Here is a 52934-nt window from a genome sequence, read left to right as displayed (position 1 = left end):
TATATAGTTTCTGTAATTTTATATCTACTATTTTATTTTTTTATTTTTCATGCACAATAATTATTTAATTATTAGACTACAGCAATATGAACATAGTATTATTTACAAATATTAGAATAATTATAATAATAATTTAGCTCAAATATTATGCCAACTATTTCTGTGACCTTGCTTATATATTTATAAGAATGCTTTTTGGTGATACTCTGTTTAGATGGCAATGTTGTGAATAGATATTGAAGTATCTGTGAAAAATATTTGGTTAAACCTATTATTGGTTTGTCTTTAAACTTAACATAAAAAACAAAAACAAAAAACCCCTGCATACTCTAGGTAGAAGGGCACATGTTTTGCAATGCTTTTTAATGTTATTAATGCTATGTATCTTTTTGAATAGACAGGATCTTGCATAATACTGTTGACTTGCACAAATGTTCCTATGACAGCCGTCTATATAACAAGTATGCAGATCTCTGTTTTTTGTGCACTAGATTTCTTAGGTCATATTTACACTACTGCACATATATCTTTAAATAAAAAAAACACGTGAGAATAAACAGTGCAAAAGTGAAATTGAAACAGTGCCTAAAAAAAACAAAAAAAACAAAGTGATTCAGCCAACCAGTAGCCGGTAGATGGTAAACAACATGGAGCAGCATGTGAGTGAGTTTGCAGTGTTATCGTAGTATACTGCCCTGACATGTGAGTATGGAGGGAGTGGAGTAAAAGCATGTGTCAAATACACATTAAAGGAAAAAGTGCTGGGTAGGGCCAAAACACCTCCAAGCTCAGCTGCTCTTTTCAGCGGAGAACAACAGCGCTCAGGGTGGTACATGAAACTGGGCAAATTACATAAGTGGAGAGAGTGTGTGTGCAGAAAATTGACAACAACAGGACACAAAACTATGGGGACATGTTTCTTTGTTTTGTTCTGGCATGCATTTACTTTTGTAGTCAGCTGCAGGTGACTAAACATCAATACGGCAAAAATAGTTGATCTTTATGCAGAAGCTTGAAGAGAACATGTGGCAGGGTGGGGCAACTAGGGGTTAAGTGTCTTGCTCAGGGACACAAACACGAACCTGGGTCTCTCACACCAAAGGCATGTGTCTTATCCACTGCGGCATCAACACCCCCTATGAAGGGAAGACAGTGTTTTTGTGGTGGAAAAATGACAGTGACCACCATCAGTTGTTGTTGTTTTGCATGCTGCAAAGGTGTTGGTTTTGCTAGGACGGGGTCTGTATCATTACAGTGGCAAAGCAATATTTAACGTCTCAAGGGCTTAAGGCTGATCTGTGAGCATGTGCAAGTGTATGCATGCTTGCCTTTGTTTACTGCAGCTAGTATGCTGAGCAGTGGCTAAGCACCCAAAACAGCAAAATCAACGTTTAAAAAAAAAAACATTTTAGCATTTTTAGAACAGGTTTTGGGTGAGTATCTTGCCATCATTCAACGTCAACAACAACAGTAATATGAATCTTTAGAAATATTTGAAAAGTGTTGAGAGAAATGTTTGTTGATGTACAGTCTAATTAGATATTCATGTTTATTTATCAGTTTATTGAAAGTAATATTGTGAAAAGTAACATTTTAAAATAATGGTTTTCTGTTTTTATATATTTTAGGTTAACATTTTATGATAAATGAAAAATGTAATCTTATTTGGAAAAGAAACAATGTGTTGTACTGACCCCAAATGTTTGAACAGTAGTTTCATTTTTTATTTAATATACTTTAATTTAATATAATTAATATAATAATAATATAATTTAATATAAAATTGGTTGATATTGTATATTTTATTTTTGCTGTCATCTAACACTCACTTAAAGATCTTTAATCATTTAATACACATTTAATTTTAAATGTTAAAACAATTGCATTTTAGCTCATCTTAGAATTAATATCTTTTTTTCATAATGTACATTTTAATCTTGTAATGACTAAAGTAATGCACAGACGTCCTGTGTCTCACTGCAAACATTCTGTAATGTTGCCGGACAACATCGCTAGAAAGGTTGCCATGTGTATCAACAACAGTATAAAGAGTAATGATGAGTCATACTTTCATTGCAAGCAGAACGTACAGTGTGTGCTGTTGTATACTTATGATATGCGGGTAAGGGGGACAGTTGTACAGCATGACTAAATCATTCGGTCAGCAATCTTCATGATTTTATCGGTGGTGGTAGTTTGAATGGCTTTACGTCAGCCTACACACAATGTACTACTGTCACACTATCAGGCAATCAAAGCAGACATTCTCTGATGGCGTCTGCCCTGCACAAACCTGTGAGATGAGACGGGATGGGGAGACAGAAAGAGAAAAACTGTTGCTTTCTGTCATGGCACATTCCACCTCCACCTACGGTTTCCTATGGAAGACGTGTTAAGAATATTTTACATTGTAAGTTCTGACACTCCCCATAAAATCCATTTAGTCTCGTGACAAAAATACACTTCTGGCACCCGTTGCCATCCTACTCTGGCTCCTCAGGATAGACTACTATCCTCTACAGCTTTAACCAGTCATGCATTACTTCAGTCATTAGTAAAGGATGGGCATGGGTAGATGCTGGAAACAAAAGCTGTGGAATTTAGATTTGCTTGCTGTTTCTACTCAAGTTCAGCAAGTTTTTATCACCTTTCTTCACAATAAGCCTTCTTCTATAGTTGGCATGCAGGACCTTCCTCTGGTTTTCTCTTTCTTAACACTAATCCTGTTCCCTTAACTTTGAAAAAAAAAAAAAACATGTTTTACCTTACCTTGACTACAAAACATGCTAATGATTTAATGCAGACAGAGTCTAGGATTATAAATGCAATCTGTGCAGAAAATGTCAATGAAAAATGTAATTAAGCACACTTTTTCTTTATTTCTGAACGAACTGTTCACACAAAAACTAATTATTCTGTCATTATTTAATCACTCTCGTGTAGTTCAAAATGTGTATGTCTTCCTTTCCTTCGTGCAGCGGAAAATAAAATATTTTAATAAATGTTTCAGTGTTTTTTTCATCAATGCAATAAAAGTCACAGGGTTCATTGCTGATCATTGCTGAAACATTCTTCATAATATCTTCTTTTGTATTCTACAGAAGAAAGAAAGTCATACAGGTTTGAAACAAGAGTATAATTTAATCTTGGGGATGAACTAGCACTTTAAACAATGCGTCGATGTTGTCAACTGCATGAAAGAAAATCAAATGAAGTCTCTTATACTTTTAGAGTTTTCTCCTAAAAAGAAGTAAGATTAAATGTTGTGCAGTTGGAGATGTTTGTTTAAAGTTGCACTCATACAATTTGTATACAATGATAATAATAGTATTATTTCTGACAGTATTTTTGACATAAAATTATATATTAAAAAGCTTTTAAAATCTATACTTTTAGCACAATTATGTACTATAAAAGCTTTAAAAAATAAAAAGTTTTATTTTACATTAACTGGGTCACCCAGTAGGTTGTCAGCAGCCAGCCAGCTAGCCAGCTGCTGACAAGTGGCTAAATGGGACTACAGAAGCTGTTGGAAGCTTTTAATATCATCATGTCGAACATGTACACTCAACTACTCACTTTTCAGCTTTAACAGCCTCATTCTGTTGAACACTTTTTTCAAGGGAACCTGGTTTATGCAATTAGGGTTGGCCTACAAATGATGTTAGCACTGCAGCACCCCATTAAGTCTCTCAAATGTTCTATTTGTCTATTTTTATTCCTTCACAGACATTTTAGGGTAATCATCTGACAAATCGATGTTTAATGACAGCAGCGAACAGTGTTATGTCTTCTGAGCTTTAAAACAGCAATAACATCTTCCTCTGGGTCATGTTGGAGCTCTGGAAATGCCATTTTGATAATCAAAGCAAACATTAAAATGTTAGGATGCATGATTCCAGAATCATTAGCAGATTTTGCTAACCTGGACATGGAAGGTTACATAAACGATCTATAAATCTTCTCGTTGCAGATTAGGTGGGCTTCAGATAATGAGCACTCATCCCCTGCTAACACTGAGTCACACTAGCGCCTTCTTACAGTAACCAACAGTCTTCTACACTGGATTCCATCTGCCCTTAAAGGGCACTTTCATAATCTCTGCAATAATGAAATATGCTTTAAAAGGAAATATATTTTCTCCAATAAGCATGGTCTAAAACCAACTACCTTAGATGGCAGTTCTTCTGATGCTGATGTCAGATTTACAGCATGTTTTAAAACAGTTCAGAGATAAAGTATGTCCATCATCCTGAGTGCAGTCAATTATTTACATAGACAATGAAATACCAGGAAGTTTCTGTATGACACCCATATATGGGTAACAGTATAACAGTTATGCAGACATGTAACGACGTGTCTAGAAACTTGAGTTTCTCAACTGCATCAATGGCACGTATAAAAAATTAAAAGAACGTACAAGCTGAAATACCTAAAATGTCTCTCAAATAAGTGATACTCCATGCATTTAAATGGCTGTACATGTATTTTGCAATGAGATTTATTTTGTGTATGTCTGTGGATTACTGATATACAGTATCTGGCAAAACATAGTTAATAGTTTAACCCATTTTTCTGAAATATTTTAGGTACGTAAATGATGGTAATGACATGCATGTAAGTTAATGATTTCATGGGGTAAATCAGCTTTTATACTGAACTTGGAAAACCTTAGGGTCAAATGTATGATTTATGCAGGTGGATGTATTTGTTTGCAGTATGAAGGTGTGTGTGGTGTGAGTGTATTAAGCCACTCACAAGTTCAGAACAAGTTAACAAGTAAAATAAGTCATTCTAAATGCAATCATTTATTGCAGTTCCACTAATATTATCACTGAAAAATAGGCAGATGTGGCACACCCGGGGAAAAGTGTCAAATAACAAGACAATTATCAAGGCTTTGAGAGCCTTTTAGGACTTAATTAAATATAAACATCTAAACTCATGAAATTAGACAATTAGCATGGTCAAAGTCATAATGCATGACAGGAATTCTGAACACGTTGCACAAACTTCTGGAGGCTAGATGACTTTTGTACTCTTGTATATCAAGCAGTTACTTGTTGAGGGTGTAGACTGTACTGTATACCAGCCTCCCGCAGTGTCCTTTGGAATGTGGAATGCATGGAATGCCACTCAGCATGGTTTGGAATTCTGACCTCAGGTTTCCCTCTTTCCTAAAAATTAACAGTCACTTAAGAGTATTTACTACCACAGCAGTGCATTTTGTCTTTGAAGTGTATCTTTGAAGGTCTCTAGCAATATTAGATCTAGTTTTTGTTTGATGCATTCTTTAACTTTAACTTTATCAAGATGAATTGAATTTCAGCTTGTGCAGTCAGTAACTGACTCATGAAGATTCTTTGTGATGGAGCCCCATGCTGAGCCAGATTTTGTTGTCCCCCTAGCAATCTGAATTCAGTGCGGGAATAAACTCTCATGCAAAAGAAACGAGAAGAGCCACTTCCCTCTTTCTGTGCAGTCACAGTTTATCTGGAACCCTCTTCAGCTCAGCATGCAAAGCCCACTTCCTGTTAGCTCTACGAATGACGTAATATTACACAGACAGTTTCTGGAAAAGTGCTTGCATTGCAGAGTATATATACATATATATGTATACATATATACATGGCATACTTACACTACCCTTCCAAATTTTGGGGTCAGCAATGGGTCAGTAAATGATTTCTGAATCTGAAGGATTATGTGACAATAAAATAAATCTGGCGAACCTTTGAATGGCAGTGTAAAATTAATATAAATATAATTATTTAAAATATATTTAATAATATTAAAGGTTTGCATATGCAAAATATCCCTCATACAAAAAACAAAACTTTACAAAAATAGCTCTGAGGTGTTAATGTGAAGAAAGAAAATGTGAGGCGTGCCTATTACTCAGATTGTTTATTTTGTATTGACGTTGTCAAAAAGTGCATACGTAGCTCAGACAAGGAGAAAACAACTATATAATTTGGTTGTCTCTTTAGCTGTAATCCTGTTTTCTACTTGTTTTTGCCATTATGAAAAAGAGTGAGATCTCTGTACTAGAGCACAACTAATCTAGTCACAAAATATAACACATGATACTTTCAACTTTAAGAGATATTTCTCATATAGTTTTTAATTTCATGGCATCTTTAAAGGGAACGCTTTGTTGTGGGATGCCAATATAATTGCAAGATACAGAGCACAAAGTCATTCTCATATACTGCCTGTGTTTTCACACATGCACTAGACAGACACATACTCACAGCAAAAAAACAGACTGTACACATTGCAATTATTATTACTAGCCTGTTTGCCTAATTTGTCTCCTGAGTGCAAAAACTGCCTGCATAGCCAGACAGTTAGCTGAAGTCTGCCAGACTTAGACAGTTAGCTGGGGCCGCTGAAGGTTTGTTAAGCCCCTGTGATGACTATGTGATCAGGGCTGTAACCGTTGTGGATCATCCAGTCTCCCAGACACCGATACACACAGACGCCTGGCTGCAAGCCAGCTAGTCAGGAAGCTTCAGGCGGCCTACTGTAAACATTGTAAATAAGCTTTTCAACACATTCTCAGCTGCTGTAACACTTTTTAGCTCTAACTCACAGCTGATTTTTGGAATTGGGTCACTGTGATTACTGTTGTCTGAACGAGCTGATGCAGAAAATATACTTTTGCTGGAACAGTGTTTGCCCTAGTTGAAAACAAAACACAACAGTATGTTTTGAAGCATGGCAGCTGATTTGAGCTGGTTTAAGTTGGTTATGAGCTGTTTAAGCTCATCCTGAGCTGGTTAAGAGCTGGTTTAAGCTGGTCATGTGCTGGTATAACGCTATCTCATGATCAATTCGTACGTATTTTACGAGGTGGCTAATTCATATGAATTCGTACGACCTCACTCGTACAATTTTGTTTGATTTGTCTAGTGACGGGTAGGTATAGGGGCGGGGTTAGGTGTAGGTCATTCATTCAAATTTATATGAATTGTGCAACTGGTAAAATTCGAACGATTTAGCACAAATTGTATGAATTTGTATGAATGAGATCGTACAAATTCATACGAATTAGCCACCTCATAAAATTGGCATTAGATTAGGCTGGCTGGTCCTAAGCAACTAGCACCTGCTCAGGACAGCTTCAACCAGCTCATGGCCAACTAAGGACCAGCTTAAACCAGCTCAAATCAGCTGCCATGCTTCAAATCATACCTAACCAGCATATGCTGCCAGTTTGTACTTACATCAGAAAATCTCAAAAACACTAGCCTGATTGTTTCTCCATCATCCAATGAAAATAAGATGTGTTGGTTCGCATCTGTCTGCCTGTTTGTTTACCATTATTGGACTGTTTTTGTTTTATTTTGTTTTGTGTGTTTTTTTTTGTTTTTTTACTGACCCTTGCACTTCCAGTTAGTTTAGAGACGATTCAGAGCAACTCGACAGCAGGAAGCGAAACTTAAGCCACCCTCTTGTTTGTCTCCACTGAGCAAGCACTGTTAAAATGACCTGCTCACTCAGACTTTTGGAGAGACTCATTGAACAAGATGACCTCTGATGACCTAAAGTGATCAGGTGGCCTTTGACCTCAGTGCTTAAAGTAGACAAGAAAGAGAAAAAATAGGTTTGCTAACACCTAAATAAGCAGCTGTAAATGTGTTTCCTATTCCTTTTTATAATATAATATGTGTGAAAAATCTAAGCTTTAAAAAATGGTTGCAATGTTATTTGTATTATGGGATGTAATTTTAGCAAAATACATACATATATATATATATATATATATATATATATATATATATATATATATATATATATATATATATATATTAGGGGTGTAACGATACGCGTATTCGTATTGAACCGTTCGGTACGACGCTTTCGGTTCGGTACGCGGTACGCATTATGTATACCGAACGGTTCGTTGGAGTAATTAATTATATTTGAAAAAAAAAAAAAAAGAGAGAGATAGAAATATAATGATATGCGTTCAACAAGGTAGCCCAATAACCCAAACAACGTAACAGGCAACGCCCCTGACACTCCCGAAGAAGAAAAAAACACCATCTTATATGTTTATGTTAGGCTACTCAGCAGGCGCTCGCTCACTCAGTACGCGCTGAAGGCTCGTTGCAAAATAGCCAATGCGTTTAACAGACTAGAAATTAGAAGATCCTCCAATAACCAACAGGTCTGGTGTTTGGGTGCACTTTGGATTCCCTTTAAGCTATAATGGTGATGGCAAGAGAGCGCTCGGGCAGAAGCGCTCGGGCTCGCGCATGAGGCGTCAGTCTTTGCTAAGCAACAATGACGTGCTCTCTCCATGAGACGCGGAAATTTCAGCGAAGGATAAATGGATTTCCTGCTCTAAAAATCGCTTGCAGTAGCTCTGCTACTAAATTTATTTCAAAATTGCAATCCATATACAACTATGATCAGCTGTTCCTTCATCTTGGCTGAGCTCTCAACCTTGTTACGGGAAAGGATGAAGCTGATTGGTTGGTTCTTGTCACATGACCCGCGGTGCGCTTGCGGCATTCTGAAAAGTTGAGATGTTTTTACATTTTGCTGTATCTAAAACGTATCGAACCGAACCGAACCGAACCGTGACATCAGTGTATCGTATCGAACCGAACCGTGAATTTTGTGAACCGTTACACCCCTAATATATATATATATATATATATATATTAGGGGTGTAACGATACGCGTATTCGTATTGAACCGTTCGGTACGACGCTTTCGGTTCGGTACGCGGTACGCATTATGTATACCGAACGGTTCGTTGGAGTATTTAATTATATTTGAAAAAAAAAAAAAAAAAAGAGAGAGAGAGAGAAATATAATGATATGCGTTCAACAAGGTAGCCCAATAACCCAAACAACGTAACAGGCAACGCCCCTGACACTCCCGAAGAAGAAAAAAACACCATCTTATATGTTTATGTTAGGCTACTCAGCAGGCGCTCGCTCACTCAGTACGCGCTGAAGGCTCGTTGCAAAATAGCCAATGCGTTTAACAGACTAGAAATGAGAAGATCCTCCAATAACCAACAGGTCTGGTGTTTGGGTGCACTTTGGATTCCCTTTAAGCTATAATGGTGATGGCAAGAGAGTGGTGGATAAAAAAACAACGGTATGTCGCATCTGCAACATGACAGGGTACACCAGCGGGAATACAAAAAAAAAAAAAAAAACACCAGCGGGAATATCTGGGATATATGCGTCAGTACTATCTGGGAAAAGACGAAAAAAAAGGAGAAACATGCACGCAGCAAACTATCCCTGCAGCATTTAGACACTATAGCTTACAGGGAATCCAACCCAAACACCAGACCTGTTGGTTATTTTAGGATCTTATATTTCTGGTCTGTTAAATGCATTCGACATTTTGCAACGAGCCTTCAGCGCGTGCTGAGTGAGCGAGCGCCTTAGGGGCCGTTCACATATCGTGCCTAAAAACGCATGGAAAACGCTAAGCGCGTCTTTCTCCTCCTTTCCAAAGCGCTCGGGCAGAAGCGCTCATGAGGCGTCTGTCTTTGCTAAGCAACAATGACGTGCTCTCTCCATGAGACGCGGAAATTTCAGCGAAGGATAAATGGATTTGCAGCTCTAAAAATCGCTTGCAGTAGCTCTGCTACTAAATTTATTTCAAAATTGCAATCCATATACAACTATGATCAGCTGATCCTTCATCTTGGCTGAGCTCTCAACGTTGTTACGGGAAAGGATGAAGCTGATTGGTTGGTTCTTGTCACATGACCCGCGGTGCGCTTGCGGCATTCTGAAAAGTTGAGATGTTTTTACATTTTGCTGTATCTAAAACGTATCGAACCGAACCGAACCGAACCGTGACATCAGTGTATCGTATCGAACCGAACCGTGAATTTTGTGAACCGTTACACCCCTAATATATATATATATATATAGTGTTCTTTAACCATGTAACAATATTGATTTAATCCTGAGCAAGTGAAAGGTTAGCTGAAATGTAAAGTAATAGTCATGAATTTTGGAATAAAATGTTTTCAGACTCTGAAGCATAAGTTTAATGCAAGTATATGTTATGATCCATATCTAATTCTACTGAATTAAATAGAGCTACTGAAGATGCAATACAACACTAATTGATGCATTGCATTACAGAACTGATAAGTTCTGTAATCTAAAAGTCTGACAGTTATAAGGTTTGAAGCTAAAAATCTTTAATTTTGTCTATAATTATAGCTTTTGTGCATTGTAGACAATGTGTGCTTGCCTTTCTTTCTGCCGCTGTGGTGTGACCCCGAGGCATGCAGAAATGTTAGGTTTGGCACCAGCGGTCGTCTCTCTCCACCATTGCTGATTGCCCCAGACTGATTGATTTCTGCAGAGGAAACAGGAGCCTAATAATTACTTTCACATATGATCGGAATACGTGGCTTTAGAAATGTTTGCTTGATTGATTTGTTTCAGGCAACACCGAAGTTAGATCTGCCTATTAGTAAAGGTGACAATACAACTCAAACTGAAAATGGGTTGGTTTGATGAGGTCTTGCATCTGAAGAATGCAAACACCCTGTGACACTGATTAAAGTTGATAAACATTCTCTGTGTGTTTTTACATGGGTGAGGTGGACATTCTCAGTGTTAAGTTGTTCCACTTTTGCAACCCACTTCATCTGATCAGGGCTTTATGTGTGGCAATGTGTTTGTGCAGTGTGTGCTGTCAGATTACAGGCTCAGAGCTGACGGGCGCGTGCCTGACTTCCCACTGGCTCCGGTGCACTCAACTTCTGCTAATCAGTCAGTCACAGGAGGGAGTCCATTGTGTTCCCAGCTTCAGTTTAAAGGCACAGAGTAACTAATGAATGAATCTCTGTTACCAACGGTAACCCACAGTCACACAGATAGGGTGTTTCCTGAGTGAGAGACTTCAGAGGAAGTGGAGAAACCACTGAGTGCTCTTATCAAGGTATGATCTGCACTCACCAGCATCTCAGAAAATAAGCAGTCATAAAATACAGCATCATTCCAACTATACATACAAAACACAATAATTAACCTAGCAAATTATACGCAATACTTACTCTAGAATGGAAAAATTCTTTGAAGTAGCTCTAATTGACAAATTATGATTGTGTCGATAAACCTTTTGGCATCTCTATGATAAAAACCTTGTTTTTGGAGTCATTTGTATTGATTTTGATGTGGCTCACTTTAGTCGCAGAAAATCCTGTATGTGGTGTGTTGCTCTTCTTTTTTCAGTTCTTCTGTATTTGTAGACCATTAATCTCCAGTGTCGTCAAAGGAAACATTTTGTGGTGACAACAGGAAATGTGGGTTGTAAAGTTTTGTATGACATGCTCATGAGTTTATTTATCATAGGGCCAGCCCAGTGTTTGCAAACATGGTCCCATTGCATCAAGAAGAAGGTGGGTGGATGGATGCAGCATTAGGATTTAATGGTTAATGATATGTTAAGTCTACTGATGAAGTCTATTCTCTACTTCACCTGTATTGGCTAAAAGAAGTGTGTATGAACTTCTATGCATTCTTAAAAATAAAGGTTATTTATTGGCATCCACTAAGAAATAGTAACATCCATTGAATCTTTCCATTGAACAAAAGGTTCTTTATGGGGAAAGATTCTTAAAATGTTCTTCAAACTAAGATAGACACTTATTTAGGTTAAAAGTTCATGTAAATGCACTTCAAAATACAACATGAATTGAACAAATGTGCATTTCTGCTTTAGGCTGTTGTTAAACAGAACTTGACACTCAGTCAGAACTAACTGAATCTACTCACAGACATTAAATGACTTGTGAGTCTTAAAAGTCATGTGACTGCTTTGTTTGCCGTTGCACAAAAGTGGACAGCATAATGGACGCAGTGATGAGAGGGTCTTATTTTTCTCAGCCCCTGACCTTGTCTCAGCAGACCACATGAACTCATTAGTGTGTCAGAAAGAGAGGGTGACCCAGCTGCACATGACTCTTGTTCTGACTTCACACTAGCTCAACACCATGGCTATGACCCCAATTATGCATGGCACATTTGAATCTTTTATGTTTTATATTGACTCATGAGATTAAATACTAATATTTTTTTGTGATGAATAAAGTAAAATCCTTCTCAATGGTCCTATCCAAATAATTAGATAATTGGTGAGCAAGTGATTTAATGCAATATTTCTCCAAATCTGTTCCGATGAAGAAAGAAAACTCATCTACTACATCTTGAATGTAAATTACTTTTTGCAAATTTTCTTTTTTGGGTGAACTACTTCTAAAAACGAGGAAATTAATTACACCATGACCGTGATTTAATTAAAACATGGTAACAAATTAATTAAACATGGCCACAAATTAAGTTGTGGGAACAGATTCGTAATAATTAATAATATCTAAAGTATGTTTTCTTCTGCATGTCTCTGCACAACAGATAAACCATGTATATTTATAAAGCTCATAGAATATTTTCTGTTGGAATAAATTTGGAAAAGAATCTATGAACCTGTTGACCAGCCTGTGATTTTCTTCATTTCATGATCTCAAAACAGCTTGCCCTATGAATATACACATTACAAACATCATAATTATAATGTTCTGTATTCAGACATGTTCTATAATGTTTATGTCTGATGTCAAAACCCCACTTTTTGCTTTTCAGTGATTATTTGAGTCAGTGACATGCTCAAGTATAGCTCAGTCTAAGAATAGAACATCCAGTCAGACTATTCATAGCAGTGGCTGCTACCTTAGTATAGCAAGTATCATTGTTAAAGGGCTGTGCTATTGCTGCCATGGAAATAAGAGCCTTCTGTTCCTGTTTTTCTTCTGTTTTCTTCCTCCGGCTTGACGTCAGTGCAGCTGTGAAGTGCGCAGCTCAACCCAGCAGCCGCCCAAGGTACGACCATGCTTTAGTCATGTCTGTCTGCAGAAGAGCTCGTCAACGTTGGCTTTGTGCACTTACAAGAGCCTTGGGGCAGAAAACACTGTTTTCTCTCTGGCATTTACAATGAAGATACAGTTGCTAACTGATCCACCCCACCGAAACAATGGCCCCTGTTGATGACTTCATAAAGTGGGTGATTATTGCTCACTAACTTTCTTCTCATCGCTGTTCTTGAATTGTGCTATTGTTTTCCTGTTCAGTAACTGAATTTTTTTTTGGCACAAGGAAACTGTAAACACGGGCACATGAGAGAATACAGCTCCCTGTGAAAATATGGACATGCCTTTCAAACCCTTCCATACAGCATGATGCATTCTCAAGAAAAGGCTGGAACTCAGTCTGTGCAGATGTGGAAGTCTCTGAGTCATCTGTTTGCCATTATTCACTTCATATTACTAAAGTTGTAGTGGAATCATCTCTAGACGTCTTAGTTGGAATTTAAGGGAATATAGTGTGAGTCAGTACAGTCTTGTGGGAAGTCAGAGCACACCCATAGTTTTGAAGATGTGGGGTCTAGCACGTGCAATAAAGGCAGACTCTTTCATCCAGTATGCAAGTGGTCAGAACAATGAAGATGATGATCAGGAGGAACAGACCATAGTATAGTTTTCTCTCAAGTTTTCCTTGTATGGAGTAGTTACTGTAATACTTGTGTTCAACATTAATCCAGTGACCAAAGAACTACAAGTATTTTAAATCTTAGGTGTGAATCCTGTCAGCTCAGAATTGTGATGGATGTTGATCTAGAGTTATGTTAAAGTCATATGCTTACATGACTGTTCAGACAGGTTGCACTGAAAAACATCTGACTTTTATCTGATTTAGCACCAAAGTGGCACAAATGAGAATAAAAAAGAAAAAACTGATTCCATATGGTTTGTGTTTTTCACAATGTTATATTGTAGTTATATTTGGGGCACTTTAGCCTAAGCCACTTTGTTTTTTGACTGAAGGGTAGTATTGGAATCAATTGAACTGCTAAGCAGTTTATGATCTTGCTATTTGTCTGGTGGTAGCTGCTCTGTCATCCTTTCATATGCAGGAAAATATTAAAAAAGCAAGTGCAGAATGTCTATTTTCAGAATTGTGTCCTTATGTACATTTTACACTTCTTTTGCAAACAAATCTCTGTGTTTGAGAAACAGATAAGGAGCCTCTTAAATTTGTTTAAGCTGCATGATTTACGATGTGTGTGTGTGTGGTTCCAGTATCAGCTATCTTCTTGGGAATATTTCTTTACCCTTAATCAGAACTGTCTGTTTTCCCACAGCCCAATAATTTAAGTCCCTTCCTTCCTTATTGTAAGGCTTAAAATAGAATATGATATGATAATACTTAACTATAAGGAATCATCAGCTATCTTCTTGGGAATAATATTTATTTACTCTTAATCGGAACTGTCTGTTGTCCCACAGCCCAACAATTTAAGTCATCTTCTTCCTTATTGTAAGGCTTAAAATAGCATGTGATGTGATAATACCTGGCTATAAGGAAGCAAGCATATATTAAATAATTACTTTTTGTTATGAGCTCTGAATGGATCTCATGTCAATGCATGTGACAGGTTTCATAATGTCCAACAAGTTGCACTTTCTGTTTTTAAATCTGGGATAAAAAAAAAACACAACAGGAACTGTTCATTTTAAATAATTAAGCATAACTTTTATTTCATAAGAAAAAAGTAATCATTTGTAAATTTATAAATAACCAAATATATTATTCTTTTTTTTCTGAATGACATCAGCGTTAAGGCATAAATAAAAATGAAGACAAATTCAGTCCTTAAATAGCAGTCTCTTTTTAAGGCAGAGGTTCTTTCCCCTCTGTAGACCCATCACAATATTGTCAGGTCTGAGTCATGTGTAATTCATTCTCCCACCACGTGGAGTAAAAGCAATGTGCTTCCATATGCCACCATCCAGATCCCCTAGCATCCTTTCTGCATCACTTAAGAGGTACAACACAGTCCACCGACCACCCTGGTGCTCCTCTGGTCCCTCCGAAGGGCAACGACACCAATCATGCACTATGAGGAACGTGGACTAATGTCTCTAGTATCCTCTGACACTTAGAATTCCATAAACATGGAGGTGGAAGCTCCATAATGGACTATTAGACAGTCCCCTTGAATTGATGAGTATGTCCTCATGACGTTTGAAGGACAGCATCAATATTCCGGTTCTCTGCAGCACATTTCAGTGCACAACGCCTCAGCGCTCTTGCAGGGCAATGGAGGGCACCCACTGGTTCTTGCAACGGCTTTCCTTGCAGTAACTCCCCACTTCGTTCAGCTTGAGATGCTCGGCTTGTGGGTTCTATGAGGAGAAACGAAATCTGATTAGTATTGCATATCTTTGACAATAGCTTGCTTGTTACTTTCCCAGTTTGTGTGAATTGTGGTGGGGGTGGGAGAGTGGGTGTCGTACAAGTAGCCTACAACAGTTCTTCCTTTATGAATAGTATTAATGCATTTCCAAACAATGCTTGTTTTTGTTTAAATAGTTCAAAGATAGGTAACGAAGACAAAAGCTATATTAACAAACAGCGCCCCCTCTCCCAAATATTACACTGTACGGTGTATTTGTAATATGCGTAATAATACTTACAGTTACAAGTATGCAGTGGAGGTCTCTTGGTTCATTGGCGTTGCTGTCGGTGGAGAGCGGTTCCCCGAGAACCTGTGCTAAACGCCTCATGCCGGAGACGCGCACGATGTTGATGTCGATGTCGCAGCAGAATGCCTGGATGAGCGTGAAGTGGATCTGAAGCGCAACATCATTCTCGTCCTCCTCATCGGTCGCCAAAACGCAGAGGACCACGCTGTCTGGATCCCTGTAGAGGTTGATAAACGCGGTTAATTTAATATGCACTTCGGTTTATATAATCTGGACTAATGCATATCACTGATTTCGATTTGAATACTTACACATTCATGAGCTGTGCAGACTCGTAGACTCCTACTGTCAGGCAGTTCTGTCGTTGTGCAGCTACAAGCAGCTCCTCCAGAGCTTCACGCACAGTTTCCATTCTTTAAAAATAAAAATAATAAGTTTTAACTTTTGAAACCCCTTAAAAATGAAAAAGTTGTTCTTTTTGAGACTGGTTCGTTTGAAATGATAAAAAAGTCACTTACTTTTTGTCAGTGCTGTTGCATCCAACAAGTTCTTCCAGAGTCATGTTTGTCGTTAAATTATAGCCTATTATAATCCAAAACTCGAAATTCCCTCCAAATTATATAATTCCAGTGAATTTCGATCTTTTACGGCAGTAGTAATCCACAGAGATTTCGAGTGTTTTCGCTCTCGCACTGATCAGATGCTTCTCTCTGCGTGACTGTCTCGGCTCGTGTTTGACTCGAGGCTGTGGGAGCCGGAGCTTTTAAAGCAGGAGTAGTGTAGTAGGCGTGGTTGAAACTGCGGCCGAAACCTCATGCTAACTGGCCCCGAGGTTTCTATGGAATCTCCAATTGTGCGATGTATTGTGCCAACTGCTGTTGCCTTTGTGTAAGGAGCGATCAAGAGGCTATTCTCCATGATGAAATCCTGCAGACTAAATTGTTAAAAATGAAAGCTCATGAATATAGATTGATAGTTGCTTGTAGATGAACAGGCTTTTTTTTTCTTTTCTCAACTGCACCCAAGTAGCCTACCCCATGATTTTTTTTTAAATATTGTTAACATTTCAAAAGATAACAAATATATATAAAGATATATATATATATATATATATATATATAAAGATATATATATATATATATATATATATATATATATATATATATATATATATATATGTTGCCCAAATTTGAATAGGCTACAGAAATGCCATCTGTCAGATTTCTCACCCACACTGCTGTAAGGTGTAGGCTACATATGATAATATAATAAATTTTTTTTTCTTGAATACGTCAAATTTTCCAACTGACCCCACAACAGCTAGGGGATGGTTGCAACAGTCCACACGGGCAGTTGCAACATTTAATAAAATGTAATTTAAATACTTCTTAAATAACATTTTGCAGTTTTTATTTTATTTTATTTGTGCACAGACAGAGTCGTCAAAAAGATAAATTGGATGGATAAAAACAAAGAATTGTGGAAAAACACTCATGTTTTTGTTAATTATTACTATAGATTTTAACTGCAAAATATACATTTTATCAAAATCAAGACACTGAAATTATATAATATCCTACTATATTAACTTCTGTGAAGATTTTCTGATCTAGGGACAGTTGCATAAACATAGTCACATAGTGTCTTATGAGTTTGACCAACCAGCAGTTAACCAGGTAATCAGTCTGTCTTTTAAAAATTCAAATTAGACAAATATACAGTTTTAACTGACTTTATAATTGTTTGTTTGTACATGTGCATGTGATGCATATGTGTGACAAAGAGAGGGTTAGAGTGAATTGAAATTAGTCCACCTTAGACTCAAATTGATTTTAAACATATTTATTTAATTAAAGAAGGACAGATCTATAGCTATTGAAATTGATTCTTTAATACATAAAATTAACATTTTGGGCCAAGCTTTTACGTCAATGTTGTGGTAAAGGACCGCATGTTGGGACATGTTGCAACTGTCTCTACACTGGCAGCCATGATCAAACTTGTTATATTAACTTGACGCAATATCTTTGGAACATGATATGCTTATGAGAAGCTAAGAAAACACTGATTCAAATAATATGATAAGATGCTTCAAGCAAACGGCAGTATGTCAATATATATATATATATATATATATATATATATATATATATATATTGATGGATTGGTCACATGGCTGGTTTCTTTCAGGAAGGATGTGGAGTTAGTTGAACATGTGCAGTGTGAATATCATCACTGTAGCTCATTCCTGATTCAAGAAATAAGCCATGTTGCAACTGCCCCAACTTTCATGATAGCCTATGACATGACGATAATATAGATGTATTTTCACGACTTTTTTAACATTAAAATAATTATTTAATTATTATTTTATTTTTTTACAATTTTTTTGTTTGCAAAAGACGTTATGTTTGAACATGAAATCATAAGTAAAATGAACTTATTTTACTTAACATAATATGAACTTATATACGTAAGACTTATACATGCTAACAAATACATTAAGATAAAAAATAATAATAATAATAATTTAATGAAACCATTACTTAACCGTCTGCATATATTGCGTAATTCATTGCGTGACTATTCTGAAAAGCATTTATCAAACCGTCCAGAGCCGTTATACTGTTTTCTTTGTACAGCGCTCCATCTGGTGGCGAGAACTGCACCTCCTCGTGGAGGCCCGAGCACGAGGACAGGAACATGTGAGGGCATGCCATTACGATGATCACGAAGGCACACATTCGGTGATTACATCAAAACTAATAACTACATTTAGCGAACTTCGGTGGTTTCGATGAGAATGGCCAGATATCATGAGCTGAAACTGTTCAGCTCATTATATGAGCTGTTATGTTAGGTTGAGATAATGTGTTACAAAAAAATAAATAAAGATGAGCTGTGAATTGAAATACCGAGTGGAAGATTACTTGATCGTTAGAGGAACGCCAGTTTACATCAATAATGGCTGTGGTGATTACATCAGTTGAATAAGATTATAGTTCCATTATAGGACCAGAGATCAACTGTTGACAACGTGTTTATCATCTTAATCCTTTATCAAGTGACATTGATACCCCTTTGGCCTCGCAAACATAATGGAGTTGGCTAATAGCTCTTCACCTGGCTCCATTGAATGAAAGAGAGTCGGTGGCCTGTTGTAAAATAATAACTAAAATCTTGTTGGTCATGACATTTACACAATTTAACTTCTACATTTTGATATTTTTCAACTTGCATCAATATTCACTTTATGGAAAATATTTGAGAATTACTCAATATTGAACTACAGTAATTAGCATAAGTAGACAAAAAAGTGAGAATAATTTAATTATGTTTTGTAATGAACATCTGGCATATAAATAAATAAATAAATTTAAGCATTTCAATATCCTAATTTTCTGAATTAGGCTAGAATTACTCAATTACTGTTCTGCTACCCCAGACAACCATTGCCTTGGGGTCGGTCTCATTAGTTCCTGAAGAAATGCCACTGACCCTGGTTAGTCTTCATACATGCCCCCAATCATCTGTTCATCCTTGCCAGATCATTGTCAATATTGGACTTGACCCGCAATCATCAAGATCATGCAGTCATCCGGAGTTTGTCTGACACATATCTTGAGTAATTTCTCTATTAATTTTAATAATTGTATTTTTAAAATTATAATGAAAATATGTTTTTAAAACTTTATTTACTTTTATTTACTTTATTTACACAATTATTTTGGACTTTATTCTGAGGTTTGTCTACCCCTGCTGGGACGTGAAGGTATTGCATTGATATTGGCTAATACTAAATAAATAAATAGAAGTTTCTTTCTTTAAAAAGGAACTAAGATATTAAATAACACTTTAAATAACAGATCAGCATATAAATGTAAAAACAGAAACAACAAAAATAAAGTTTCCTATGGTTGTTAAACTATATGAATTGAACTAACAATAAATAGGCCTAATATATTATGTAAAATTACTTATGGTACTCATGAAAATTATAGTAAAGTGTTACAGAAAGCTTTTGGGGGTCCATGGGTTTTCTGAAATTTTGGGTGGGGTCCCTGTCACCCTGAGTCTGTAAAAATAAATTCCTGATTTATAACAGCTTACAAGCATGGTCACATTGTGTTAGAACACAAACTGCATCTGCATTATTAGGTATTTCTATTTTTCCCCCTTACAAACTACTGCAGATATGGGAACATGGCCTTGTATGAGCTTGACATGTGTCAGTGAGGGTTGTCATCATGAATTTTGTAGCAGGTGATGTTGAACCCATTTATAAAGAGCAGCTCTTCATCACACCATGAGACCACTGACCATCTTCTGCTGTGGGGACCAAGGAAACCTGTTTCAGCACCATGGTTAGTGGACGGATCGTTCTCATTGCTGCTGCTTCTGCCCTGTCTTTTATTCTCACAAGCTGTGATGACTCACTTGAGGGTCGCTCTTTGGAGAGTGCCACAAAAACACAGGAGGAGAACAATCTGGTAAGTTTTGCATTTTAACCTTGTCTTCATGAAAGAACACTGGAAATCATCTTGAATAATCTCAGGAAATGGATCTAAAATTGTAATTACTTTACAGATAAAGGCACTGCAAGAGGTTCTTGAGAAGTTAAAGAATAAACAACTGCCACAAACTGGAAAAAAGTTTAGCCTACTTCCTTCGGTAATGTAGCATTTCACACAAATGGAGAACACTGACACTCTTTTTTCATGTGGATATTATTTTGAACTTAAGCAACTTCATTCTCTGATAGGCTTAAAAGTAAAATCCTAAGTTCACTGCACATTTTTCACTTTGATTCACTTTGAATTTCAGTCATTTACAAAGAGTATACAGTTGACAACACAATGAGTATGTATTGTGATAGTTAAATGCATAAAAACAATTATGTTAACATTATGCTGAAATTTTGCATAGATACTCAGTTGTAGACTACCCTGCCATGACATCATGCACTGTGATATCTGTTCTCTCATTATACTGAACATTTCATTACTCACATCATTCTTTTTATCTGAAGTGTGATGCAGGTGAGGAGTGTGCAGTACGTAAAGGTACAAGAGTTGGCAAGTTATGCGGCTGTCCACAAGGAACATCATGCCACTTTTTTATTTTGAAATGCCTTAAATGAGACAAAGGATATCTGGGAGAAAAATTTTCAATTTGTCCTGATGCTGTTTTGGCTTTTACTTCAGACATAGTAGTATTATAATTTAGTTTTTTTAATATTACTGTTGTGTAAAATGAATGGAAGTTCAAAATAAAGTAATGAACTATGGTTTACTTGTTTTGCTTACTTTATGTACAGTATAGGCTACAGAACTTGAGTGAGCATATATATATATATATATATATATATATATATATATATATATATATATATATATATGTGTGTGTGTGGGTGATTCTATAATTGGGGATACAAATGGCATTTCATAAAGTAAAAAAACCTGTGTTCACTAACAGAAATGATTTGCAGTAGCTTATTGAAAACATTTTAATAATTCAGTGCTTGACAAACACAAGGTACTTCCTTTTTTTTCTTCTTTTAATAAAAAACTGATGTCTTTATGGTACTGTCAACTCTGTTACGGACAAATTAGGCAATGTGTAGAAATAACAATAAACCATAAAAGGAAAAATCCTTCTTGTATCGTTAGACAAACAGATAATATTTCACCAATACATACCTTAAAAATGACAAAAATGTCTCCACATAATTGTCAACTTGGAGCAAATATTTTTCATCTGAAAATGTATTATGTACAATATCCTGTAAAAAAAAGAAAAATGTTGTTGAAATATTATAAGGGTGCATCATATCTCATTAATAATTTTAAACAACAATTGTATAGTTATTTGTAAAAATTGTTCATAAACACAGTTGACTCTTCAAGTAATAGGATTTTGACAATTTTAGGTAATTGACAATTTTATTTTATTTTTGCCAAAAACTCCACTTGCTAGCATAAATGCTAAGAGAACATGGCACTAATGAAATCATGATTAAAATTCATTTAAATAACCCAGTTTGTGATCATTAATAAACGTTGTTTTCCTTTTGATATTTTAGTAACAGCATTGACATTCTTCATATAACTCTTGGTATAATATGGTATAAAATATTTTCTCAGAGAGAACACACAGACTTTTTAGTGCTTCATATCTTATCAGTGTGGGAAAGTCTCATCATTTCCTGTATATTACATAGTTGTGGGAGATAATTCTACTCATTTAAAGGCAAAATATGGTATGGTAACAGAGTTGACACAAGAATTATGGACACATTTTTATAAGAAAAAAGTTATTTTTAAACAATGTTGTAGAATTAAGTAAATTAGTATTTAGGGAATTTATAATTAAAATGAATGAAATAATACAAAAAGAAAAGCACACTAAAATACACTTTATGCATGCAAGGCGGTCTGAATACCGACTTCGATTGGGGAGCTGCAGTTCCATTCAAGTTATCCGCCTGTTCCTTCAAAAATGCTTGATTGTTTGTGTATTACATCATAAGAATAACTTTCCAACATGGCGTCGGGTCTAAGAGCAGTGATGGAATCGGAGGACCTGACAGCCCATCCTGGATTCAGAAATGACAAATACTCAATGTTGATTGTCATCGGTGCGCTCTATAGACCGCATTTACTGGACTATATTGTGGTGGAGATTGAACGAGGTAATGTTTTTTTTTTTTTACATTAAATAATTAAATAATGGCAACGTTAATCAATGCTTTTATAATGTTACGTAAGGAAATTAACATTATGTCTAGAATCAGTATGTTGTAGAACAGGTTGCGTGAATTCTGGAGATTTAATTCTTTTGATTCAAGATTCACTGGATGCTTGGTGAATTGAGATGGCTGAAGCACAATCACACAATGTGTAACTTACTGCGCCAGACACAGTTTCTCTCGCGTTCAGCAATACATGGAGATATATTAGCATTTAAACAATGTTTAAACCATGTTTATTCTGTTAAAATATTCTTAGCCGTTCCATACACTGCAGTATTATAGCATTAGATCAGTTTTCTTGTATGCTTAACTACATTTGCTTTAAATGTTCAGTATGTGATAGATAGCTATAGTATGTGTCATTTAAGTCATTACGTGTTCTTCATGTCCAACAGTTTAGACTCGGATCTGGACGTTTGCATCCACTTCAACGATCGTTTTTTGCTAAGACAAATAATAATCATTTTAGAATAGCTAAAAACCAGCTACATGCTACAAAACACAGCTACCAGTTTAAGATGGATTTTCCAGCAAGACTGTCTTCCACATTTCAATAACAGTTACAGAAAAGTATTTTTTTGGTACCATTTTGATGTGACTATAGAAGGCTTTAATGACATGTCAAATATTGACAGATGTGTGGGGAATCAAATAGCCTCCATGGAAGTGATAATGCAAAAATTGAAATTTGTCTACAAAGAAAGATGATTAACAAACAGTTCACAGTAAAATGAAATGGAAGCAAATTATTGAGGGAAAAAACTCTTTCATTTAAGTTTAGCCTCACCAAGGAGTAATTTTTTGGGATTTAAATTTTATTTAGCTTATTAATATTACAATTTAGTTTATCGCCAGTCCACTAGTTCCTTTCTATCCATATCAGGAAATTTAACTGTTTTTCTTTTGCTATTAATGCGAACATTGTTAGATGTTTTCTTATTTCACGTAGCAGTAATGAGTCAGCTTCTTTTTTTTTGGTTATAACAGATGAGAACATGTTGTTCAGAGGCTTTTATATTTTATAAATACAGAAGACCAGTGCCACAAAACTGCTTTTTTGAGGGCCAGTCATCCAGCCATCTCATTTGTCTCTGAAAGCCACATTGTGTCTCACATGGTGTTTCAGTTACATGCTAACTGCAGTGCTTTTGCTCTGGGGGGATTAGCCTGCTTTCTCTCAAATCAGCGTTTATTGTTTTTAATAATAAATCCAGTACAGTAAGTAAAAAAAAAAAATACATTTGCACGTTTTAAAATACTGAGTTTTGAGTTTATATTATATTTTACATATATTTTCATCGCTTTAACACAGGTGTTCGTGCATGGGATGTGGACCTGACAGTGTGCAATTTGGATGAGCAGCTGAAGCTATTCGTTTCTCACAATTCTTCTTATCAATCCAAAGACATAAGAGGTAAGGGCTGCCTTCTTTTGGATTGGTAGTGAAAGCCGTGTACTTAAAGTACAGTAGGTTACACTTTTAAAGAACACTGGGCAATCTTTTGGTGCACATTTGAAGCACATGATATATGTGTGGGAAGCGGTCTTATGAATTAACGAAGAAGCAACTGTGAAGTTCACCCCAGCACAGCTCCATATACAGTATCAGACATGAACAACATTATTCTAGTAAATAGTGGAAAATGGTGATATATATAAAGCCAATATTTCAGTTTCTAGACATCTGAGAATAACAACTGGCATATTCCTATATTAAAAGAAATATAGGTCATGCAAACACAAGAATAGCAGAAAAGCATGAATGAATTAGATTATTCAGAATATGCTGATTACCATAAACACATTGAAAATCCAGTGTTTACTGAGCATTTATATCTGTTCCTTGCATAGTTTACATGTAGAAACTCAATAAATATCTGTTAATTATGGCCACTCTGATGTGAAAATGCAGAATTATGCTCTGTTTGCTTTACTGGGATGAAATCATTCATTTATTATCATGTTAATATTTACAGTGGGTATAGAAAAGAATCACCCCCTTTAAAATAATCACATTTTGTTGCTTTGCATCCTGAAATGAGGACGGACAAAGTTTTTGTTTTAACCAGCTGTATTTACTCAGTGCAACTTATAACATCCAAGTGAAAGATATAACACCAACATGTCAGAAAAAAAAGAAAAAGAAACAAACAGTTGGAAAATGGATCACCACCCTCCTAGAAATGACTTGTAAACTCAATCAGGTGTAGCTAATCACCTTCTCAATGGCACACAAAGCCATTTGACTTTCAACTGTGATCAACTGTGGTGATTTTGATTAGCTCAGCATAAAAATAGCTTTTCTGGAGCATTTCAGTCCTTGGTAGCGCAACTAAAGCAAGCAATCACTAGTGGCACCAGTCAAAAGATCTCTGGGATAAGGTTGTGGACAGGTAAAAGTAAGGAGATGGATTAAAAGGCTTTATCAATGCCTAGAAGCACAGTGAATTATTTTATTAATAAGAAGGTATTTGGTAAAACAAAGACCCTCCATGAATAAGGACTTCTCTTTAAACTGGATGAAAAAGCCAGGACGAAACTGGTCAGAGAGGATACCAGAAATTTGACAAAGAGGGGTCATTGTTTGAATGTGACAATAATATCACAAATTCTCCACAAATGTGGCTTGTATGAGAAGATTGCAAAAAAAAGCCACTCCTCAAGAAAGGCCACATTCAGTCAAGATTGAGCCCAGACATAAACCCCATTGAAAATCTGTGGAATGACTGCAATCCACAAACCGTTACGGGGATGGGGACTTATTTTCTGCATCCACTGTACATTGTGTAATGAGAACTGTCTAAATTGCACAAAGTAAAAGTTGTAGGTTGGCTAATCTGCTATTTCAGTAGACACAGCAGAAAGACGGGAAGGAAGTACTTTCTACCAATTGTTCATTCTTTGGCTGCTGTTGGAAAAACAGCAGTGGAACATTCTGTTGCAGTAGTTTTGAAAGTAATTTTGCTGACAAACTATAGATAGACTTTTGAAGCTCTAATACTCATGGAAAACACTTTAAATTTGGATTACTCTGGTTGAGAATTGACTGTCAGTATCAAAACACTGAAGTTTGGCTCATGATTAAAAGATTACAGCATGTCCAAATATTCAAGTTCTTAGAATAGTGCATGTTTTTTTCCACTTTAAAATTGAATGCATTTTGCTTTGACTTTTTGTGCATTCCTTTTTAAGATAAGTAGATAATAATGCATTAAGGTATGCTATTGAGAAATCCACATAGGCATGGCATATTTGAATACTTATTCTGATTAAATCCCTTTTTTTAATTTGTCTGTCTCCCAACAATCCCATCATAGGTCAGAAGACATTTCATTTCAGTTCAGATGTACTGGACATTAAAGTGGTAGTAAATCCATCTGAAGGGTTTCTCTGCTCTGAGGTGTGTGACTAAAATGCATCTCCTCTTCTCTTCCTCAATTCCATTTGTTTGTATTACATGAGCATCAATAAATGACAAGGGTCAAATTACATTAAATAATAAGGCTACAATTATACAGTGCCTCAGCAATTTTAAACACCATAGCCATAAATTGATTAAACCCAGAATAATATTTATTAATATCTAATTTATTTTGACAAAAACATTTGTAACAAAAATATTTAGATATACATAAATATAAAGTATGTGTGGATGGGTGTGTGTGTGTACTGTATGTATATATGTTATCTGCTTATGTTATATGTTTTCATACATTTTCAAGGCTTTTTGTCTATATTTTGTAATACTTTGTAGAGGCACATTTTACAGTAGTGACAGATTGAAATGTAATATGCATATAATTCTTTAATATAGTTAAATATAAATTTAAATATTTTTGAAATTTACTAATATTTTTGTAATTAAGGTCCACAGCTTGATATCATCCATACCTCGACACAAACTGCTGGTGCTCACTGGCCAGTCTCTTGAGGACTCCGGGGATCTGGTCCTGCACACCGGGCAGTTCACTCCAAATGATTTCACCCAGATCTTTTCAGATGAAGAGGTTTGTCATACTGTAAATATGTATGCTTATGTTTTAAATGTCCTTTTAACTGTCCCCACATAAGCTATGGATTTGAAAAACTATCCATCTTTGTATATATCATAATATGACTTTTCTGAGCATTACAAATGATTCTGTTGTGCAGTAATATAATAGCTGTTTTCACATATGTTTGAATTCATGCCTTGTTTTCTTTAATATCCAACAGATTCAAGCTCTGTTCAATTCTGTTAGCATACATGGCAAAGCAAATCTTACATTAAGCTGCCCTAAAACTGGAAAATGGAAAAACTCAGTGCTAGGGCAGCACAACATACATGAAATTATTGACATTAAGGTGAATCCTCTAATGGTACTACCCAAAATGGTGGGCCTTCAGGAGTTCACAGACCACCTCTTTGAGTCCTCAGAGCCACAGTCTCCATTTGACCTCTTAGAGCCTCCTGGCACAGTGGGATTTCTCAAGCTGTGCCGTCCGTGCTGTTATGCCTTTCCAGGAGGGAGAGGTGACTGTGCTTTTTTTGCTGTCAATGGCTTCAATGTTTTGGTCAATGGTGGAGCAGATCCACGCTCTTGCTTCTGGAAGCTCATCAGGCATTTGGACCGTGTTGACTCAGTGTTGCTTACACATGTTGGAACAGACAACCTGACGGGAGTTAACAGCCTGTTAGAGAGGAAGGTCGCAGAGCTTGAAGAAAATAAAACTGTCTTACAGGAAAAGGAGCAATGGGTGAAGAATCTAATCTCTCCAGAGCTTGGTGTGGTTTTCCTCAATGCCCCAAATAGACTTAAAAAACTTCAGGGTGATCCTAATGTACTACAAAGCAGTGATCTAGCAGCACTTATTTTACAGCATTTGGAAAAACTAAAGATCTCACCAGAACCACTTTTACGCAATTCAAGTGGCTCCATAGAACCAGTAATTCTGTTCCAGAAAATGGGAGTGGGATGTCTTGAACTTTACATCCTTAATCCAGTCAAATGTAGCAAAGAAGTAGAGTCTTTCATGAATAGCTGGCCAGATAATAGTTCCAAATCCAAGAGTATAGATAACCACCTAACCTCTTTGGTCTCTATATGTGCTTTGCTTGTTTGGCATCCGGCTAACCCAGTGGAGAAAATCATTAGAGTTCTCTTCCCTGGCTCTACACCACAAGGAAAGATAATGGATGGTCTAGAGAGACTGAGGCATCTAGAGTTTCTCAAGCGGCCTGTAGTGTGCTCCAAAGATTTTGAAACATCTAAATCAGAAATTAATCCAAAAGTTGCAGAGACTCAGGATAGTCCCAAATCTGGGAAAAAAGAATCCAGACCAAGCAATGGTGCTTCAAAGGACCGAGCTCTTTGTGGAGATCTAGAACTAAAAGACAAAACCAAAGGCATAAGTGGGAATGATCCAAAAAGTAAAGAAAAGTTCAAATCTGTAGAAAGCAATGTTAAACATAAACCCTCAAGACTAGTTACAAGAAAGGAGTCTTTTAAGGACAGGAGCAATGAAAAAACAAACATATCAGACTCGAAGAAACTAGAAAATGGACAGAGAAAAATATCAGGTAGCAAGGATTCTTCGATGAGAAGACCAAATTTAGATAGCAAAACCGAAGAGAGAAAGCCTCTTGGGAAAGATATCAAGAAAACCTTCACTGGACTACTGAACTCAAACAAACCTGGTAATGTAAAAAATGAAGCTAAATTTAACAGAAAGGCTGAAGACAAAGCCCAAAACTTAAAAACTAACAAGGAGCAGCAAAACCAGAAGTTGTCAACAGACTCTGAAGATGTAAATCGCTCCATAATGTCTTCACCAGAAGATATGACAGCACCATTTCTGGAAATGGATCAAGAGCAACATGACTTACTTGTGAAGAGGCAAACTGTTGACTCTGGGAACCTGAAAAATGTCTTGACGATTAGTGTTCAGTCTCAGTGTAGCAGCATAGCAGACCCTAGCAAGGCTGCAGCATCTGCAAGACCATCTGTCGAGATAAAAAATGAGCGCAGTCTGAATCTAGACCTCACTCCAACTGAAAATACTTTGCTCGATGGGCATTTGAAAGAAAATATTCTTATTGGGCATGAGGAAGTTTGTGTCAGTCCTAATGAAAAAACATTAGAACTAGCATCTCCTAGATCAGGTTTAAATAGTGCTGGTCATACTCATTATCACTTGTCACCTGAAGAGACCTGGGCCTCAAAAGATCATAGTAGTTTTGGGGTTAAGATGTGTCTTGGTTCAGAGAGCCAGCAAATGGGATTATCAAAGTTTTCAGAGTCCGGGTGCCCTAAAAGTAACCAAGAGAGCATCTCAACTTCCTCCAAAGAGAAGCATTCTAGCTTCCTGTCTCTTAGCTCTTTCAAGGATATAATGTCTGATGTATCTCCCACTGTTACCACTCACTCAATGCCTGCGGAAGTAAGTTCACCGCAGTCCACTGAGGTTGATGAGTCATTGTCAATGTCTTTTGAACAAATGCTGCCAACGTTGAGCATGTCTACCAATGAAGACGAAACATCCTATTCCAATGGACACCATGTCATTTCTGATTTTAAAGTAGGGATATCTTTGTCTTTAAAGAAGCCTCACACCCAGAGGACACCTCACGATTGCCCAGAAGGGTGTCCGTCTGGACTTAAGGGTCTATTGCTTGATACTACCCATAATGTTGACCTCTGCTTGGTTTCTCCATGTGAGTTTAAACATTTCAAACTGGTTGTTGATCAAGAGGATCCACTCTCACGAGATTTTATTAACACCTGTCCATTGAAGCTTTCTGATGATAGTGACCAGTCCCAAGATTCAGCTAAGTCCTTTCCCCCTTCATGTTCATGTAACAAGACCACTCATCCAGTTCAGGAGACCCCTCTCACTTCTAGCACTGACCATTTCCCAATGGCAACAGACCCACATCTGGGTCTAGAGGATTGCCCATCCATTACAGCTGACGGACTTCTGGATTCTGATGAAGAAGGTGGAGTCCACCTGCAAACACAGAACCTAAACGATGATTTCAATTCTTACAGAGGAAATCATTCTTTACCAAAGGATCCCCCACCTGCACCTTTGAAAGACTTACCTCCACTTCCGCCTCAGCCTGATGCTTGTATGCCTGATCGTGTTAGTAGTGTAAAGCCTGGTGCAACAAAAGGCAGAAAAGCAGCAGGTGTTACGCAGAGGTTAACATCTAGTGTTTCAACAAAAGGCACCAAAACCCTAGCTGGAAGTCAGGGCACTTCTGTTATTGACTCGAGAAGTAGTTCAGCAGGAGACATAATGGCAAGTCGTAGCACAGGCTCCGCTTCTAAAAGATCCACAACAGCAGGTTTGAACTGATTTTACATTGTTCATTGTTGTATGCAAGTATTTATTTGGCACTGACTTGTGTTTTGATTCATCAGTAGGTAGCAAGGTTGGCACATCTGTATACTTGGATCTGGCTTACCTTCCATCGAGCCATGCAGTTTCCACTGTTGATGTTGAGTTTTTTGGCCGCTTACGATCATCGTGTTACATAATAAGTGGGGATGGCACACTCAAGGAAGGCCAGATGAGGTCCATTCTGGACGCATTATTAGAGGGAAAATCTGTATGGCCTGAGGATGTGCCGGTATGTATGAGAGTAGATATGTGCAACAGAATTCAGTTTAGGTGCACTACATAACTCTGGCCTCACTATCACCATCTGTGGTTAATGTATAAAAAGGCAAGTTAATTGTAGAGTTTTTTTTTTAATGCTTAGCCACTTTCTTGTTTTGCATAACACCTCTACACAGATAGGTATACCTGTGGTTGCTTGAGAATATCGTATCGGACCCCAAATAAAATCTGTTGCTTTAAAATCTATTACATTTTTAGGGGGATAATGTTACATACTTAGTCTGTATTACCTTCCAGGTGACCCTGATTCCCACATTTGAATCAATGGTGATGCACGAGTGGTACCGGGAAACCCAAGAAAAACAACGTCAACTGGGAATTACAGTCCTAGGCAGCAACAGCACTGTGGCTATGCAGGAGGAGACATTCCCTGCTTGTAAAGTAGAGTTCTGCTAGATGAAAAGTAAAGACACATGTTTTCCATTTTCCATATGTGTATCCTATGCTTAAAGTCACACATGAACAGTTTTACCCTTTGCATGCTCTTGGCATATATGGCAAACTACATATATTGGGTTTGTGAAAGATTCCTTAGCAGGCGGCTGAGGCCTAAAATATACAGTAAAATCACAAGTTTTAAATCAACACCCATAGATGTATTTACTTTGGGAGTATAACTGTACTGGTTTATTATTAAGAAGAGTATTTACTAGATTCCCACTTTGCAAAAATAGTCATAATTAACTATCGCAAACTTGAACATAGCCCAGAGTTCAAATCTAATCACATTATCTCACATTATAACTGTGCATGAATACCATTACAAACAATCATTCAGGCAGACAAATTACACAAATTAGCAGTGCCATTTTAGGCTAGATTAAGGATGTTACATATACTTCTATTTTAATTGTCCATACAGATCAGATCACAAAACATGACAAAACAGACTTATTTTTATACTTTGAGATTTACTTTGTTTTGGGTTGCTCTTAAAGGATGACATTTAAGCCATTTCTCAGTCCCTTTGACTGTTTGGGGACCAGCCGCTTCACACTGTCACACAAATATTGTATGTATGTATTGCACTATATTAGAATATCACTATGAAATCTGTAGAAATATGGTGGCATTTAACTAATATTTTAATTCATCTCATTTGGAAATGTGGTGTTAGAAGTGCCAACTGCTTGACACCAAGTGTACAGTAACTTGTAACTGCAGTACAGAGGCTCTTATATCTACCATATGCCTTAATGTGTTTCTGTTAAATACTAACTGCTGTAGGACATAATGGCCTTTATTCATTTACTGTACTGCACTGTAAAGAGAATGTCTGGTATGTTTGTGGGCCACAATATAATTTAAAAATCCATTAATTGCTACACTAACATAGAGGAAAGTGTGTATACATATATGTAATATGAATTATATGAATTAAAACATTAAAATGTGATTGTAAATAGAGTGCAGATCCTTGTCATAATGATAAATTAAAACAATCCCACAATGCACTGAGACATGATTATTGAAAATATAATCAACCAATATGGATAAAGTTGACAGAAACAATCTAAATATATAAATATATTTCATTCAGAACTGAAAATTATCTACAAAAACAATTCAAGCTAATTAAACTGAACTGTTTTAACAATGTTCCATTTAAGTTCAGATGATGAAATGAAGATTAAAAATAAATAAATTGTGCTCAGCATTAAACCCATCCAAGTACACACACTCGGAGCAGGGGACAGCCATTTTTTGCTGCTGCGCCTGGGGAGCGATTGGTGGGGTCAATGGCTTACTCAAGGTTTTCAGCTCAGTCAAATTTTGAGGGTGGAAGACAGCGCTAGTTATTCACTCCCCACACCAACAATTCCTGAGACTTGAACCTGCAACTTTGAGGTTATAAGTCTGACTCTCTTACCATGAGGCTTCTTCTTTTTCTTCTTCATGGACATTGTCCCATGCTTCAGTGGAAGATTTCTGACACCAGTCAGGAACATCGGTTGTAATTATCACCTTTTTTCACTTTTGCATTTGGTTAGGTTTTGAACATGTATGTTGGCTCAGAAAAACTGAAAAGAAAACACACAGCCAGTTTGTTATGGGCTGTATGAGTCTGAAATTGTCTCATCCAGTAAGCTGTATGAGTTTGCAGCTGGTGTCTATGTAGATAGCTAGCTATCTGAATAAGACCACATCCGAGCCACACACGGAGTCCAAGGCAGCAATTTACCTGTGTTGTGTCGACCTGCCTCATGGAGAGGGGTGGGGTGAACAGTAGCTAACTCACTTAAATCATTTAGAGACGAGCACTGATATGGGCCACAGATCTGTTTTGGACAAGGTGAAGAGGGTGTTGTAGAGGGCGCTAGATAGTAACTTGGGGAGAAGAAATGTTGAATCAAGTCCCTTTTCTGTTTTGTTTTTCAACACAAAAATGATTATCATAGCTTCATAAAATTATGGTTGAACCACTGATGTCACATGAGGGTGAGTAATTAATGACAGAATTTTATTTTTTAGAGTGAACTTTTAAAAATGAAAATGACAATATTTCCACTATAAGCAGAAGATGGCTGCAGAAGATCGTTGGCTCATTTGCCATTTCCACTACCTAACGTAGTTCTCGAGACATTATGAAATCACTATTATAACATTTAAAAGCCACTAAAAACACTGAACATGTAAAAAGTTCAGCACTTGTTTGTACTGATATGAAGCAACTCATCGGACCTACATGGTATCTAGACTGAATTGAAGTTTGAATATTTCTTGACAGCTCAGGTGAGTCCATGACTGAGCTGATTGGTGAAATCGATTGCAGGGCGGGGTTTGCACCTATTTTGCACCCCATCCCCCCCCCCCCCCCCCCATCCTCCAGATAAAACTGCTCCACTCCTCTGGAGACAAGTGAATTGGATCGGTCACATTTGAGACAAGTTTTTTGTATTACTTTTGATTTCTAACATTATTTTAATTAAATATCAACAATAGGCTATTTAAAAACAAAATAAAGGTTTAGAGCAGTATAGTTACATTATTTGCATCAGAAACATTTTCGATCTTCAGAGCGTTGTCAGTAACAAAAAAAAAAAAAAAAAAAGTTGGTGGAATGGAGCAGGCCTGGACTGGCAATCGGGAGCACAGGGAGAATTCCTGGTGGCCCATCTAGGTGTAACTGCGGCTTGGAGTAATGGGCGTGCCGAAAAGTTTTTTGACGTGACGTCACGCTTAATTTCTTTATTAAAAAAAATAAAAGTGAGTTGCGTTTCACCAAAAACGAAACTAATCTCTTTCAGGGTACCAAACGGAGAAGGCAGGCGACTTACGACTCCATCCAATGTAGGCTATAGTTTCATGTTTTTTTTGTTTGTTTTTTTTTTGGTCAATAATTTTTATTTATTTATTTATTTTTGCATTACCTACTTGATATAAATTAACAGTTTGGATAAATCGAATCCTTTCAAATAAATTTGGGTCAATGAATTTAGGGACAACATGCTTCAAGCTTATATGTGTTGGACGTATTTTTAAAAGTACTTTTAAATATCTTTTATTTCTATTTCATTATAACAGCGTGCTTTAAAAGTGTTGGTCGTATGTTTTTCAGATTATTATGAGCACCGTGAAATCCAGCTTGAATAAATGGCAGAACAAGAAGCTCTGCTCATTGTTAAACTATGCCAACCTCAGCCTGCTGTTCAAAGCCAGTGTGCATGGCTACAATGTCAATACATTTCACCAAAAGTGTAATATGCAGGGACCAACTGTTATTGTAGCTTACAATAAGTCTGGATATGTGTTTGGAGCTTTTACTAGCAAGGATTTTCGTCAAACCAACCAAAATGTTGTGGATGAAAAAGCTTTTCTCTTCAGCTTTAATGACAAAGAAATGAAAGAAGATCCTACACGTGTGCTCAGTGGAAATCCCCAGTTTGCTTTCACTGACACAGGTCCAAACTTTGGTTCTTTAGTGTTTCTTTATAATAACACGGCCACCGTCTACAGTAATCCTGGAGCATACCAATTTGATCCACAGCAAATGCATGGGAATGACTTACAGCTGACAGAATGTGAGGTGTACAGAGTGGAAGGTTGGTATTATTTTGTGCTACTTTTTATAAAAATTGCTGAAAGAGTAATGCACTTTCAGTAATTGTTCTGTGAATAACTTCTGTGGATTTTCATCAGAATATGGAGCACTCATGGAGAAACCATGGAGAAATGTGCAGTGGAACTCTGAGTGAGTAAAGCAGACCAAATTCACTGTCTTGTCTGTATATCATTGCTCTTTTTTTCTTGATTTTGATTGCTTCTATTGTCCTCATTTGTAAGTCGCTTTGGTTAAAAGCGTCTGCTAAATGACTAAATGTAAATGTTCTTTAAAATAATTTATATGTAAATTTAGTGAGTTGCTCTTTTAAGAATTGTTCCCACTGTGTTCCTGGGAGTGTTTAAGGAATTTTCCAATGATACTTAATAATGTTTTTAGGAGAAGAAAGGCACTCTTAAGCATCATCTATGGTTGGAAGCCTTCTGTTAGCTCAGTTAAACAGGCTCGGATCCTACTGGTGGGTCCTGTTGGTGCAGGAAAATCAAGTTTCTTCAACTCCATCAACTCTGTATTCAAGGGTTATGTGAGCAGCCAGGCCAACACTGGCACTGCTGGCACCAGTTTGACTACTCAGGTAGACCTCTATCCTGATTATGCCACCTCTGATGTTTTACAATGTGATTGTAATAATATAATCTCCATATTCATCGGGAAGAAGGAGGTGGGAACCGGCGGAAAATCAAAATGACATTTTAAAACCAAACATAAACTAAGGCCCAGGCCTGGTCCTCTCTCTTCCTTCACTATCGTCACTCCAGTTTTATATCCTTCCATCTCCTACATGGGACTTGAGACCGGCGGTGGGTCGCAGGTGTCGCTGATTTCCCAATCATTCCGCTGGCCTCACTCCTTGTTCCCACGTCCCTCAGCCCCGCCCCACTCGCCACAGTGATATATATAATATATATAATGTATTAGTATGTATTTATGTACTGAAAATAATTGGTAAATATTTGTGCCATGTAGTTTCGTACCTACTACATAAAGCCAGGCAGCGGTGTCAGCCATGTTCCCTTCACTCTGTGTGACTCGATGGGTCTGGAGGAGGGTTTGAACACCGGCCTGGATGTAGATGATTTTGCCAGCATTTTGAAGGGACACATTCAAGACAAGTATCAGGTGAGAACGTAAGGTAAAAAGTAAAGTCTGAAAGATGTTTAACTTTTAAATTCGTTAGAAGAGCAACAAACTACGAACATTGCTTATATATGTGTGTGTGTGTGTGTGTGTGTGTCTGTCTGTCTGTGTATTATTCTTATTATACTTTCTTTTATTCTACATTTTCTGTCTGAAATCAGAATGATTTAAAGATATCATACATATCTTTTGTTTTCTCAGTTTAACCCATCGATGCCTATACAGCCTGACTCCCCTCATTTCCGTAAATCTCCTGGCTTGAAGGACCAGATTCACTGTGTGGTGTATGTGATTGATGCCTGCAAAGTCAAGCTCCTCCCAGACAGAATGATCGACAAGTTTGCAGTTTTTCGAAGGAAAACCAACCAGCTCAGTAAGTGACAAAAAATAATGAAGCAGATTTGAATTAATTTCAAGTGACATGAGTGTATTGCGATGAAGTTCAATTAACATTGTTCTGTTCATCAGATATTCCCCAGCTGGTTCTGCTGACTAAGGTGGATGAAGCCTGCCCCTTAGTGGAGGATGATCTAAAAAATGTCTACCAGAGCCACTACATCAACAAAATGGTACTTTAACATACATTTCTATGTAGCCGGTATTCTTGCATTGTTCTGTTTCCCATAATGTTCTTTTTCACATATTGAGTATTTCTGATTAACTGTTTTGTGACAGATGCAGGAGGTTAGTGCTCAGCTTGGAGTCTCTCTGTCTGCTGTGGTCCCAGTGAAAAACTACTGCCATGAACTGGAAATAAACTCTCAAACTGACATACTGCTTCTAAATGCTGTTGTTCAGATGCTCAGAGCCACTGAGGGATATTTTGATGATCTTTACAATCCTGATGAGCGGTCTGAGTAGAGCTCAGTCTATTTTGCCCATGGCTGACCTAAAGGTTCTGCATGCATTTCAGAATTAGCAAATCGTATCTTTCCGTTTGCATCCATATTTACTTGTTTATATTGTTTTAGGTCACAAGCTCATCTCTTTTTATGTATTATAAGGTCTGCTAATATTTCTGCTATTACTTTGAACATGCAAACTATTTTTGATCCAAACCATGTAACCGGATATCAAATATTAAAAGCTTTTTTTCTCTGTATTCATGAACAGCTGTTGGTTTACAATTTAAATAAAGGCCATTTTGTCATTATGTTGATAATTTACTTCATAAAGTTTATTTGTTGTAGAACATAATGAAAGAAATACATTCACATTCTACAGTACCAACAGTGGACCATAAAAAGCATTAGAAGGCAATTGTTACCTTAAAGACCTATTTATACCTGATCTATAACCCTTCAAATTACTTTTGTTAATGTAACCAAATGTAGTTAGGTTGATTTCGTGAAATTAAATTAAACTACGCTCATTTAGATCTTCCCACATGAGGCATAATCTTTAGGCTCACTAGAAAAAAAACATTTTGCAGTGTGACGTTTTTTAAAGCGTTATGCTTAAACTCACAGCAATGCATAAACTTGATATAGTCTTCATGTGAGATTGCCTTAAGAGCAACTGATCTGTTGCACTTATCTCTGGAAGGGCAGATATTGCTTCCTGCTGTCACCCATCCTTTGAGAATCCTCTCATTCAGATCTAAAATGTCCTCTGGTTTGAGGGAAAAGCCTTCTCATAATCTGTGAGACTCATTTCAGGAATGCTCTCATTAAATACTTTTCTTCTCCACCAGTATGCTTAACCTTTTCATACTTTGGCTGCTCTCCCTTCTCAATGGGCCCAGGAGAGCCTTCTGGTGACCCAGCTGGAGTGGGGGTTGTGAGTGGGGCTCCAGGCAGGATCTGTTTGAGAGGAGTTTTGATGGCCGCTGGCAGCTGTCCTGAAAGAGCCCAAAGTTTTTCTCAGCCATGTGTTTTTAGCAGCCTGAAGTTCAGTCGTCAGTAGTGCATTTTGGTGCTCCAGCTCCTTAGGACATCAAGATGATAGACAGAAAAAGTGAAATATAATTTGTAGTATAAAAGTATAACTTTATAGTCATTAATGAGACACTTCAATAACACTTAAAAATAAGTTTTGATTCATTAAAGGTGCAGTAAGGGATTTCTGAGTAACGAATCAGACTGAGCACCAAAACACACTTGCAGCCAATCACCAGCAAGGGGTGTGTCCAGTCTTGGTGGTGGAGGTGCCTGTTGCATGCAGCATGTGAATATAAGGGTGGAGCTATCAAGATAGGCTTGTGATACTTTTGGGTACTGACGTTTTTTTTTTTTTTTGTCATTTCAAACATTAACAGCATATCTCAGAAGTGCTTAGAATAAGGTAATTTATTAGGTATTATGAGCATTGAACAACGTTATTAACAGCATTTATCTATTGTAATGCTAATACATTTACTATGGCTCATTTTTCAATATCAGAAAAACAGTAACAAAAGCAGTCACTGGGGCTGTACCTTAACTCTTTAGGTACTGATATACTGTATGCACCTTTAAAGTACATATATGCACTCTTTAGGGATAAATAAGGTACAAATGTGTACCTTTTTATGTAGAGGATGAAAAGTTTCCATCTCTAATTAATTATTATTTTATTTACTTTTTACATGAAAAGTTAAACAAGAAAACTTCTAATATAGCTTTTCTTTTTTAATTCAGAAACACTTCCAGAATTAGAAGTGTTAATACTAACAAAAAGACTCTTACCTGTATCTTGCATTTGGACTCCACCATTTGTAGCTTGGTCTGGGCCAGCTCTCTCTCTAATTCTTGGACCTGTTCTCTGAGAGATGCCTTGACTTCATCCTTAGCACATGTATCTTCATCCTCAGAGCACAGCTGAAGCAATCCATCCATACTAAAGATGTGTTGGCAGCGCTCACACTCCAACATCTTGCTCTGAAAAAGTATCACGTATCACTAAATATCATGCTACTAAAATAAGTCTAACGATTAAGGTCAAAGTGCTTTGAGGTCAGTGTGTTTCTTACCTTGATAACTGCCAACTCTTTGTCTGCTTGAGCTTTCTGGTTTTCAAGTTTAACATTCAACTGTGAGCAAATCTAAAGGATGCAATAAATTGGGCTGAAATTTGGCATCGAATGCTATAATGTGTATTGAATGTATAGAGTTCTAAATGAATGCTTACCTGCTTGTAGTCTGCAATGATGTTGTTTGATCTCTTAATGTCTGCTTCTGCTTTGTCCAGATCTCTCCTAAACATCTCTTTTAGCTGTCAAACATATCAATACTTTAGACAAGAGCAAAAAATGTCAAAAAACACTGTGTACATCATTGATGTTAAAACTAAGCCCACCTGTGAAGCCTCCTCCTCCTTTCCTCTTTTCTCGTCCTCTGTAACCATCAGAAGCTGTTTGGTTTTCAAAAGCTCCTTGGTTAATTCATCCACCTGGTCCTCAGTCTGAAAAACACAGCAGATCTATCTCAACATACTGTACACAGCAAATAAAACAGAAAATGAAACTGGCCTTTGCGTATGGCCTGCACGACTCGTAATAATTTGACAGACCTGATCTAAAGCATTCCTCAGTGCAATCTTGCTGGTGACAAGTTTTTGTGCGAGGTCATCATTCTCCTGCTCGAGGCGCAAACTGTTCTCATGAAGCTTACGGTTTTCTCTCTGGAAAGAGAAATCATTCTTTTATCCCACAGATCTAAAACCTTGAAGTATTCAATGCATGATTATGAAATTTTCACAAAACATAAATGAAATAAAGAGCTACAGTTTTCGTAGATGTGTGTGTTGCAAAAGGAGGACAGAAGCTTTTTGTTTTCATCAGGGCGTGATCTCTTACCTCATACCTGTCGAGTGGGTCTTCTGGCTGCACTTGGTTATCCCTTAATTTTGGCTTTTTAGAGGGCACCTGTTCAAAAAGACGATTCAAAGAAGTTTCAGGTGTGCAAACTCTTCAAGGCATGAAAAGAATGTACTGTAACATTATACTGTAATGATTGCATAATTGTAATTGATTTGAATAAATATGAATTCATTATTATTAATATAAATGCTAAAAAGTAAATAATACTATACAAAATTGATTTCATATATTATGCACAATATGTATATATATATATATATATATATATATATATATATATATATATATATATATATATATATATATATATATATACATAATTACATGTAAATTAATGATATATTCGTGAGCACCAAGGAGTAAACAACCGCAAAAAGTAAATGATTGCTAATGCACTAATATTTCTGCATTGTTCTAAAAAGATTTGAATCAAAACATGCTATTGTGCTATACCTTAAAAATCCCAGCATGCCAGGTTTGAATCAGCATGAGACAAACATGAGGTCTTGTTTTGGTAAGGGTGCTGAACTTACCACTTGTTTTGGTAGAGTCTCCACTACTAGACTAGCCAGGATCTCCTCCTCTGACATATGGGCATCATAAGCCACAGCAATAGACACTTCTTCCATCATTTTGGCAGGTAAGTAAACGCAAGTAATCTCTAAATACAAAGTAGGCAGCTAAACTTGTCTGGAGAAATGACAACAGGTTTGACAGGCAGCAGTCTATATCTCAATTCAAGCCCTGCCCTAACGTAACACCATGGGAGGGATTTCATTTCATTCCACCTTTGTCCTCTGGATCTTCACTTACCTAACAAGCAGGTGCAAATACTGATTTAACTTCCTTACAATATTATTCCACAATCTAGCAGCCAGTAATTATTTCCACAAACAATTATCTCATTGCTGAAGCAGAACTAAGTTAAATATTATTTGAATGATTAATCCAACACAAGTAGGACCTGGAACAGATATATTTTTCAGAAGAGCTTTTATCGTCATTGTTTAGTTTGCTAGCCTGCCTGTCTGTTCAACTCAGGGCTAAAGGCTGTGAAATTGAAATTCTTGCTGTAATCCTGTAGGTCGCCTCATACACAAAAACACTGCAGTTTTCCTGGGAAAAGCAGGTGCCAGTACATTCCTCTATTCCTTAAGCTTCTTATCTGGCCACTGTATATGTTCGGCAGGAATGATGGAGGCTGTGAACTATTTTTATCATCTCACTGCGGCTTCAGGGAGGCATTATCTATCTATCTGGCTATCTATGCAGCTATTATTAATCAAAACCCGTTAAGAAGCACTAGAGTTTCTTATAAAACAGTTTGCTTCTTTGTCTGAAATACAGAGATAATCTGTTGTGGTCATCAGCTTGAATAAAGCCAAGCTAATAAGGGAGAAAGAGAAGGGGCCAAAAGTGAGCAAAAGTGGGGGAGGGTGTTATTAGTAATTGAAAGAAGGGAGGAGAAGAGAGCAATAAAGACAAAGAGAAAATTGTCATGGTGTTCAAAGGTTCTTGTACTAGAGGAGGCGGCCACTTTTCAGACTTCAGGTTTCGTCATGATCCTGTGAAGCAAACAAACAAACAAACTCACAGCTCTCTACAGGGAATATTCACTGTGACGGGGGAGTGACTCTCACATCAGTCTGTTAAGTGTGCTGCTTGTTATAGCTGAAAAACAAGAGGAAAGCTTGATCATGCTGAGAGTGAAATTCTTTTACATATGCTGAACTGCAATGCAAATGAGATGCATGAAACAGCTATTTGTTTAAACAAGATCTTAAACTGGTCCTTCAAGTAGTTTGAAACAATACACGGAATGCAGTCGTGGCCCTGCTTGGCACTCCCAGATCGGACAAATATCAAAGTGAAAAAACAAGCTGCAAAGAGAAAACTGATTAGTGAAGGTTTTGTCAAAATGACATTAATGCTGTTTCCTCATGCAGTGGTTTTGTATACTATACTAAACTGTTTAAAAAAAAAAAAAAAGAAGAAATCATTAGTTTTATTAAGATTGCATACATTAAATTGATCAATAGGGATAGTAAAAACATTTATATTGTTTTTTTTTTGTTTTTATTTTACTATTTCACATAAATGTTTTTCTTTGGAACTTACTATTGATCAAATAATTCAAAAAAAAATTACTGAATCATGGCTCCCACTAAAATATAAAGCAGCATAACTGTTAGGAAATATTGTTGAGCATCAAACAAATCAAATCATTGTAATGATTTCTGAAGGATCATGTGACACAATGAAAACTGGAGTAAGGCTATTGAAAATTCTGATTTTCCACCATAAATCATATTTAAATGAAATATCTATATAGATATAGACTTGACAGGAAACATTCCAATCATTGAAATAATTTGATCTTTATGTACATGTTTTGGTACAGATGTGAAATGGCTTTTATTACTCTGATCACAATTGACCAATTTTATAAAAGTCTACAGGCATTTATAAATGCGTCCTTTATTTTCAAAAGCATTCTGTGAAATATGTAGACAACAAGCTACTCTTTTTTTTTCTTCAGTATTTTAAACCATAGACTGATATACTTCATATTTTTTCACATTTTCCCAAAATGTAAAATAGAAGTGCCATCCTGTGGTCTGTATTGTGAACCAGTTACCAAGAAAGAGTGCTTCAGACAGAGTGAACATAGACATCAGAGTGAACATTTCATAAACTATATGGCTAATGAAACAAATATGTGAGAAGATATAATTTACAAAAAACCTATGCAAAGACAAGGAAATAATATCATTCAAGTATCATTTCAACTGCCATAATACCATACAAAAAGGAACAAGATAAATAAATGCATTTGAATGTTTTCCAGTCATTTTCTCTCAGTGCCTCGAGAAGATTTTTGGAAGTGTTTTGTACAATTGAAGATTTCAGCAACTGCACTTTAAAAAGCTCTTATTAATCGTAGTATGTAGTGAATACGGACAAAGAAATGAGTGTGAATTCACAACTCAACTCCGACCTCAATCTTATTTCCTAATTCAACATCTGTCAACACATCTGTCTCTGTGCCATTGAGAATTGGAGTTAATATATAAACACATATATTCAAATATGAACTGATCAATATAATCATCATCAATTATTCATTTAACATTTTCCCAACAGATCAACACACGTGAAGACAATCACATTTTGGATAATTTCTCATCCTACAATAAGTTTTTCAAAGACAAAGGCTCAGTATATCAGGGATATTTAGATAAAGCTGAATGTTATGCTCTTTCCAACAAAGATACTTTTTAAAAAAAGCTATTGAAATTTGTGTGTAATGTTTGCCTTTTATGTCACGATAAACAACAAAATACTTGAGATGAGCCTAAAAAAGCTTCCTTGGGCTGCTCTATTTCGATTTTCTAGCTATAATATATCCTTTATCTGACTTTTCCATATAAATAAAATACCCAATTTAACGTTTAAGACTTAAAAAGGCCAAAAACGCCACAAACAATTAATGTCATATAACACACAGCCCTCAAAGCACGAAGAGGGAGGGATGTGTAAGAAAGAGGTAAACAGGTAAAACAAAAGATGGAAGACTAAAGATGGCCATAGACCTGTGTGGAAGAATAACATGGCATCCCGTAGGTCATTTTGACCATCGGCGCATGGAGATGTAACGGTCCCAATTGCTCTGGTCCACAGATGTGACTCTGTCGCTGGGTCCATCTCCAGGTCTGTGAGGGTCAGACGTCAGTGCTGATGGCTCGTGTATTGGTGTAAAAATCTGGGGTACTGCGATGACTCAGCACGGGGCCGTACATGGCAGCCAGACCAAGGGCAGTGGCACCATGGTTCTCGTAGTGAGTGGGCATGTAGGACAGGCGTTCACCGCCGTTCCGCATCTCATCCGTGCCACGGAGGTAGTAGGGTGAGCAAGTCGGGCAGTAGCTGTGAGCTGGAGTGGGGTCGTATGGCAGTGAGAGAGGTGTGACGGCCGGCCCATCCACTCCCGGAGCACTGCATGTGTTGCAGGCGAACTGTGGCTGAGGATCTCCGACTGAGCCCGCCTCCCCTTCTGACTCATTCCTCTTACAGCAGTAATACTAGGATAGAGGGATGATTTGATATACAGAGGAAACTAGATTAGGCATTGGGCCGTCAATGTAGATCTTCCTCAAATTGTTGAGTCACACGCTGAACTTATTTTAGCACAGAACACGGAATGATTCTGCAATGGATTTTTAGTTATTCCAATAATAGAGCATATTTCACTGTTGTGCTTACATAAGTTAAAAAGTTTAAAAATAAAAATAAAAACCTATTTTAACTTTTGCTTTTGTTCCCCATTCAGCTGTCTTTCAAACAAAAAAAGGTTGTTCTGTGTGAATGGCTCCTAATTCGACATTCAGGAATTTTCCTTGGGCTTTTAAAATAGTGAATAGTAAGTAGTAAAATGTGGTTTGAGGTTAGCACTACTTAAAGAGACGTTCACATTTCAAATTAGAATTTTTTAACAATATTTAAACGTAAAAACAAACAAACAAACAATGGAAACCCATATCTCAAAAACACTTATTCTCTGCTGGGTTGTGGGACTACAAACTTTACAGCTCACACATATTAGATGCTGTTTAAACAAAATGCATTTTTGCATATGCCCTATTTGACCACTGGGTCTTTTGCAACCTCTAGCTCATGACATAGCATTCTTAAAGCTCTAAAATGTTTTTAGAAATGTAGTTACAAGAAGTAATTTTTTTTTTGAAAAATGCATCTCTAGACCTTCTGTGTTTAAAATGCAAAAACATGTTCTGTGTGAATGGCTCCTTAGCCCTCCAATGAAATGTAAATGCAATGCTCACCTGGAGTCTACAGTAACAAAGCACTGCAATGATACACAGGAGTATCACTGTTGCGAGAATTCCTCCGGTTATGACAACAGTTCCAGCTGTCATCCGACCAGATCTCCATCAAATCAAACCCTGAGAAAAAAAAGAGAGGGAGTCAATTGTCTTACTGAAACTCCATTTCTGTACAACAGACAGATACCGAAAACAGTAACTTCAGTTGAACGATATGTGTCAACATCTGTGTATGGATTGCATTCAGCACTTACATTAGAAGAGAGCAGAGAGGACGACAGGCCACAGAGAGTATTTATTCTTCTCCTGATGCACTGCTCATGGGTTGCAGACACTAAACTGCACAGTTTCTGGATATCAAAGAAGAAGTGAAATGTGATGTGAATGATAGATTTGTATGACCTTCTATTTCCGCAATAGTATAACAGCCACAATAGCCATTATGTCCAGAAGGAGGCAGTACAATATAAGATCTGCATGGAATCACAGCTATACACATTACATTTTTAACATTTATTCAACTAAGAATAATGTGTTAATAGGTTTGTGATATCTACAAAGATTATGAGCACAAGTTAAGCATGGCAAAATTCTTCACATATCTTGATATTGTACCAAGATCATAATTCAAAGCCATAAACAAGTAGTTTGAATCAAAGGTAACCAAAGCCAATGTCAGGAAATGGAAAGAAGAGACAGCAAACATGGTGGAAAACCTAAAAACCTGAATAGAACATTATACTGGCTTTAAGGCAAGAAGTACTTTACCAATGAGAAACAAGTAAACTTAGAAGCAACATTGCCACAGAGCACCTTATGTTAAGATATAATTGAAACAAAATTAACTAGTAAAAAAAATCAATGTCCACTTAAATGCAGAACCCAGACCTATCTAGTTCAAAATCAGGGATGTTATCTCATCCATCACAAGACCTCTTCCTGTCAATTTTCTCAGGGTAAAAGCACTAAATTATATACAGGAATGGTGGAATGCTAATGCTGTTAAAAGCAATGTGCCATCTATTCTCCCTGGATTGTGGCCAAGCAATGTGTTCCTGTCCCCTGTGCTGCTTGCCAGCAGTTAAACTCTAAGAAAGTACGGCTGTGGGATTTTTTTGTGGACTGCTGGAGGTTAAACTGACTGTTTTGACAATTACATACAGTTGTTGAATTGTAGAGAGTTTGTTTTCATCCAAGTATTTTCTTGTGCTAAATTTGGAGCGATAATATGAAACCACATCAAAATGATGGGATTTCTGCACACAATACCAAAGTATACTCACTTGGTCACCATCTTGGCAACAACCCAATGCAGCTTTTCTCTGTTATTTTCTATTTTCTACTAGAACGAGGAAAAGTCGTAATGCTTACGTAAGGCATAAATGCTGTTAATGAAAAAAAAAAGTCCCTGACACAAATCGATTATAAGAGCTAGCCTACTCATCAAAAGAATTTGACATTAAATTATTTTAGTTTTACGTGTATATTATCTTAAAGCCTCAACTAAGAAAAATTGTCTAATGTAGAAAACAATTGGACTAACAACAAGACAAATACTGCAATGTTCTGTATGGAAAAAATAAACAGAACTTCACATCTCTAGTAAGAATAGCATGCTACTCTGAACTCAGCCCCGTGAAGATTTTACCAATAAGGTAGTCTTTTACCCAAAAGCTAGATGGGACTCCCTTTCTTACAGCCACCTTGTAGTGTCTATTTTTTCTTATACACAATATATCTCTGACCATGCATACTTCATAACCGTATTACAGATAAAACCACACTGCAGTGCACCCTGAAGCCAAAAAGAAAAAATGAGAACCATTAAATTAAGCTGTGCTTAAAATTGTTCCTTAAGACCCTGGAGAGATTTTTTTCTAAATGGATAGTCACTTATTCACAGTGAAAAGTAAAAGACACCACTGGGCTCAATGAACACTTTGATAATAGAACTACCATACTGTTCATTTGGCTGATTACATTCCAGTGTTTTTGAATTTAGCTCAGACTCACAAGCTGATGATGGCTTCCCCATCCCACAAACATGTTCATTCAGTCGATGTTTGAGAGATTGTTTGTTGTATATTTTTATTTGTTTATTCATGAAACGTGCATAATAACATGAGATGACCATCCCATGTATATTATGTAGGTATGTGAGGAGATGTTGACCGAGATGTGCTGCAAAGGGAAGTGTAACCCAGCGCAGGCCTTGTCAGCAAGCTCATTTATCACCTGGCTTACTCTATTACACCAATGAGTCTGCAGATCAATAGACAGATGCTCGTATATCTCCGTTGCCATGGTACCTAGGGCTGCTGACCCACTTCTCCCCAAATACCCCAACAACACCCCTCACTTTCGTCCATTCTCTTGCTCCTTTTCTTTTATTCTGTTTCCCCCTTGATTTCTAGTTACCACTATATTTTAGTGCATCACCAGCACACGTCAGCCATCTTCACATTGTGAAAGCAGCACAGAAGCCACATATGAAGCTGCACATGAAAATGAAAATGTGTTTTGGTCATTATTCCAGTCTCCAGTGTCACATGATTCTTCAGAAATCATTCTATTATGCTGATTTGGTCCTCAAGAAACATTTCTGATTATTATCATTGTTGAAAAAACATTGTGCTTCTTAATATTTTTGACACACTGATTCAGGATTCTATGATGAAAAATTCAAAAGATCAGTATTATATGAAATTTTTTGTAACATTAAAAATGTCTCTTCAGTCACTTACATACTGAATAAAAGTATTTAGTTCTTTCAAGCTAAATATTACTGACCCAAACTTTTATAATATAATATAATATAATATAAAATAATATACGTTGTATTTTTTTAAGGGAACACACTTCCCCTCAGTGCTCTGGTAGAGTGTGGCATCTGTCCTCCCTGCCTTTGCTCCAGAACAGTTATGGACTTTTTATCTGGCAGCTCTATTTGTCCTCATATCTGTCTGACCGCAGCAGGCAGAATATAGCTTTGGGGTTCGACATGTTTATGACACAAATATGCCTACAATGTGAAAAGTAAAATCAAATCACATCAATCATGACAGAAAAACAACACTGAACTTAATGTAGCATCTAGAAGTCACATTAATGTATCCAAACAGAGGCTGTCGTATAACCACATGTTAGCAAAACTCCAAGATGTTCAAAACTCTTCAAGAGTGCTCCTATGAAACAGGAAGTCACAGGAAAAGCGCAAAAAAGCACACACAAATAAAACAATAAACACAAAAAACACTAATAAGATTGCGCCTGAGCTTAGCAAAGCTAATGCTAGAACGGATACCATGCTAAAAAGAAGTATGAAACAGTATGAAATTCCATGCTAGTCCAGGCTGGTTTATTCAATGCCTTTTAGTACGAGTCTTATTGGTTAAGATAGTTAAGAAGCCTGGTGGGAAAATTAGCATTCCATGCTAGGCACCAACATCCAAAACAACTTACAGTATGCTGGTGAGCAACTACGGTGGTCTTTTCAGCAGCAATGCTGTTTTCCCAGTTTAAATAACCTCATATATCACTACTTAAAGTGGGTTACAGACAGTTCATGTCACTAAGCAAGCTAAACAGGACAAAATAAAAGTCCTATGGTTAAGAAAATGTTAAATATTAATGACTAGTGCTGAACGAACCCGTTTGATAAGTTCTGACGTGTTGAAATCTGTGTGACTATTAAACAGCTAATTTCCCTCAATAATCTCAATATCCTTTCTTATGATTTCACCAGCTTTGCAACAAAACAAGCACAGCAGTGTGGTGCTAATAGAAAACATCTTGCAAAGAACTGAGATTGCACTCTGTGTGGACAGACCAGTCCAAGCTTTCATTTACTCTAATTGCAGTTCTAGCCTTTATAACATCCACTTAAACCACTGGGTTTAATAAGAGAAGAAGAAGAGAGACGGAAATCAAATCCCATTCATCATAAATTTTCTCATAATCCTTATTCGTTGTGGAGAATTCTCTTACAGTGGGCTGGTTTCTTAAAGGATTTATAAAGATCATGTTTGGTTTCAGAGTAAAGTAGAATTTAATTGAAAGTCAAATGTTTTATATTTGTGTATTTTTCTTATCGCAGGTCACTGTGGTGTTTTTCTTTTTTCTTCTTCTTCTTTTTTAATTATGGATTGTTTTCAGACTTTTAGACCAGAACAGGAAACAGATTAATAATAATAGTCCTTATATATATCTTTGTGGGATAACTCTTCAAAGTCTTATTGTATTTTTCAGTTTTTGTTTTCCAAGACATCAAATTTAAAATAAAAATTGACAGAAAACACAACATTTGAGAGTTTTAAATGATACAAATGAAACCACCAAACCTATAATGTAGCTTTAGTTTTAGCCTCCCTCTCCAGCTGGGCCTGTATATGCCAGCGGGTCTCTGTTTCCTGATTTATGGATGGCCAGCGTGCACATCCCGCCCCAAGGACAAATCAAGAGACAGCTTCAGATGTCAGGCTATAAAGCAGCTGCTGACTGGGTTCTTATTCAGCAATTGCCCCTACCCCACTTAATTCACTGGCATTTATTTAAAGCACAAAGAGGGACCATGAAAAAATTGTGGAGAGATTTAAAAAGAAAAGAAAAATTATGGACAAGAGGCTCATGGTTTAGGGGATTAGATACAACCTGTGCACAAATGCTATAAACTACAGACTAACTATAGAGACTAAAGACTAAATGAGACTAAATACTATAAACGAAATATTTAATAAAACAAGAATAAAAATAAACAGAATATTTTGTTTATATATATATATTATATATATATGTTTTTATTACATAAATATTTGTCATGTTCAGAGATCACACATTTTTATAAATAATAGCAAGACATATAGTTTTAAGAAACAGTTGTAGATTTAGCAGTATTGTGGCAACAAAGTTGTATTAATATTTAAAAAAAAAAGTTTTATATCAAACTGAATTTTTTTTATACTGTATGAAGCAGAATTTTTCCTAGCAATAGTTAATGTAAAAAATGCATAATATATTTGCTTGAAATGCTCACATATAAAAGCTTGATTGTTTGTATCACTGTAAAATGTAAACTATATTATCACCCATCTCAAATATGATAAATGTGACTAAGCCATGCCCACATGGAAAAAACCTATATAAACATATATGTTTCAAAACAGGTTTTGATATAGGTTTTTAATATATGTGACATATATAAAATTTGCCGTTTTCCTATATTATATGTACATATATGTACATATATGCACACATATATATGTGCATACATATACCTATATAGGTACATATGCACGTATATATGCACCTATATGTTCACCTATAATAGTAAAATTAAATCCATAGCTGCTAGGCAACATAAACAAAAGTCCAAAATGTAGAAATGTACATTATTTATTTACTCAAGATCAATCAAATAGTACAAAACCAAAAATATAGTACAAGAACAAAAATAAGACAAATTTTTTTTTTTTTTTCAAATGAGATATGAGCTATAAAATGACCAGATCCTGCCATTAGCTATATAGAAGACATATGTATGTATAGGGCTTATATGTGGATATGAAGAAGCAATACAAGAGACCTATGTTTCCTGTATATGCACATATATGCACCTCAATTTTGCCTATATGTGGCATCTATACACATATGTGCAGCATATATGTGCATATACACTGCATATAGGTTTCATATATGCGCATATATCCACATATAGGTTCTTTCCATGTAGAGCATAAAGATATTAATATATAAACATTAACATCATGAAAAGTGCTATACAAATAAATTTGTTCCGACTAGTAGACAACAATTTCAGGTCTAGAGATCAGTCATGTAAAACAAATTGTAAAATAAATTGTTCCCACATTTCAGTCATGAGCACTGCTAAAAACTCCAAACCAGGCTACAGTACATTAGGTGCCATACTAATGTGTCCATTCAGGAGAAAGTGAACTTTTGAAATCACTGTTTACACAGCACAAGTCATTCAAAGTGCAAATGCCAATGCAATGAAGCATGCACATGTCCAACTAAGCAGTAAGTATTAAAGCTCTCTCTTTGGATAGCTCAAGCAATACTGAGCGGATGACTCAGTGCTCTGTTCACTCATATACACAATGTAATTTGTTTTTGATGTGTGCTATACATAAGTCAGCGACAAACAGAAACTGCTGCAATCACAATGCTGAGAGGCTTCTCTTGACACAGCTTGTCGGCCTGATCTATGATGTCACTTATAACAACGCTGTGGGGAGATAGTAAGGTGAACGTCCTTCTTCATTATTAAAATGAATCTCTCCTCCACAGCCGCGAGAGCCAGTTCTCGCTCTGTGAAATGGAGAAGCAGGAGCTCAGATCATTTTTGAATGAATCCCTTCTCCTCATATATCCACTCTTAAATAATGGCCTGAATATTTCGTTGAGGTAGCCTCTTACTTTGCACTTGAAATCATGGCAAGCCTGCAATTTTAAAGTCGTCCTTTTTCAATTATTCAAATATCATTCCTGTAACAATATTTTTCCATCACCGGGCCATTTAGCCAGGTAGTGAAGGACGGATTTTCCACCCCATTCTCTTCAAAAAGCACTCATCTCTGCTGTGTGAGAGAATATATTTATGTTGAAATCTGGGGCAGCTGCATGGATTTAAAAAATGAACAGAGAGAAGAGGAATATCATCATTCATTTTTCTTGGTCTAAGAGTATAAATGCAACCCTATCCATTTATATCTTAAAGATAATGATTATTTAAATATTAAAGTTGTTCCTAACTGGTTACAAGGCAAATGATTAAATTTAAGGTTCTGCCACTAAAAAAAAAAAAAAAAACATCTTAACAGGTCCTGTTAAAAGAATGGCTCACCCAAAAATTCAACTTCAGGCCATCCAAAATGTAGATGAGTTTGTTTCTTCATTAAAACAGATTTGGAGAACATTACATCACTTGCTCACCAATTAATTATCTGCATTAAATGGGTACCATCACAATGAGAGTTCAAATGAATGATAAATACATCACAATAATCCACAAGTAATTCACATGACTCCACAGTCCATCTATTAACGTATTGTGAAAAGCTGTGTTTGTAATAATCAAATCCATCATCATTTCATACTTCAAACAATTGCTTCATACTACTATATGAATCCCCTATCCATAATGCTTTCTCCAGTGAAAAAGTAAACTTGTCTGAATCAGGAGTGAAATAAGCAAGTGTAAACAATCCAAACTGTTATCAAATATATCAAAGGATTTTAATGTTAGAGGACACCAGAGTATTGAATTTTCACTCTAGCAAGTGTTAATATGTATACTCATATTTTGGCCAAATGTTAAAATGCCTTGATGGATTTGTTTCTTACAAACATGCAGTTTTTCCACTTCATAAGCTATTAATTAGGTTTTTTCAATCTGTTCCGATAAAGAAGCAATCTCATCTTCATCATGGATGGCTTGAGGGTGAGTAAATCTTCAGCAAATTTTCATATGTGGGTTAATTATTCTTCTAAATACTACAGTAAATGGCTAACAATCTTCTACCATTTCCCCTTTTAACCATAGTATAGTATTACGTCATGTTCATGTACACGTGTCATCATCCTTTAGCTTTCAACTGCATTTCTTGCCACAGACAAGAATTGTTTTCAGAAAAGCCCTTGATGGGATCTCTCTTGTCAAGGAGACTCACAGTGAGGCTTTAAAACCTTCAGACTGCATGGTTTACCATAGCTTGACTCAAACAAACATGCTCCCTCAAGCAGTACATCTGCCAAGTGCACACTGCTGGAGAGCTTGCCATGTTAATCCAGCAAAACAAACAGTTGAAAAGCAGCTCCAAACACACCAGGCCCCCTTGGCAGATAGAGCACCACTGGCCTAGAAATCATGTATCTACTAAAACAGCATCTGTGTATCTGTCATGTCTCCTAGAAACAGACAACATATGCTTTCCCCCTGTGGAAAACATGACTTTTTCACCAAAGGCAAACATATGACTACTATCCTGCTTAAACATCACAAAAATGTCATCCATCTCTCTATCTATACATCTATATGTCTATCTAATTCATACACATTGATCTTCAATGCAAAAAAAAAAAAAAACATAATAGCCTACAAGATACAAAAATATATTTGGAGATGGTGGATTCCATATTTTAGGATTCTCCCACCTTCATTGTGTCCTGTGGTTCTGTATAGTGATCCCACTTTCATGGCTGTTGCATGCTTGCATACTACAAAATGTGTAACATTTTTTTTATTCATGCAGACAAAGAGCATGCACCAAGATCCACAACCTGACACATTTTGAATTGGCACTTCATCACTTACATTACACTTCAAAATCCAAATCAATCAATTTCAGCACAAGTGCATGTCTACTCATATGGAAGGACATCTCAGTTACCTTAAAACCTGTCTGTCCTGTCCTCCTTCCAGAATGTTTATAATGCAGTGTGCAGGGTATTATTCCAAATGACTGATGCTTGTCAGTAGTGAACACTACTGAATCCGTTCATCTGGGAAATGCTCGTGTGAGGCTTTGCTTCGTTAGCAGAAATGCAGCGTCTTCTGCACAGCAGGCTTTTATTATTTGTCTGAATGGATGGCTGTCACATCATCATTTGTTGCGGCGTTAATTCCGTAGAATTCCTGGGAACAGCCGCGTGTATTCTGTGAGAGACAATATAACACATCCGAGCTCGCAAATAAATGAGTTGCATTACCCAGATTGCGAATCAGAGACCGGTATGTAGTGTGCAGGCTGTGAAGAGCGCCGACGGTCCCTCAGGAGGATGCAACAGCCTGCGAGGAGATGATGCTGCGCGCGCGGAAAGGGTCAGGAAATGAACCCACACCTTTACAGACGTTAAGCTAGAGCAAAGCGTCAGCCTGCGAGCGTGCGTCATGTTTCACATGACCACTGTCCAGAGAATAGCCTCCACCGTAGAAAGAACACGACACTTGGCTTTATCTTTTAGAAACGTGCTTGGTGAGTTATGATAGTCAGGTAATTAGGAAATATAAATACAATTTTAATTTAAAAATAATCTATTGGTTACATAAAAGTAAAATAGACTGCAAATCCACTGCACCCATCTACAGTATCTATCCCAAAACTAGATAAAAACAAATAAAACA

The 52934-nt window shown here is 36.6% G+C and overlaps 5 protein-coding genes and 1 long non-coding RNA gene across 9 annotated transcripts; 2 read left to right on the top strand and 4 right to left on the bottom strand.

The window, feature by feature from the left end:
- Nucleotides 1-7800: 7800 nt before the first annotated feature.
- LOC128023654 (uncharacterized) lies at nt 7801-9912 on the bottom strand. The gene is made up of 2 exons (XR_008186030.1): nt 9700-9912; nt 7801-8454 (listed from the first exon to the last, which is right to left on the bottom strand). It is a non-coding gene; the product is annotated as an uncharacterized LOC128023654 (long non-coding RNA).
- A 4824-nt stretch (nt 9913-14736) lies between these two features.
- LOC128031482 (growth arrest and DNA damage-inducible protein GADD45 beta) lies at nt 14737-16289 on the bottom strand. Its single transcript, XM_052619780.1, has 4 exons — nt 16058-16289; nt 15851-15952; nt 15531-15756; nt 14737-15239 (listed from the first exon to the last, which is right to left on the bottom strand). Exons 1-4 carry the CDS (start codon nt 16099-16101, stop codon nt 15135-15137), a joined length of 477 nt encoding a protein of 158 aa, XP_052475740.1. The 5' UTR covers nt 16102-16289; the 3' UTR covers nt 14737-15134.
- A 5654-nt stretch (nt 16290-21943) lies between these two features.
- LOC128031440 (microtubule-associated protein 1S) lies at nt 21944-31406 on the top strand. The gene is made up of 7 exons (XM_052619709.1): nt 21944-22230; nt 23603-23704; nt 25608-25690; nt 26157-26297; nt 26506-29617; nt 29694-29902; nt 30190-31406. Exons 1-7 carry the CDS (start codon nt 22083-22085, stop codon nt 30346-30348), a joined length of 3954 nt encoding a protein of 1317 aa, XP_052475669.1. The 5' UTR covers nt 21944-22082; the 3' UTR covers nt 30349-31406.
- Nucleotides 31407-32839: 1433 nt separating this feature from the next.
- Nucleotides 32840-36305, top strand: LOC128031447 (interferon-induced protein 44-like). Its single transcript, XM_052619720.1, has 8 exons — nt 32840-33243; nt 33512-33995; nt 34093-34144; nt 34394-34589; nt 34982-35134; nt 35354-35525; nt 35621-35721; nt 35828-36305. Exons 2-8 carry the CDS (start codon nt 33518-33520, stop codon nt 36011-36013), a joined length of 1338 nt encoding a protein of 445 aa, XP_052475680.1. The 5' UTR covers nt 32840-33243; nt 33512-33517; the 3' UTR covers nt 36014-36305.
- A 9-nt stretch (nt 36306-36314) lies between these two features.
- LOC128031457 (rab GTPase-activating protein 1-like) lies at nt 36315-39709 on the bottom strand. The gene is made up of 8 exons (XM_052619731.1): nt 39485-39709; nt 38928-38996; nt 38642-38752; nt 38429-38533; nt 38261-38344; nt 38103-38174; nt 37819-38010; nt 36315-37078 (listed from the first exon to the last, which is right to left on the bottom strand). Exons 1-8 carry the CDS (start codon nt 39581-39583, stop codon nt 36884-36886), a joined length of 927 nt encoding a protein of 308 aa, XP_052475691.1. The 5' UTR covers nt 39584-39709; the 3' UTR covers nt 36315-36883.
- Nucleotides 39710-40880: 1171 nt separating this feature from the next.
- LOC128031464 (protein FAM163A) lies at nt 40881-52663 on the bottom strand. 4 transcript variants are annotated; one of them, XM_052619758.1, is made up of 5 exons: nt 52520-52663; nt 52201-52445; nt 44047-44142; nt 43793-43912; nt 40881-43033 (listed from the first exon to the last, which is right to left on the bottom strand). In XM_052619758.1, exons 4-5 carry the CDS (start codon nt 43883-43885, stop codon nt 42674-42676), a joined length of 453 nt encoding a protein of 150 aa, XP_052475718.1. In that variant the 5' UTR covers nt 43886-43912; nt 44047-44142; nt 52201-52445; nt 52520-52663; the 3' UTR covers nt 40881-42673. The 4 variants fall into 4 exon arrangements, with proteins under 4 accessions (XP_052475718.1, XP_052475702.1, XP_052475727.1 ...); XM_052619742.1 differs by having other exon boundaries at nt 52201-52663; XM_052619767.1 differs by lacking the exon at nt 52201-52445.
- Nucleotides 52664-52934: the final 271 nt, after the last annotated feature.

This window comes from Carassius gibelio, chromosome A2 (assembly GCF_023724105.1).
Source record: "Carassius gibelio isolate Cgi1373 ecotype wild population from Czech Republic chromosome A2, carGib1.2-hapl.c, whole genome shotgun sequence".
In the NCBI taxonomy this organism is placed as follows: domain Eukaryota; kingdom Metazoa; phylum Chordata; class Actinopteri; order Cypriniformes; family Cyprinidae; genus Carassius; species Carassius gibelio.
The sequence above is the reverse complement of the archived record's forward strand: the minus strand, read 5'-3'. Positions and strand labels throughout refer to the sequence as shown.

Excerpts from the sequence above, each read along its gene's own strand:
- LOC128031440 (XM_052619709.1), top strand. The coding sequence starts at position 22,083 with ATGGCGTCGGGTCTAAGAGCAGTGATGGAATCGGAGGACCTGACAGCC. Across the intron at positions 22,231-23,602 it reads TGTGGTGGAGATTGAACGAG|GTGTTCGTGCATGGGATGTG; the intron begins GTAATGTTTTTT and ends GCTTTAACACAG. Across the intron at positions 25,691-26,156 it reads AAGGGTTTCTCTGCTCTGAG|GTCCACAGCTTGATATCATC; the intron begins GTGTGTGACTAA and ends TTTGTAATTAAG.
- LOC128031447 (XM_052619720.1), top strand. The coding sequence starts at position 33,518 with ATGAGCACCGTGAAATCCAGCTTGAATAAATGGCAGAACAAGAAGCTC. Across the intron at positions 35,135-35,353 it reads ACATTCAAGACAAGTATCAG|TTTAACCCATCGATGCCTAT; the intron begins GTGAGAACGTAA and ends TTGTTTTCTCAG. Across the intron at positions 35,722-35,827 it reads GCCACTACATCAACAAAATG|ATGCAGGAGGTTAGTGCTCA; the intron begins GTACTTTAACAT and ends GTTTTGTGACAG.
- LOC128031457 (XM_052619731.1), bottom strand. The coding sequence starts at position 39,583 with ATGATGGAAGAAGTGTCTATTGCTGTGGCTTATGATGCCCATATGTCA. Across the intron at positions 38,534-38,641 it reads TGAGGAATGCTTTAGATCAG|ACTGAGGACCAGGTGGATGA; the intron begins GTCTGTCAAATT and ends TGTGTTTTTCAG. Across the intron at positions 38,345-38,428 it reads AGGAGGAGGAGGCTTCACAG|CTAAAAGAGATGTTTAGGAG; the intron begins GTGGGCTTAGTT and ends TATGTTTGACAG.
- LOC128031464 (XM_052619742.1), bottom strand. The coding sequence starts at position 43,885 with ATGACAGCTGGAACTGTTGTCATAACCGGAGGAATTCTCGCAACAGTG. Across the intron at positions 43,034-43,792 it reads TTTGTTACTGTAGACTCCAG|TATTACTGCTGTAAGAGGAA; the intron begins GTGAGCATTGCA and ends CCTCTATCCTAG.
- LOC128031482 (XM_052619780.1), bottom strand. The coding sequence starts at position 16,101 with ATGACTCTGGAAGAACTTGTTGGATGCAACAGCACTGACAAAAA. Across the intron at positions 15,953-16,057 it reads TGCAACAGCACTGACAAAAA|AATGGAAACTGTGCGTGAAG; the intron begins GTAAGTGACTTT and ends TTATTTTTAAAG. Across the intron at positions 15,757-15,850 it reads TCTGCACAGCTCATGAATGT|GGATCCAGACAGCGTGGTCC; the intron begins GTAAGTATTCAA and ends CAACCTCTACAG.